Raw genomic sequence first — 71,991 nt, 5'->3', positions numbered from 1 at the left:
ATATCGAGAGAAATTTTGATAGGTTCCCCTACGATAGGATATGTGTGTGTGAGGTTGTACTTTCGCATTCTCTATTTACGGGGCAAATGACAGTATATAAAGAATATCGGTATGTGAATATACCTCTTACAGTGGTACAGCAGCGAGCAGCACAGACTGGAGGAACGTCACGCCCAAAAACAAAAAGGTATCAGGGGCGGTTCCAAGGGGGGTGGGGGTTCCTGGGGATCCGGACTCCCCCTTTTCATCAAAAAATTCCATTACTTTTTCTTTAATGCAGCATTGTACTCAGGCTTTAATGTTTAGTAAAAAGTAATTACTATTGACCTCAGAATATCTCCTAATATCAAGTGGGTTCAAAATGGTCTCAAAATGCCCAGGATATTGGTCAGATTTAAAAACGAAATTCTGGGTGGTTCGCTGTGCTCGCCATGTTCCCCCACTGACAACTTCTTGGACGCCCCCTCCCCATTTTATATTCCTGGATCCGCCCCTTGGTACCCAAGCTTATTTTGATCAGTATCATCGATTCATCAGAAGTTAACCTTCAAACCTTGATCACCAGAGATTGGTCACGGACTCTATTGGAGGATCCTTTACTAGGGCAACCACGGAAGAAAATGATAGGAAATTGAAATTCCTATGGCGGATATGGGCTATTCTCTATGTAAGGAGTAACTTCTCTTTTCCAAAATCTTTTATTGTACCTAGATTACATATGCAAGAACGGAAAACTAGTACTCTAGACTCTAGAGCAGTGGTTCTTAACCTTTTTACTACCACGCCCCCTCTAGGAATTGGTCCTTCCCTCCACGCCCCCCTTGCATCTATGAACAAAACATAAGGCACGTGTAAGGTAAGATAAACATCACCACGTGCTCATGAACACCACAACATCATGATGATCACAACCACATGATCAATAACAAACATATGATCGTAAAGTTCGTAAACACTACAAGTGACTACAATCATACATGATCATAAACACCACCATATCATTAACAAACATCACATGATCATAAACACCACATGATTATTAACAAACATCAATGATCACAACATGATCATAAGCACCACTACACATAATTATTAAGTAAATATTAACAAACACCACAACATTATAGTAAACACATCATGATCATAAACAATGATTATTAAGAAACAAATCAATATCATCATAAATACAACTTTACCATAACCACCTGTTACCACCACATGATTTTAAGCACCACCAACTTCTGATAAAATACAAACGGAATTCAAAACTTGCGAATAACAAACAGAGCAACACATGCGTGTTCACAATTCACCAATAAACTTATGGCTGCTTACTATTTTTAGGTAAATATAACAACTGGGATAAAACATACCTCAACAGCCTGAACTGAATTAATGTGAGAGAAGAGGAATTATTGCCACGGACGTGTGCAGAAGACTGGGAGAGAACGGGGCTCACCAGTCACCAACGAGCAGTATACAGGTCCAGGACGAGGTAACCCCCCCCCCCATGGGTTTCGAGGGATAGGGAGGGGTCAATAAGTACAGAAAATGGTAAGCCCTAAGTAAAAAAAGTAGCCTATAGAAAACTAAAGTTATAAGGCGATACTTTTGCATTTTTTCATAAACTTCTCAATATTAGCCCACGCTCTTGTTAAGAGAATAAAAACTATAATTATAAATAGAGAAATTCCTACTTTTTCCCTAGGGCTTGCGTCCCCCCCTGGAAATTACTGACGCCCCCCAGGTTAAGAACCACTGCTCTAGAGAATGTATCGTAATTAATGTATCTGGTGTTGGAACTGCGAACAAGATATTTTGAATTTTTCCTTTCTACAGTTTGGCCCGTTGTCAAAATGGCAAATATTCAGTGGAATACAACCACGGAACTTTATATCGATTTGTATATACAGACATAGAAAAATAATAATAGTTTAATTTATACCGTTTTGGCGCAAATTTGAAATTTTCCAGTTTGGTTTTTCTAATTTACCGAAGTTGTACAAGTTTGACCGCACGGTTTTTAAGTACTGTAGAGGAAAATTCTAGGAAAAAACCAACCCCCCCCCCCAAAAAAAAAAAAACTACCTAACCTTGAAAATGTCAATTGCAATGGCGTTATTTACACACAAAAAAACATTGAATGGTTTGCAATTCTGAGATATCTTGCGACAGATAAATTCCAACTTGGTCATTCGCAAGAGCATCACGTGACTCTTCCACTGATTGCACTAAGTGATATCGAAAAATCAAAATAACTGGGAACAGATAAATTTACTAAAAGACGCTACAGAGTAAAGTATTCATATTTTTTCTCTATCTCCCTACATACAAATCAATATAGTTCCGTGGTTGTACTCTAATGAATCTTGACTAAGAATTTTATTTTGCATTGGATGAATGAGAATCGTGTCGATGAAGGCATACTGGAAACACTCGGGTGAATAAAAACACAGTGGCTAAGATGATTCCGGAACTACGTTATTAAATATCACCGATTAGGCTCCATGCATACTCTCCACGAAAAGTGTAAAATTACACCATGACGTTTCAATAACGTTGCTTTCATTGGTACCAGGAATTATCAAAATAGGTATTTTCTGTTTAATGTGGCGGCGGGGGAGGGGGGGGTTCCTTCTTTCGGCTATGACGTTAGGTAAGTTTCTTGGTTAAGTCAGATTCTATTAGAGGTTATTGGGGACGTTACGGTACGCTGTTTTTCACTGAAGACGAGTTAAGAAATATCCCGTCTTCACTGATTTTATTAGCGGACACTATTATGTTGTGTAAAAAAAAAATAGCTGAAATCTAGAAAACTGGTATACTGTATTTGCATTTTCAACCCATATGGCCCTCCAGTTTAGCAAAGTGTTTTACCGATGCTTTAGACAATTTTAAGACGCTTTTCTTCTGTGACGTTTCCCTCGCAAATGACTTATAATTACCTAACCTAACGGGGAGGAAGCTCCGCCCAAGGTAGGTAGATAACAGGCAGCCTCACGCAGGCCCATAGGAATTCACTAATTGGCAACTCTACTCTCGAGATCGCTAAGCCACGCCCCTTTTGCCACTGTAATACTGTATTGTGGTATAATAAGCCTCCAAAAATACGTAAATAAAAATTTCATTTTTCTGTTCATTTCCCTCGATCCTAAATGACTTATAATTACCTAACCTAACGGGGAGGAAGCTCCGCCCAAGGTAGGTAGATAACAGGTAGCCTCAAGCAGGCCCATAGGAATTCACTAATTGGCAACTCTACTCTCGAGATCGCTAAGCCACGCCCCTTTTGCCACTGTAATACTGTATTGTGGTATAATAAGCCTCCAAAAATACGTAAATAAAAATTTCATTTTTATTTTCATTAGCGTAGATCCTATGGGAGTGAGGCTACCTGTTATCTACCTACCTTGGCTCCGCCCCCTGGGTCCCCCGGTATATTTAAGTCATTTGCGAGAGAAAAGTTACCACGGCCGAAATAGCCTAAAGGCGAAGTGGCCAGCAATCCCCAAACAAGAAAAGTTATAGAAGAAATGTTTTAAAATTGTCTAAACCATGGGAAAAACACATTGCTCAACTGGAGAGCCATATTGGTTGAAAATGCAAATTTACCAGACAACTAAGCATTTACACAAGAAAATGAATAGAACTGAAAGTAATCATCGCACAAAACTATTTCCAAAAACACTACCCCCAATAAACACTGAACCGCTGACAGCCACGTCTCGTATATTAACCATTGGCTGTTATTGAGTTGTTTACATCTTCCACATCACAGCTGATGAGGCGAGTGCAAGTAATGCTATCTTACTCGCCTATATTAAAACTAAGCATCTATACAAGAAAATTAATAAAATTGAAAGTAATCAAAACATCCCCCCATAATTACCGAACCGCTGGCGGCCGTCGCGAAAATTAGCCCTATTAGGTTCTCGTAAATCTCGCCTCTTTTAAAATACTTACTACAATGATAAGAACATCTGTGGAAAAAAATAAACGAAATCGAACAATTCCTTCTGGTGGTAATGCTGCTCTCAGACATTACCCAATCTTTTACTACTCATTATGATCATACGGTCATACCTGATTGGGGACGGCAATTAGTGGTGGCAATACCGTGGGAAGGAAGCCAATGGCCGGTGTAGACTCCCTTCATTGTTCTTGGTAGTCTTGTCAAGGGTTATTTTGAAGCCTAGCCCGGTGTTGGTAGCTTGTTCTATAGGTCTACCACCCTCTGCGGGTAAGTCTGCATACAGTTGAAAGATCATTTTCTTATAATTATGTTGCACTGCCTTTAATGATGGTCTATCGCGGAGCCTAGATCTTTTTCCTTTTCAAGTTCCAAGAAAGTTATCCACAGAGTACCCTGTATGTGTATGTCGGGTTATTGTCCTTCATGTAGCGTTTCCAGTATGCCTTCATCTTTCAATTTGCTAATATACACTAGCTCCAAGGCAGACACCGATCTTTGCCAAACGCTGTATTCCTCTACCTGTCTACCACGTCTCCTCATTGTTTCTGTATTTCTTACTCGCTGTGTATCTAGGTTAAATCCACATTTTATAACGTTCCCGGAGAAAAACACCACTCACCCGACAATGTCTAGAGACAGACTGCCGCGTTGTGGAGACGGGCTTGCTGACGGTTGTTACAGTCCTCTCTCCACAAGGTGCTGTAACGGTTGGCTAGTTAACGATAGTTATGATAGTACTCTTATGCAGCAGCCTTCTTATTCTATTCATTTATTCTCAAACTTATTATTTATATTGCTTCTGATTTGTTCCTTTGTTTTGCATTTATTAGTCAGGGTTCAAACCGTTTTATTAATGGCGAATGAATGACTCTCCGGTACATTACTATTTTCGTTCCCTGTAACATATCTTTGTCACCATGTTTCTCAACGCAGACTTAAAGAATTCACGTGACGGCATTAAAAAACAAACATTTAACGCCGAATGTCTACTCCGTTGTGTTGTTGTCATCATCTGAATGGTTTTCATTAGTACGGTACCGAGAACATTCTATTTGTTTCTTTTGGATTGAAGTAAGAAAACATCTTTATGCAATTTCAATGAATATTTTTCCAGAAGTACCCTGTATAGCTATACATTTCATGGGTAATCATTCGTGAAACAAATAAAATACACTTATAACATCAAAATCTTTATTCAACTTCCCTTTCACATAAAAACATCACACTAAAATGGCGTGCTTATGGACTAGCAATCACATTTAGCAGTTAATATTAGCAGCAGTTCCCAGGGGCATGGCTGACCCTTAATGGTTTTCAACATTCATGTGCCGGTTGACACGGGGATGACTCGCGATGAACTCTGGAATGCGATATGAATGAATTAAATGAATTCCTCTGAATGATTTTTTTTGATGACATAAGTGTCCTGGTCAAATAGTTGATTATCTGTACAAGGAGATACATAAAGGTAAATAACTGTAAATATATCGTTGCTTATGTGGCACAAAAGGCACAATTAAAGTACTGTACAGTAAAATGAAACGTAAAAATTTTGTTTTTTGCACTAATTATCTCCTTTACAAGGTAATTCAATGTTATTTGACTGGGAAATGTCTAATATATATATATATATATATATATATATATATATACGCATTCCTGCACACTTGTTATGCTGAGTACTGCTGAGGAATAATTACAAGTAGTAGTGAAACACCCAGTGGGGTTGATGAGTGAATGTACAGAGTATTCAGAATATGTCGTCAGGTGGAAGATGATGGAGGAGACAACTCCCGAGACCCACCGCGAGAGCAAAGTTACAGTATTTTCTTAATTGTTGATGAATGGAGGAATCCTACAGCGTGTGAACACAATCACATGGTACAGCAGTGCTGAGGAGTAATTTACCTTACATGGCAAAGTGCTGAAGACAAGAACCCTAAACAGTGAGTGCAGACAACTAGTTACTTACAGTTTGGTGCTGAAGACGTTACTCTACAGAACAGATTGTTAAGAAATATTACATCTCAGTGTTGACATGTTTACCTTATACACTTCAGTGTTAACATGTTAATTATGTTTCTTTAATGTCTACAAGTTAGCTTAATCTTCAATGTTAACACGTTATCATTACGTCTCAAAGATAGCAGTAGGTTGCCTCATGCATTGGGTTTTGACAAATTACAATAAAATAAATCAATTAACACCTCGGTGTTGAAAAATTTACACCAAGTTGACAACTAGCTGCATTATGATTGTTAAACACTACCCCCATACTGTTGGTAGATGAAGCAAGTAGTTCCGAAACATATAAGAGTAATGCTGTGGATTATACAAAAATTAAACTTCAGTCTATTTATTGTACAAATGATACAAAATTTGAAGGTTTGTGCCCAAAAAATTTCTCTGTAAGAGCAAAGTTAGGATGCAAGAATAAACCACTGTGATCAGTGTAACAGTATGACTCTAGGAGAGCACTCACATGACACTAAGTCCCTCGACACACTCAGGCAATACAAGGGCCTGGAGAAAGATGAATGAACAGGATTTTAAACTCAAATTTTCAATTAGCTTTGTCAACTGATCTTATAGAAACTTCTACCTCACCTTTCTGGGCACAAGAGTGGCTGCTCCACCAGTGGGACACTTCTGGAGCTGCCCCAACTCTCATAACAGTTACATGTATGAATACAGTATCTTTAACACATTTTCTTAACATCTAACATGTTTTCTTGGTGCTAAACATAGCCATTTGTTGATAGTATAAACTTCTTAGTCTGTGAATATAAGATACAGTATAAGAATCGTATCAGAATGTACTGTATAATTATTTGTGTTACTGTACATGTATTCTGTATGTTGAGGGACGTAAACTTTCTTGGGGTGGACTATCTGGGTAGGAACAAGTGACATGACCGTCTTTACAAATACTGTGGATTGATTTCAACTAAATGAAAACCTCTAAGGTTTACATTATGTTATCTCTCTAAAATAAAGTCCTTTATAAAGCACTTTTACCATTCTGGCACATATGGATCTAAGGAATACAATAATCCATATTCAGGACAATACTTGGAACTTTCATTTACAAGGTGTTGGATGGATGTAACGATGATATAGTGTGCAAAATAAAAGAGTCAGCTGATGGAAATTATATATAAACAAAATATATGCAGAACATGTTTCAGTACCCCATAATGCCCATATCTCTAACGCAAATGGTGGCACCGTATGATTGAGCATATATGATTAATAAAACCATACTCTAAACAATAATAAACTACAACAACAGGATTGGACGGCACTCTAAGCTAATACAGTGGTGTTATTAGATACAATTTATAAACTATGTTAAGCCATAAAATACAAAACATTTATAGACTTTATGTACAGGATTTTGTTTATGTATTTAGAAGACAGTTTCTCCCCCCCTCCCCAAGCTAGTTAAGGCTATACAGCATACCAGAGCTGGTCAGTATCAATTCCATAAGTGAACCTCCTTCCTCTGTGTGAGCTATGACGAAACAATGATCAGATTTATTTTATTTTGCTTTTACTTGCAAGACTTACAATGTGGAAAGTCTGGCGGAGGACCAGAGAGGACTACAGTACATTAATAATAAAAACAATATATACTAGTACAGTATGTTGTCTACTTTCTACAGGTGAATTGCGATAATTATGACACGCATAATGAAAGACAGTATCAATGAATGTGAATGATGATGAATAATTGTCAGACACAGAATGAGTTTCTAATGTAAATTTGAAAGATTTTGGTGGACTGTATTTTGTAATAATTATCCTTGCTAATGAGTTTATGACACCACAGCATTTTATAACACTTCAGATTATTTGAATAATTACACAAAATAACTATTACTTTACACCAAAGATTGTCTTAAATAATCTAAAATTGCAACAATTCATTATTAATTTAACTGTATTTATAATTTCTTATATATATATATATATATATATATATATATATATATATATATATATATATATATATATATATATATATATATATATATATATATATATATAGTGGTCCCTCAGTTAACGAGTACAATTCGTTCCAGAAGGTTGCTCACTAACCGAAAAATTCGTTAACTGAAACCATTGTTTCAATGGGTTTTTGGGTAATTGGTTCCAGCTCACCGAAAATTGCCTAAAGGCAACAAAAAAAGGTAGTAAAGTACACTTACTTTGAGGTGTGTATGTAGAAGGCTCCTGGATGATGATGCTGATGTGAATTTGAAGTAGCAGGTGGAGGAGGAGAAGGAAGAAGAGAAGGAAGTGGAGGTGGAGTTGGAGGAGAAGCATTTTACTGCTTCTTGGAAGGTGGGTCACTTTCCATGAAAATGTCAGGAACCTCTGGACTGACAGATTCTCCACCAGGAACATCCTCTCTCCTTCTTGAAGTGGAAGGCTGAGGGCTAGCATTTTGTTCCCACTGCCTTTTACTGAAGAAACTGTCAATTTTTGTCTGTGGGGCATCTCTCCTCATCATTAACTGATGTTTGACGAAGGACACCACTGTGTCCTCAACATGACACAAAGCTAGTTCAGACTTTTCCACATCTGGGTGCCTTGATGCCAGTTTCCTGAACTTCTCCTAGTGGTGAACAAAATCTTTCAACTCTGAAGTTGACATATGGTCATCACTTTCCGTTTCCTCCTCACCACTGTCAGCCTCTAACATCTCATCCAGTTGCTGCAAGTCATCTAGAGTAAGTTCCTGTTCATGAGACATCACAAGCTCTTCGACATCATCATCCTCCACTTCAAGGCCCAATGACTGACCAATGGACACAATCTCCTGGTGCAACTCTGTTTCATCCTGAAATCCCTCAAAATCATGGACTACTGATGGCCACAGTGCTTTCCATGAAGAATTGAGGGTTCTAGTGGAGACTTCTTGCCATGAGGACACAATCAATTTTACAGCCTCCAGGATGTTAAACTGTGTCTTCCAGAACTGTGCCAGTGTTAGTTCAGGATCAGTGGAAGTTGCCTGATGAAACCTCCTGAACATTTTCTTCATGTGCAACTTCTTGAAGTTGCTAATCTCATTCTGGTCCATTGGCTGTATGATTGATGTAGTGTTGGGAGGCAAAAACAACACTTTGACAAAGTCAAATTGAGAATCCAAAGTTCTGGCAAGTTGAGGGTCATGGCCAGGGGCATTATCCATAAGGAGAAGAGCCTTTAAAGGGAGTTTATTGGTGGTTAGGTAGCTCTTCACAGAAGGGCAAAACACCTCAACAGCCCATTCATTAAAGAGCTGTCTTGTTACCCATGCCTTACGGTTGGACTTCCAATAAACTCCAAGCCGTCCTCTTACCACTTTCTGTTGCTTGAACACCCTGGAATTCTCAGAGTGGTAGACAAGCATAGGCTTCAGTCAGAAATCCCCTGAAGCATTGGCACCAAGCAATACAGTAAAGTGAGACGGTCTTTCATGGGTTTATGCCCAGGTAAAGAGGCTTCATCTCTGGTGATGAATGTTCTTTTGGGCATGTTTTTCCAGAACAGCCCAGTGGAAGATAATTTTCTGTTTCCATCAGTCCTTCAAATTCCGCTAAAAACTTTGCTGCCCCTTCCTTATCAGCACTGGCAGCCTCACCATGCCTAACTACACTAAATATGTCACTTCTTTTCTTAAATTTTTCGAACCAGCCTTTGCTGGCCCTAAAATCTTCAAATTCTGTGCCTGAAGAACCAGGTTGATCTGTCTTTAAATGTTCGTAAATCTCCCTGGCTCTTTCACAAATAAATTCAGTAGAAACTGAATCACCTTTCATCTGTTTTTCCCTAATCCTGATGAGAAGTAACGTCTCTGTTTCTGCTATTAGGGATCTACCTTTGAACACTCTGGTAGATTTCTCTCTCACTTTCACTTCCTTGAATTTGTCTTTCTGTGCAAGAAGTGTCGACACAGTTGATGTCGACATGCCATATTCTTTGCTTAGCACATTTGTTCTAATGCCTTCTTCATGTTTCTTAATTATTTCCTGTTTCATCTGAATTGAAATCGCTTTTCTAGAGTTCTTGGGACCCATGCTGGATTCAAACACAATCTCAACACGTGAAATTTTTAGTTTAATTGCTGTAAATAAAGAATATTTTCTTTAAATTAACACTGCACTGCGCTATATATCATCAATATGTAAAATAAATTTCAAAATGACCAATAATTTGACTGAAAACACAGAAAAAAAGCGTTTATGTTGAAGAGACACAGAGACTGACACCTGTTTGGTGTGTTGACAGGCTGTTTGGCGTGCATAAAACTAGTTTCCTGTACTTCAATTATGTTCAATAATTTTTAAAATGTCTAAAAAATTTAATATAAAACTTTTAAAATGATTGAATAGTACAACCTTCTTGATATTTACTAAAATGGTAAGGAATTTAAGCCCTAGAACCGATTACTGTATTGGCGGACTAATCCGACAGCTAGTATGCAAGCGAAAACATGTTGCGGGCCGCTCGTAAGGAATTCGTTAAACGAGGGAATGCTCGTTAACCGAAGTTAAGATTCTTATGGAAGGAAATTGGTTAACCGAAATCTCGTTAACTGAGGTGCTCTTTAACTGAGGGATCACTGTGTGTGTGTGTGTATATATATATATATATATATATATATATATATATATATATATATATATATATATATATATATATATATATATATATATATATATATATATATATATATATATATATATATATATATATATATATATATATATATATATATATATATATATATATATATATATATACAGTGGTCCCTCGGTTAACGAGTTTACCTTCCATAAGTTTCTTACGAGCCGACCTGAACATGTTTTAGCTTGCATTTGGCGGTCCACCAGCTGTAGTATTAGTCCGCCAATACAGTATTAAATACAATATTAAATTTTTTAGTCATTTTAACAATTATTGAACATAATTGAAGGTAATGAAACTAGTTTTATGCGCCCCATCCAGCCTCTCAACACACCATAAAGGCATCAGTCTTTGTGTCTTTTCAGTGGAGGTAACATCTTGCTTGAGACTCTCTTCAACTAAACACTTTTTTTCTGTGTTTGCAAGCAAATTATTGGCCATTTTGAAATTTATTTTACATATTGACAATATATAATGCAGTGTAGTGTTGATTTAAAGAAAATAATCTTGAATTACACCAAGAGAACTAAAATTTTATGGGTGAAATGGCGCCATGGGGTGACTTCTCTTCCACCCCAATGCCTTCTCTTCTCCCTTCTCCTCCACCCCCATTCTAATTCCCATCATCATCATCATCATCATCCAGGAGCCTTCTACATACACACTTCAAAGTAAGTGTACTTTTCTACCTTTTTTGTTGAATTTAGGCAATTTTCGGTGAGCTGGAACCAATTACCCAAAAACCCATTGAAACAATGGTTTCAGTTAACGAGTTTTTCGGTTAACGAGCAACCTTCTAGAGCAGTTGTGCTTCATTAGAGACTACTAATTGTGTGTGTGTGTGTGTATATATATATATATATATATATATATATATATATATATATATATATATATATATATATATATATATATATATATATATATATATATATATATATATATATATATATATATATATATATACATATACACAGTATATGGGTATAAGTGAACATACAAATATCATTTACTGTACACTATATATACCCAAAGTTAACTGTAATTATAATATCATGTACAGTATATATTTAATTAAACTATATCGACATTAATGAAAACAGTCATTAGACTCAGCACTTCATATATACATGATGTGCAGAAGACACTGGGCAACAGGGTGATGAAGGCAAGTGGTACTTTATTTACCAACAGATAAGTCTCTTTAAAGATCTGCTACAGCTGAAGGTGGCGATGAGGTAGGAGAATGTATTATCACTCTCATGGAGATACTGTATTTTATTTTATTTTATTTGAAGTTGTATAAAACAATAGATGTGTGATAAAAGAGTGGATGATATCATGCTATGAAAGATGAAAGAGAACATAAATAGGAAGAACAAAATATGATGGATATGCATGATATTATTTATCAAGTAAGAAGGCAGTTAGTCAGGACTTTGGCCACCCTGCGCCTCAGTGAAAACAATGAGAAGGAACATTTCTGTACTGTAGAATGTAAAAATTATGTGTGAAAAATGTAAGACTCTTCTTTGATTTTTGTTATGTATTAAACTGACTGTTTCATATATAGCTGAAGATTTATTTGTTCCAAAAGGTCTAAATGATTATAACTGAGAAGAGGAAGACAAAACATAATCTTGTGTGGGTATAAGTGAAGCATCTATAATTTTTAAATAAATTAATGATTGAGAATCTTTAAATTGAAGGCCGGATCAAGGTTTGTTATTCTTTATATTTAATACATATTTTATGTATTACTGTTATCATCATATTTTATAATTTGGCAAGATAACTTAAAACAAGTGCGGCTAACTCTTATAATGTAATGTAATAGCATTTTTTCGACTAATATATCTATAGCGAGTAATTTTTGTATACGTATACAGTATGTTAAATAATACAGTCTGTTGCTCTCTAAAATAAGAAGTAGACCATTAAATATAAAACATAAAAGTGTTCCTGTACAGTATATGGTTGATTTAAAAAAAAAAAATGGGTTCTCGTCCTGTACTCAAACAACTCATTGTGCCTACATATGAATTACACAGGACATGTACAAGGTTATTCTGAAAGACAATATAGATGAATGAAGTTTGGGCCATAATGGGCTGATTAATTTTGAAATGTAGTGTATAGTAACAGGTAAATAATTGACTGTACTTTTCATAACTTAGCTCATTATCCTTTACACTCTCTACATTATCCTAGTAGCTGATGGATCTGTACACAGTTTAAATATAACCCACAGTTGCAATAAAATGTTATAATTTTAACTCACAGTGATTCCCTAATGTACTGACTGTTTCATTCACATTAATGAAAGTAAAGATGGGAAGACATCGCCCACTCATATCATAAAGAGTTTATAACAAAATAGTACAAATACCAAAGCTAACATCTCTTGTCTTTTTTCAAAGTTGTAGGACCATTTACCCCCTAGGATAAAAGGTCATTTCACATCAAGGTTTTAACAAAACAGTGATCAACTTTGTGCAAACTGCAGTAATGAACACTGTCAACTCTCCTTGTTTAGCAATACACATTCACATTTCATGAACTGATAACGTTATGTTTTATCACAATAATAAAAGTACAGCATATATGAGTGAGAAGTACGAGGCAAAGGGAAGAACATAAATTCCTAGTGAGATATTTACCTGACCATTAAGAGTTTTCTTTACTAACTACTAATACCTATGTTAGTCTTTTGGACAAACACTAATCAAGTCTTTTCTGATCATCTAAACCTCACACTGTTTAAAGGCAATAATTAGTGATTATAATGAGGCAACATTTGTCTTTAAAAAATAAAGTACTGTATGAGGACATCATATGGGAGTCATCACAAAAACTGTTACATCAGTCTTGGAGAAAATGTTTATGTGGAGCAGGTATGGTTGATTGCCCCCCCCCCCCCTCCCAAACTCTAATAGCTCTTATTACTCTTATTGACACCTCTGAAAACTAAGATGAAACCCTCTGTGCCTGCATTGGTCTCTGTGGATCTCTTAATAAGGTTATAAGGGGATGGGTTTCAGAATCTGCTGTATACAGTTCAACACTTATGTTGCCAAATGGTCCCTGTGTTATATAACTCTCCACCAACAGATGTAAGACTTAAATATATATTACATCCATTGCACCTTGATGAAATCACTAGGAACTAAATTACCTCTGAAAATTGTTAAGTAACTTTTTGCACATAGTGACACCAGAATTTATTTAGATGAATTTTCTTGTCCTGTCAAAGTCATAATAAAGATTATATTTTGCATATTCTTATCATACTAAAGTATAAATCAATAAAACAATATTTATATGTGTATGTAATGCTAACTCATATATGTTTTAAATATAGCAGTGAAACCTACCATGCTCCATGCCGTTCCTGATGACATACATTTTAGAATGCCTAATCCTAGCTTTAAATTCTAATGTGCCTCAAAAATATTTGTCTATTGATAGTGATGTCTCAGTCTTACTATACTTAATCTCTTACAGTATCCCTTAATCACAAAGTTCTGGTAATGCCATGACGTAAAGTTTCTTGACGTCAGTACAAATAATGATAGGCTAATAGGTTTATTGTCAAACATTTAAGCTGCATTTTTAAGGTTTATATTAAATTTTCTAAAAGGACTTTTAATTGCCCAGAAAAGTGGATTAAGTTTGTTTCTAAGTATTTTCTAAGATGGAGAACTGTCGGAGGTTTTCTTAGTGGGACTATAGAGACCTAACTTAACAGGTATTTCTTTTGGTTGTCTTGCTACATTCCTTGTTGGGAAAGGGTTAAATGTGATAGGTTTAGTAGGGCTCATAGCAATGGCGCTGTCATCCTTCTTGACGCTCTGTTTCCGCTCTGGTAAGAAAGTTTTAGAATTCTGAGGAGATACGACTTTATTTTGTGTGGTTACTCGTGACACCCCCACACGTGTACTAAAGCCAGAGGCCACTTCATGTGATTCACTAGTGGCTGCAGTGGGCACTACTTCACTTGGAACTGTTTTCATTACTTTATGACTTTGAGGTTCGACACTTTGATCACTTCCATTCTTTTCTTTAGCAGATTTAATGGATTGTGGTATATCTTTTGACTTCTCCATTTCCTCTTCTAAAGTTTCTATTCCCTCAACCAGAATATTAGAAGCTGTGTTTGTTTTTATAAACCTGGAGTCTTCTACAGATTTTTGTTTTAAAATTCTTTCAATAATTTCGGTGTTTTCCTTAACTAGTTCCTGCAGGGCTACTTCGCTGTTTCTTCTTTTGGGCATTTTCCTCTCACCTCCCTTCATATTTTTCCGTCTTGTACTCTGCTGTATGAGGAAACAAAATAGATTTGGATCAAGAGTAACGTCAGCATCCAAACTAAGTGACTTGACACCCTTCCACAATCTTTGCCGAATCGCTTCTGAGCTGAGATCTTTGCCATTGAAAAAGTCTGTTTCTGCCTCTGCTTCCAAGTCATCAGAGTTTTTGTCTTCTTTGTCTTCAGTCGGCCGACTACATGCACCAGCCTCCTCTTCTCCCTCCTCCTTCACCTCACTTGTAAATAAAGATATCCGACCTTCAAGTGATGCAGATAATGACGAATCTCTGTCTAAAGTTGGAACCGGAGATGAAGTTCCTTCTTCAAGAGTTGTCATCAAGGATGAATATATATCAGTTGATTTTTCTGCCGAAAATACATCCTCTTCTTCACCTTCAACTGCCAGCAAAAACTTACTACTGTCAGCAGGTGATGTAATGGGTGATAATATTCTGTCCCGAGATGTTACAGGTAAGCCACTTTCAACATTTTTCAACTCTGTTGACACTCTCTCATCCATACCAAGCAAAACTAATATTCTCTCCTCAAGTGAGAGTCCTGAAGATTGTCTACTCTCTACTTTTGAGTCTTTGTGTACTTCAACAGTTTCATCATAATCACACTTCGCTACAGCTGCTTCTGAAAATGTTGCTTCATCTTTTCCAATTAGAGACAAAATTTCATTCTCGAGAGATGTGTCAGGGTCCATTATCGTATCAGTGGTTTTCGAAGATTCCTCCGATGATAACCCTGTAGGGTATGAAGTTCCTGGATCAATTTTAACATTTGAATATGTCATTCCTCCATTTGGTGCTATGCTGAAGGTTAAGATACTGGTAGCTGGAGTTGTTGCTAATGAAAACTCTACTGTGGATGAACTCCCTTCTTTTGTGGTTATAGATGATAAGTCTTTAACTTCAGCTATATTTAGGGATGAAATCTGATAATCGGTTGATGTTGTCAGTAAAGGAAGCTCCTCCTTCTCTGTTAGAGAGGTACTGGTTGCCGGAGTTGTTATGTACGAGGGTGGACCAGTAACCAACGAGAAACTCTTTATGGATGAACAGGCTGGTTCTGTTGTTGTAGGTGGGGACCTATCAGTCTTAGGTTTATCCTCGGCACTCTGAAAATCAGTTGATGTTTTCAGTGAAGGAAGTCCAACACTTTCTGTTACAGACGTACTGGGAGATGAAGTCGTTATACCTATGGGCAGATCACTACCTCCTGGGAACCCTTCTTCTGATGTTGTCGGTGAGAACTCTTTACTATCAGATTTATTCACAGAGGGAATTTGGTAATCTATTAATGTTTTTACTGAAGGAAACCCATCTTTCTCTACTGGAGAGGAGCTTTCAGTTTTCAGTGCCTTCGCTAAGTGATAATCTTGAAGATTCACTGAAAAACCTGAACCAACTATATGTTCCGATGGAATAAAATCTGTTTCAACACCCTTAACAGCAATTTCGCTATCAATCTTATTTGAAAATGTTGAAAGTCCAGTGGGTAAAAGTGGAAATGTAAATACAGTATCAATAGGTTCTGGTGAAACTACAGTAGTAACAGTTGTTGTGGGTGAGACACAACTGCTTAGGGTCGTGCTTGTAAATGTACTTCCGTTATTCAAAGGTATAGTTCCTGATGTAGCAAGACTATCCAATATTTTTTTTGTAAGAAAACTCTCACTACCAACAACGTCCGTGACAGCTGGTGCACTACTGTATGTCTTTCCAAATATCGAAAATTCACTGTCTACGGTTGAAATCACAGACGTAGATTCAGCTTCTGAAGTTGAAATTACAGAAGAACTGATATTTTCTACAGAAACTGTTGTTGGAATTATTTTCCTATTCACGGTTACTTTTATATTTTCAGAGCCATCCTCTAAAACCTTTAACAGCGGTGTAACAGGACTGCTCTCTGGTGTTGCTGATGGTGTCATGTTGCTATTAACAGTCATGGTGAGAGAAGAAAGCCACGACTTGGTATTTAGTGCTTCTGTTGGGGTGCTTATACTTGGTGAAATACATCCTGATGTTTTTACTTTGATATCATGAACAGGTAATTCCAACTCTTCATCATCACCTGCTGTTTCTACTTTGACATCTCCAACAAGTGGTTCCAGCTTTTCCACAGTATCTGACATTGTTTCATCATTACCAATTGTCTGTTTGTCTCCTGTAGTCTCTGTAAGGCACAAAAATCCTGACTTCGTTGCAAAATCTGTTTGAACTTCTGAAATATCTGACTCGGTTTTTACATTTTCTTTTAATCTTTGACAAATGGCATCAAACACTCTTGATTCTGGGATTAGGGAATAGTTTTGTGTAGTAGAGTCACTGTCGGCAATGCTTACATCACTTCCATTAGTAGATTCTTGGAGCCAAGTGAACTCTTCTTTAGTACTGTCTGGATATAACTCACTGTCCCTTGGATCATCACATTTCTTTTCCAGATTATCAGATGTGAGAGGAAGCACTGATAACACAGGGTCTTTTTCCTCTACTAAACTCTCTTTTTCAGATGTGACTATCACATCCCCTGCACCATTCACCAAATTATCTTTGGGATGCACGGGAAGACCAGGACATATCTCACCCTTAAACGAAGTACTTTCTAAAGCACTATCAACTTGGAAACTAATATATGTTTCTGCTTCACATGGCTTTAGGTGGGAGCTAATAAAATTAGGATGGCCAGTGAAAATTTCAAATATATTACTCTTTTCATCCTCAACTGTGATCTTAGGAGACTTGGGAGGGATGAGAGAGACATCTTGTGTGGTGTCGGAGGTAGAAACAGGAGGTAGCTCCACCAGGGACAACTTAGTAAATCCTTGATGATCTTGACTTTGTGATGGGGAGAGGGCAGGGGACTTACTGGGTGATCTGGATGCTTTGCTACTGGGAGAGCCTCTTGGAGATGGTGTTGATGAAAGTGACTTAGAAGGGGATACATTCGGAGATGGCTTCGTTGTCAGGGAGGACTCATATCCAGGTTCTGGTGAAGAGATCCTTGGGATAGGGCTGTCCACTGGTGACCTCTCTGGTGTTACATTGTGCTGTGTGTTAGATGGGGATGATCCTTTAATACCTGGCCTTGATTGACTACTGAGTTTACTAGATCCTTCTGAACTCTCTTTCATAAAACTAACATCACTAGGAAATGGAAACCTCGCAATGATTTCAGCAGCTGTTAGATTCTTCCCAGCTAGTAGGTCTTCCAGAGGGATCCCTGTTCCCATGGATTTAAAGTCCCAAAGTGGAGGATCTGTTGCCATGAATACATCAGATTCTTGTTCTTTCAAAGTAGAGTTAAGATCTTCAGATTTAGACTCCAGTACGACTGTCTCTGTTGGGGTAGCAGTTAAGACTGTTTCTGGTTTTTCTTGTTCTTGAGAACCACCTCCTGCTTGATCTTCTTGTACTTTCGATACTGGAAGCAATAAATCCTTGGCTACTGGTTTTTGTTTTTTATCCTGATCCATTTCTTCTGTCTGGGATTTTTTGGATTCTGCTTTGGCCTTGCCATTCTCATGAACTGTCTCAAGACGTGGGGAGGTGGTGGCAGGTCGAGGCTCTGCGGATGGATCAGCTTCCAGGTCACTCAGCTTGTCCTCCTCTTCATCGTCATCACACAACTCGGTAGAGGTGCTGCTACCATCATCATCGTCATCTGTGGAAAATATAAGTATGAGACACAATTTTAATATTACAAATACAATAGTTAATAAATACTGCAGAGTGATAAAGTTTGATAAGGGAGAGTAAATTAGCACTTTTACAATTTTTAAACTGTCGATGCAGGTTCCCTTGCTTGTTATGGAAAAGGTTGCTCCTCGTGTAACGAGGATGGCCGGCCCAAGGGCCACCTAGGTGTCAATTTGTTTTGGGTGTAGAAGCTGTCGCTAACAACAACCACAAACTGTGTTAATGAGCTGCATGACCCAGTATCAAGGAATAGTTCGAGAAGACCGGACAGCTCGCCAACTGCATTGGCTAACCATGCCCCGGTATATGATCAGCAAATCGATTAACATCCAAGTACCCAATTACTGCTGGGTAGAAAGAGGCAAATGGCATAAAGAAACTTGCCCATAGTTTCACCCTGGCCGGGGATCAAACCTGGGTCTGCTCGCTTACAAGGCAAGCATGCTGACCCATTACACCACAGGTCCTATAGCTCTATGTTGTACAATAACAAGTTTTAAAAGGTTCTTTTATGAAATTCTCCCAGTTACATGTATTATTGTAATAAATAAGGAAATGAGATATAGGAATAATGGAACTACTGTACTGTAAAAAAAAAGAAGAGAGAAATGGTATTGGCACTTTTCAGGTAATTACAGTGAATACAAAGATTGATAAAAATAGTGGAAAAAAATTAAAATAAATAAAGACTAGCAGAATTGGCTGGGCGGTAAAGCCAACTACTGTATTGAGGCAAAAGGACATGACTGATAAGAAAACAGGAATTGAGAAAACTAGTAAGAGGGAGATTGAAAGGCCAGGAAGGAGACGGAAGAATGGGATGGAGCCAGAACGAGAAGGGAAGGGACAGATAGCCAGGAGGAAGGAGTGTGTGTAAATGAGCAGAGTAATTTAAGGGGATGGCTATACTGTTGATGGGTGATGCAGACTTGTGTAAGATGACGGGGTTACACCAGATCTGTAGCTTTGTTGTGAAAGTAAGATCAGAACAAAGCACATCTTTTGCAGCATTAATTATGAATGGATGATAGGAAATGAAGGAAATGTGTGTGTGTGTGTGTGTGTGTGTGTGTGTGTGTGTGCGCCATAGTGGAGTTGCCTCACAATGGCGATGAATTTTGGTGGGCAGCCAAAACGGCTCATATCATTGTATTATAACTGGATGATCGTCATACTTGATTCCGAGTGACAGCAAAGTAGTAGTGTGTGTGTGTGTGTGTGTGTGTGTGTGTGTGTGTGTGTGTGTGTGTGTGTGTGTGTGTGTGTGTGTGTGTGTGTGTGTGTGTGTGTTTGGTCTTTACCAACTATGCTGCATTAACCGTGAAAAGACTTGAAAAGATAAAATTAATGACTTTGATTTCCTTTAGAAGTGCTCCCCATTTTTTCTTCTGATGAGCCTTAATTAAATTGACATTCCAAAAGAATGTTTTAAAATAATCTTGTCCATTACTCTGAACATCAGGTGATGGGGAAGACTTTGACTAAGACATAGACGATGAACATAACTGGATTGCGCTGCAGTCTATCTCTTAAAATATATCTTTTCCGTTCTATTTTTTATTGTGAAATGAGTACAAAGTATGTGGGAGAGAAGTGTGTTAGTAGAGATAATAGACGCCTTGGAGGAAACTCAGCTCTGGCCACCTTACAGGGTAGTGGGAAACGGTGTACTGTACAGTATAGAGGCATCTAATGGATAAAGTTTTTCTCAGCTTAATGAAGGCAGTTATTTTTCCTCTACCATAAATCTCCTCGCCCATCTCGGAAGGAACCCCGAGTGTGCCCAGGCTTGGTGTGGTGCCGTCTAGTAACTTGACTCCAGAAGGTAGGGAGGCTCGCCGGTCCCTCCTGGGGGTGTCCTTCCAATGGAGAGTTTCCACTTTAGGAGGAGCCTGGGAGCTGCCCGGGAGCCGCTTTAGGGTCTGGTGGGGGCTGCGGAAGGATGCTGTAGACTGTAGTGGTTGCTTCTGTTGTTGTGGTTGTTGTTGTTGTGGGGTAGATCGTGTGCCAGTCGAGTCACTCAGTTTCCGTTCAGCCTGTGGGTCACCAGTGAAATATTAATACTGTACTATGAACTACTTAAAAATTTAACATGACCAAATAAAAACTAATTCATGTGTTTGGTTCTGTAAAGTTTTGGGAACATGTGAAGATCAATCCCCTCCTTATTTCAATGTAAGATTAAACACACTGATGCTAACCTATCTTAACCTAACCTAATATAAATCAAACCTATCTTCTTAAATAAAATCTAACCTAACCAAACCTAACCCACCTCCAGATAGTATTAGGGTGTTTAATCATCAGGTGAAATAAGCTTGGGGATGGAATAATCTTCAGGTGATTTAATTTATGGAGTAAAATAAAAAGAGATCACTAGGTCCTGATACATCCTGAATCTACCTTCTTTTCTTTTTTTTACAATAAATCCAATAGTTCTAATATTAGTTCACCAGACAATTACTAAAGAATATAACCATCATTTGTTACCAATTATTTTTGTATGTTTAAGTCAAAGGAAAGGGAGGAAAATAATTGCAAGAGGTGTGTGTGTGTGTGTGTGTGTGTGTGTGTGTGTGTGTGTGTGTGCGTGCGCATGTGTGTGTGTGTGTGTGTGTGTGTGTGTGTGTGTGTGTGTGTGTGTGTGTGTGTGTGTTTTGCCTTTTTATTCTGGACACCATTATAACTGGAGAAAGCTTGAAAGACACAATAAGTCCTATTGTAACTATAACTGTATAAGATAAAAAATACATATTTTCTCTCCCCGACCCTCATAAAAAAACCCCTAAATTGGCCAAGTAAAAAAACAAAAACAGTTATCTTTACCACAAAATACACAACGAGCACTATCATCTTTCTACCAAAGCCGTGTGTAGTGTTTCACCTTTTCAACCCGAACAAAAGATAACCTGATATCTGCATTCCAATTACGTAAATCTTTCCCCTTAGTACAATACAGTAGAGGTCATCTGATCTGCCAACAACAATAATACCTACCATGTGACCCCCCAACCATAAGCTGAAGTACAGTAATAACAGTTCATTAATTTCTACCTGACAGATGGTAGTTCTTCATTTCCTTTCCTTGAATATAACACATGAAGTTAATATTGTCTTTTTTGGGGGTTGAGTTTATCGGTTCCCTGCAAAATTTGGTTAGGTTAGGTTAGATTAGGTTAGGTTAGGTCTGGGTTTGGTTACGGGTATGTAAGCTTTGGTGAGGCTAGGTTCGATTATATTAATATTGGGTTAGATTATGGGTATGTTTGAGTAAGCTAGGCACATGTACAAATTAAGGACATAGATAGATTACCTCAGGTTATATTGGATTGGGGTAAGTTGATGGATAAGTTAATTCAGGTTAAGTTAGATTAAGTTATGTGATGTCAGGTGGATAAGTTAAGTTGGGTTAGATTATGTTACGTCAGGTTCATTTAGGCACAGGCTCAAGTTTCACCTTCTTCTTGGGTTTGATGACAGGGATGACGCCCTTTGGTACCACCCGCCGGGTCTTAGAGGTGAGGGCCTTCTTGCCTCTCAGTAGGTGGTTCATGGTGAGGGGCGTCGACTTGTGGCCACCGCTCCCAGAATTCGAACCCACGCCACCCAGGGTCGAACTCATCCGCTGCTGAGACGCTGAAAAAGATGTAATTATATAGTACAAGTGTTGTGGCTGAGGCATGACGATGACGTAGGTGAAGCAGATGGATGCCTTGACCTATATGAACAAGATAAGGTGATGTAATAATGACTTGCAGACTTGATAAATTTGTCATTTTCAGGTCAAATTTGGCAAATTATCATATCTAGTTAATGACTCTGCAACTAAGGACAGCAGATCATATTTAACCTTCCTGGCCTCGGAGAAAAAACCAACAAAATACAGACGCAGTACTTACATAGAGTTATGGCTGAAAATGTTAACCAAGGATAATTATCAAAATGTTTATGAGATATTTTTTTTCCCCTTTTAGGTACAGGACACTAGGTATTAAATAATTTAGATCATACATGCAGTGAAAGACGACACACTTCCGCTAATATACTGGCAGCGCTGTTTGAGACCTGCCGAGTCGCGCTTACAGACACAAACTCATCCAGAATCCCACTGACTGAGAAATTCATTTTGTTTTCCCTTCTTGGATAGAGAAATCATTTCTTAATACCGCTATCTGATCCATATAAAGGGACTGTTTATGCCCATTCACCTCAATATACTACGAGGTTAACAAACAAATTTCTGCCATATCTCACAAAACCCGCCAGCCACTGTACCAGGTATAAGTGCAGGCGACTGTACTGTTACTGTTTACCTGTACTATAGTGCTGTACCTGTTCTACTGTGTGTGTGTGTCTACCTGTTTTATAGTGTGTGTGTGTGTGTGTGTGTGTGTACCTGTTTTATAGTGTGTGTTATTTTTTCTGTTGTGTGTGTGTGTGTGTGTGTGTGTGTGTCTGTACTGTCGTGTGTATCTAACTGTACCATTGCGTCTGTAACTGTACCATTGCGTCTGTAACTGTACCTGCGTCTGTAACTGTACCATTGCTTCTGCTGTACCACTGTCTGAATGACTGACGAAAGACTGACAGAAAAAAATAAAACGAAGTGCTGAAATTATCACAGAACGACCGATACATCAATGGCGAACTGGATTAAAATATTTCAAAGAATTTTAAAAAGACCTGAGATTAAAATCGTAGGTGCGGGTCAGTACACGAGAGGGGGAGGAGATAAGTGGTGGCCCCGTGTGATGGAGGCTCACAGGTGCTCTTCACTCAATGGTGCTCGAAATTTTTGAGGTGCTAGTGCTTAATCTATGACTTCTATTGCTCAATATTCACATTTATTTGAGTGAATTTTGCAGAAAAAAAGAGCCCCTCGTGTATATCAGTTCAGTGTCCGTCTGTATAAACTGTTTATATTTCAGTAACTTCAAAAAATCAACTTGTGGATTGATATGAAAGTTTGATAGGATATTATTGATGGCCAGGATGAGTGTGACCTTCAGCAGACGTTATTAAATATAGCTACGATTCCTTTATAATTCTGATATTCTTGGGGGAATCAATTTATCTCACCTTAAGTACTTATTTGTCCTCATCTCAAACATCTCGTACAGAAACAACAAATGAACTTACATGCATAAAAAAGTCAATCTAGTATCCATGCACAGACGAGTACATAGATAAAATACATACACAAGACGGTCTATATTCCAAAAGGCAAGTCTTCCTAGGAGTTTACACAGACAAAAGGCAAGTCTTCCCAGGAGTTTACACAGACAAAAGGCAGTCTTCCTAGGGTTTACAGACAAAGGCAAGCCCTAGGGTTTTACACAGACAAAGGCAAGTCTTCCTAGGAATTTACACAGACAAAGGAAAAGTCTTCCTAGGAGTTTACACAGACAAAAGGCAGAATCTTCTGGAATTTTACACAGACAAAAGGAAAAGTCTTCCTAGGAGTTTACACAGACAAAAGGCAAGTCTTCCTAGGAGTTTACACAGACAAAAGGCAAGTCTTCCTAGGAGTTTACACGAACAAAGGAAAAGTCTTCCTAGGAGTTTACACAGACAAAAGGCAAGTCTTCCTAGGAGTTTACACAGAATTTAGCACCTCCTCTCCTCCACCACCCACGAGTCATGGTAACTCTCGGTGGAGACCTGTTCTATCTGGGTCATCTATTGATTTGACCAAGTCTATCTTAGCATTTGTGAAGTTGTGTGTGTGTGTGTGTGTGTGTGTGTGTGTGTGTGTGTGTGTGTGTGTGTGTGTCCCCAAAAAAGTGTTCCGGATACACACACACACACGTTCCAAAAAACAGTATCGTGCTAACTTCCAACACCTCTTTATGTGACCCGACAAGACGATACTGAAGTAGTGTATCAGAGGTAAGCTTATATCAGTGTCGTGTGTGGGGCGCGTTACCCTGGTCAACCTTCTCTTCAACGGTTGAGTGACGTGTTTTTTTGTTTACACACTAGTTAAGAGTGAAGAAAGTTATTAAAAGAATATGTGAACCTCTACAAGTGAAAGTATTAATGAGAAAAACAGTATTTTGGTCTGATAATATCTCCTGTTTACACGCTGAGAACCCAGATACCCCTTTAACCTACAGTAACTCTCTCCTCTCCTCCACATCCACCCTTAACCTCTCTCCCTCTCTCCCTCCACATCCACCCTCAACCTCTCTCCCTCTCCCTCCATCCCTCAACCTCTCTCCCTCTCTCCTTCCCATCCACCCTCAACCTCTCTCCCCTCTACATCCACCCTCAACCTCTCTCCCTCTCTCCCTCCATTCACCCTCAACCTCTCTCCCTCTCTCCTCCACATCCACCCTTAACCTCTCTCCTCTCTCCCTCATCCACTTAACCTCTCTCCCTCTCCCTCACACCCACCCTCAACCTCTCTCCTCTCTCCCTCACATCCACCCCTTACCTCTCCCTCTCTCCTCCATCCACCCTTAACCTCTCTCCCTCTCTCCCTCCATCCACCCTCAACCTCTCTCCTCTCTCCCTCCACATCCACCTCCAACCTCTCTCCTCTCTCCCTCCACATCCACTTAACCTCTCTCCCCCTCTCCTCCACATCCACCCTTAACCTCTCTCCCTCTCTCCTCCACATCCACCTCAACCTCTCTCCCTCTCTCCCTCCCCATCCACCCCTCCCCTCTCTCCCTCCCTCCACATCCCCAACCTCTCCCCTCTCCTCCATCCACCCTCAACCTCTCTCCCTCTCTCCTCCACATCCACCCTTAACCTCTCTCCCTCTCCTCCCATCCACCCTCCCTCTCCTCCTTCCATCCACCCTCAACCTCTCTCCCTCACATCCACCCTCAACCTCTCTCCCTCTCTCCCTCATCCACCCCTCAACCTCTCTCCCTCTCTCCCTCCACATCCACCCCCTCAACCTCTCTCGCTCTACATCCCCCCTCAACTCTCCCTCCCTCTCTCCCTCCACATCACCCCTCAACCTCTCTCCTCTCTCCTCATCCTCAACCTCTCTCCCTCTCTCCCTCTTCCCATCCACCCTCAACCCTCTCTCCCTCCACATCCACCCTCAACCTCTCTCCCTCTCTCCCTCTACATCCACCCTCAACCTCTCTCCCTCCTCTCCTCCCATCCACCCTCAACCTCTCTCCCTCTCTCCCTCCACATCCACCCTCAACCTCTCTCCCTCTCTCCCTCCCATCCACCCTCAACCTCTCTCCCTCTCTCTCCCTCCCATCCACCCTCAACCTCTCTCGCTCACATCCACCCTTAACCTCTCTCCCCTCTCTCCCTCCACATCCACCCTCACACTCTCTCCCTCTCTCCCTCCCACATCCACCCTCAACCTCTCTCCCTCTCTCCCTCTACATCCACTCCCTCTCCCCTCTCTCCCTCCACATCCACCCTCAACCTCTCTCCCTCTCTCCTCCATCCCACCCTCAACCTCTCTCCCTCTCTCCTCCCACATCCACCCTCAACCTCTCTCCCTCTCTCCTCTACATCCACCTCTCCTCTCTCCCTCCCATCCACCCTTAACCTCTCTCCCTCTCTCCCTCCCCATCCACCCTCAACCTCTCCCTCTCTCCCTCCATCCACCCTCAACCTCTCTCCTCTCTCCTCCACATCCACCCTTAACCTCTCTCCCTCCATCCACCCTCAACCTCTCTCCCTCTCTCCCTCCATCCACCCTCAACCTCTCTCCCTCTCTCCCTCCATCCACCCTTCTCCTCTCTCCCTCTACATCCACCCTCAACCTCTCCCCTCTCTCCCTCCCATCCACCCCTCAACCTCTCCCTCTCTCCTCACATCCACCCTTCCTCTCTCCCTCTCTCCCCACATCCACCCTTAACTCTCTCCCTCTCTCCTCCCACATCCACCCCTCAACCTCTCTCCTCTCCCTCCACATCCACCCTCAACCTCTCTCCTCCCATCCACCCTCAACCTCTCTCCCTCCACATCCACCCTCAACCTCTCTCCCTCCACATCCACCCTCCAACCTCTCTCCTCCCACATCCACCCTCAACCTCTCTCCTCCATCCACCCTCAACCTCTCTCCCTCCACATCCACCCTCAACCTCTATCCCTCTCCACACAAAAAAATACCTCTTCTTCCCCTCTCCCTCCATATGATTAGAATCGCCTATTTTACATATAATTACCATATTGATAATAACCCCCGGGCCAGGTATCTGAAGCATCATTTATCCTGTCCCTGAAGGCCACGTGGGTGTTGGTTTTACCTTTGTTCTCTCTCTCTCTCTCTCTCTCTCTCTCTCTCTCTCTCTCTCTCTCTCTCTCTCTCTCTCTCTCTCTCTCTGTCGTTAATCTTTCTTTTCTTTCATGGTATTCTTCTCATCTTTTTATTCCTCCAGTTTTATTAGTCTCCTTCCTCTTCCTGCTTCCCTTTGCTCTCCTCCTCCTCCTCTTCGTCGTCTTCTTTCCCCTCCAGTTATTCTCACTCTCCTTCATTCTCCCGCTTTTCGCCACTGTCTTCCTCTTCCTCCCATTATTTTGCCTTCTTACGACTGTCTTTCCCCTTCTCTCTATTCCTCCTGTCCTTACTCTCCTTAGTTCTCATTGCTTTCTTCCTCCTCCTCCGCTTCTTCTCTTCGCTATAGCAATTTTCCCCCTGCTCTCCTCCCTACGTCTCTCTTCTTCCCTATTGAGACACCTATCTCTCTTAAGCCTCTCCCTTCCCATTTCTACCTCTTACCACCACAACACCCTCTCTCTCTCTCTTCCTCTCTCTTCCCCTTCCTCTCACCATCACGCTTCCCCACTTTCCTACCTCGTATCTCTCTCTTCCCCTCCCCTCCTCACCCCCCCCACCCCTAGCTCCTCATTTTCCTTAATTTGGAGTCCGTCATTTCTCACCCCCTACTTCTTACCTCCCACTCCGGCCCCTCTCCACCTCTTGCCCTTCACCTCCCCACCATGGCCCCTCCTCCCACCTCCCACCCCCCTCATCTTTACCCTTACCTCTCCTCCCTCTATCCCCTCCTCCACCTCCACCCCCATCCTCACCTCCCCACTCCCCTGGTCCCCTCCTCCTCCCCTCCCCCCATACCTCCCCCCCCTCCTCATCTCCTTCCCCTGCATAGCCTGAGAAATCTACTGAACGGTGACAAATTTTGTAGGTGTGAAGTTAATCAAATTAGTTTTTAAAGGGAAGAGCAGTGAAGCAATACGCTGAGGACGTGTGTGTGTGTGTGTGTGTGTGTGTTTACTTTATTGATGTAATACACGAACACCTGTGATAAAGTCAACGTTAAGTCAGGTTAAGTTAGGTTAGGTTAGATCAGATCAGGTGAGGTCAGGTCAAGTTAGCCATCAGGGTCATATGTTAGGACGAGTCATTATGGCACAGGGTACAAGCTGTTTACTTAATAGTGACACGTGACCTTATTTACCCAACAATGACAACAGAAAATACATTAGATAATTTGTTATTAGTGTAAAATTAGTTTCGCGGTCAGGATATGATGATGATGATGATGATGATAATTTTATTATTAGCATCATCATTATTTTTTATGATTATAATTTATTATTATTATTATTATTATTATTATTATTATTATTATTATGACACAAAGTAAACAATATCCTGACACAGGTAAATAAAAGAGACAGGTTCCTTAATTAGTATACTCACCTGTCAGGATGATGTGTGCCTGTTTCTGTCTCTCTCTCAGGCGGGCGTACTGCTTCTTCAGGGCCGAGATGTCCAGGTTTGGGCGTGTGATCTCTCTCCCCTCGTGGGCGTGGCGGGGAGAAGGATAGGCCAGGGGCGTGAAGTTGATGGGGGAAACAGCTGACCCTCCTCCTACAGGTGAGGGACCCCGATTGGCCTCCAAGTCTGGGGGAGGGAAACTGGAGTGGTGAGGGAGGCTGGTGATGGTAGGGAGGGAAGGAGGGAGGGAGGGCGAGGGTGGTGAGAAGGGTTGGACTCGTCGGGTGAAGGGAAAGGACGAAGGAAAGGAGTGATGGGAAGGGATGGTGGAGTGGAGGGATGGGGTGACAGTGAAGGATTGAGTGTTGGGATGGATGGAAGGAGTTTGTAGGATGGAAGGATGAAGGGAAGGACAGGGAAGTGAGGGGGAGAATGAGGGGATAAGAGGAGAGTGAAGAAAAGGAAGCGAAGAGGAATGGGAGAAGGGGGAGGGGCGAGGTGAAGGAGGCAAGGAAGGGAAGAAGGTGAGAGATATAGCAGGAGGGAGAGGGGGCCATTGTGCGTGTTTCACTTCTCTGTGGAAATGGCCATGTACAGGGAGCATGTCATGGGCTGTCATGGTGGAGGTACTTCCCCAAACTTAAATCTTCATACCTAAAACCTTAAGACCACTTCCCCAAAACTTTAAACTACTTCCCCTAAGCGAATTTTACTTTTCCAATTTTTCCAACTACTGTCTTCCCACCCTTTACCCCCAAATAGTCACTTTCCATTACTACCACATACTTTCCCAGATAAAATACGGCGGCCGAGTAGACACAGTATTCATTATTTCTACTCTAAAGATTCAATGCTTCGATTCCGGGGGCACTACTAGTCTAACCAGCTGTAAATGGATACCTACTTTTACAGTTGGGGGAATGAACGCCATCGAGTGTAGTGTTGGTCAAGCTACCTCAGAGATTATACTGAAGGATTAATGTATGTTATATAATGGACTGTTTCTTCTCGGCAGTTGTCTCACTCTGTCATTATAACCTAAGACACACACACACACACAAAAAAGTATCCTTACCCCTTGTACCCATGAGAATCAACTCACTCTTCCTGAAGATACCAGAGAGACCGAACGCCGTGGCTACTGCTATCTTCTGGTCGTCTTCATCGTTGTCGTAATCGTCGTCGTCGTCCGAGTAGAAGAGACGCAGCCCCCGCTTGGCCACGGACGACACCGACTGGGTCCAGGGAGTGATGTTGTACGTGTACTTGTCACGCAGCTCGGCCAGTCCAGGGAAAGGGAAGGGCGCCATACACACCACAGTCTGAAGGTGGAGGAGGTGGGTAACATGTGGAGAGTGAGAGGGTACACTGGGATATGTGTTCACTTTGGCTTTATACAGAGAGAGAGACCCACCACTGCACTGCTGCCTGTAAGGGGAGATACTGAAATATGGATGGTTGGACCCGTAGAATTATTTAATACAAGTACTGTACTTAGTGTATTTCTGTATAATATACTATGTTGCATATTATACACACACCTATGAAGACATTCCCCAACAGCCTCTCTCTACCTCCCTCCACCTCCCCAACACCCTCTCTCTACCTCCCTCCACCTCCCCAACACACTCTCTCTACCTCCCTCCACCTCCCCAACACCCCTCCTTCCCACCTCCCCAACACCCCTCTCTCTACCTCCCTCCACCTCTCCAACACCCTCTCTCTACCTCCCTCCCTCTCCAACACCCTCTCTCTACCTCCTCCACCTCCCCAACACCCTCTCTCTACCTCCTCCCACCTCCCCAACTTACCCTCCTTCCCACCTCCCCAACCACCCTCTCTCCTCCTCCACCTCTCTCCAACAGCCTCTCTCTACCTCCCTCCACCTCCCCAACACCCTCTCTCTACCTCCCTCCACCTCTCCAACACACTCTCTCTACCTCCCTCCACCTCTCCAACACACTCTCTCTACCTCCCCCAACGCACTCAGTCTGATCAACAAGAAATAAATGAAACTCATCAATCGTCTCACAAGGAAGGACAAATTTCTAATGATGTTGACAAAACATCTCAGAGTTAATTAATTTGATTACAACCCTTTTATGAAGGCCCGTCTCCCTATCTACCTAATAGAGACTTGTTAACCTAACCTAACCTAACCTAACCTAACCTAACCTAACCTAACCTAACCTAACCTAACCTAACCTAACCATACCATCTCGACGTCCCTTTCACATCACTTGACCGAATATGTTCAAACTTTATCGTAAAAATTCTCCGAGTTATTTCGGTGTCCAATGTTCATCGCCTCACTACCGACTTAGTGTAACGAAGTGCATCTTTAAGTTAGTCTACTTGATGGTCTTACATGTTTCAGGTAAGTGTTGTGATGAAGACCCCACGACATTTCAAGATTTATATTTTCCAAGGTAAATATTAACTAAATTCCCACAGACTTGAAATATATTGATAAATGACCAAGCGACTACGTAGGCATATCTCTAGTCGCTTAGCTAACGATTTCCAGATATCTTCGTCATCTTCCCTCAGTGTATCCCGACAGGTGTACAGGTGGGTAGCGGTGAGGCCCCTTGACAGTCACCCCAAGAGTTCACACGACCTCCTCGCAGGGAAAATGACATGACAGACATACACTCCACTACCTACTATACCTCCTTCAACATATGCCCACTTGACACCCTGATGTCCCCATTACCCTGTTCTTTCTTAACTTGGCATTATTCTCAAGGCGATCCGGCGGCCATTAGCGGAATAAAAGAGCCAGTGTCGTTAACTTTTATACGCGAGGAACAAAAATCAAATTAGATTTTCTACATAATTTATGACCCTAAAGGCGTATGAGAGCAGCCATTAAGATAATGTTCTCCCCTGTAAAGTATCATCACTTGTTTTATACTTAATACAGACCTTCAACTTTCTACTCGGACCTCACTGTATTTGGTTGGTTCGTAGTTTTGAAATGGGATTACAGTGAAGCTGGTACAGAGACAGATAGACTGACAAAGAGGGATAGATAGACAAAGAGGGATAGATAGACAAAGAGGGATAGACACAAACAGATGAAGTAACAGATGTGTAACAATATTATACTTGTTGACAAAGAGAGAATACGTTTATATAATTGGTAACGTGAGTCTTATACTGTATTGACTGACTGGTAACTATACACCAGGTACTACATCTACCACATACTACCATACACAAGCACATACTCCCATACAGTACACTATCACATACTACCATACACAAGCACATACTACCATACAGTACACCAGCACATACTACCATACACTATCACATACTACCATACACAAGCACATACTCCCATACAGTACACCAGCACATACTCCCATACAGTACACTATCACATACTACCATACACAAGCACATACTCCCATACAGTACACTATCACATACTACCATACACAAGCACATACTCCCATACAGTACACCAGCACATACTACCATACACAAGCACATACTCCCATACAGTACACCAGCACATACTCCCATACAGTACACTATCACATACTACCATACACACAAGCACATACTCCCATACAGTACACACTATCACATACTACCATACACAAGCACATACTCATACAGTACACCAGCACATGCCTACATACCCCTAGCACATACTCCCCTTGCTGAGTACACCAGCACATACTCCCCCATACAGTACACTATCACATACTACCATACACAAGCACATACTCCCATACAGTACACTCCATCACATACTACTGCAAGCACATACTCCCATACAATTACACCAGCACATGTTTTACCATACACAAGCACATACTCCCATACAGTACACCAGCACATACTCCCATACAGTACACTATATCACATACTACCATACACAAGCATACTCCCATACAGTACATATCACATACCATACCTAGCATACTCCCCACTTACAGTACCTTTTATGCCTATACACAGCATACTACCATACACAAGCACATACTCCCATACAGTACACTATCACATACTACCATATGCAATCACATACCACCATACACTACCACACACCACCAAATACTACCATAATGGTTGGCCCTCGTGTAACGAGGATGGCCGGCCCTAGGGCCACCTAGGCGTGAATTTGTCGAAGGTGTAGAAGCTGTCGCCAACACAACAACCACACCCTGAGTTAACGAGTTGCATGACAGTGTCAAGGAATAGTCCGAGAAGACCGGACAACTCGCCAACTGCACTGGCTAACCATTACCCCGGAATACGATTCGCTAATCGATTAACATCCAGGTCCCCAATTACTGCTGGGTAGACAGAGGCAAATGGCGTAAAGAAACTTCCCCATAGTTTCACCCTGCCCGGGGATCGAAGCCGGGTCCATTCGCTTGCGAGGCGAGCATGCTGACCATTACACCACAGGTCGCCACACTATACCATAAACTAGCACATACTACCATACACCACCACATACTACCACACTCTACCACATAATAGGTTGGTTGGTTAGTTTGTTAGTTGAGGTTAGGTTATGTTATGTTATGTTATGTTATGTTAGGTTAGGTTAGATTAGGTTAGTTGAGGTTATGTTATGTTAGGTTAGGTTAGTTGAGGTTATGTTATGTTAGGTTAGGTTAGTTGAGGTTATGTTATGTTATGTTATGTTAGGTTAGGTCAGTTGAGGTTATGTTATGTTATGTTATGTTAGGTTAGGTTAGTTAGTTAGTCTAAATTAATCACTAAAAGACTCGTTAAGTTTATCTACATCCGGAATTTTTTCTATGAAGCTTGTAGTGATGAAACACCTGTGGCCACCTGACACGTCCACTCAGGGTCGTCCATGACAGCGAGTCTGACTTCCCTCTCTCTCTCTCTCTCTCTCTCTCTCTCTCTCTCTCTCTCTCTCTCTCTCTCCGTTTCTCTCTCTCTGTCCTTTTCCCTTTTCATTCTCTCTCTCCTTCTTTTGTACTTTTCTTCTCTCTCTTTCTAACCCTCTCTCTCTGTCAGCTCCTCTCTCTCCCTCATTTCATTCTCTCCTTCCCTTACCCCCTTCTCTTCTACAAGTACCTGGGCTAGGATCGTCACCTCTCCTACTCTCCTCCCTATTTCTCCCATCCCCACTCTCCTCTCTCCCCATTCCCCCTCTCCCCATCCCCACTCTCTCTCTCTCTCTCTCTCTCTCTCCATCCCCTCTCCCATCCCCCCTCTCTCCCCTACCCGCCTCTCTCTCCTTCCCCTCCCTCCCTCACCCTCCCCTCAAACTAATGGTGCTGGATACCACCTTACACGACGTCTGGAGTAATGGAGGCCCTCAACCCCTTCTCCTCCTCCTCCTCACTCCCTCATTTCTTTTCCCCTCTGATACCCCTTGTCTTCTATCCCCTCTCCCCTAACACCTCATTTCCCCTCCTCTCCGATCCCATGTCTTCGTACCCCTCTTCTCCCCTCAGCTCTGTCTGCTACCTGTCTCCTTCCCTCACCTCTGTCTCCTCACCCCTCTCTCCTCACCCCTCATTTCTTCTACCCCCTAATCCCAAAAGAACCCAAAGTGAAGTGACTAAGATTATGACAGGTGAGAGAGAGAGAGAGAGAGAGAGAGAGAGAGAGAGAGAGAGAGAGAGAGAGAGAGTTATCTTTCGTGACAAAGGGTTGATCAAAGACTTCAGTAATACACTTGTTAGTCTTTGATCAACTGGGCAGTGGCGACACACACACACACACACACACACACACACACACACACACACACACACACACACACACACACACACACACACACACACTAGCTCACCTGTGTGTTATAGGATCAACAGGTACACAAGAGAGCCAACAGGTAAACACAACACAGAGGTAAACAAATTGTATATAAATTGTACACACAGAAAAACCCACAGATGTAAACACAGTAACTTGAGTGTATACAATGGGGTTTACAGGCACACACACACAAACACGTACATACATACATACATACATACGTACATACACAAAAGACGACCTGGGACCTCTAAAGTACAAGTGGACGACTCCCTCAAGATCAAAACACTAGACGACCCTTCACCTAGCCTAGCCTCTCTCTCTCTCTCTCTCTCTCTCTCTCTCTCACCGACGGGGGTACAGGTTTGCATTCCAGACCTCTACAGGAAGGAAGGAGGATAGAAGGAAGGAGGAAGAAGGATAGGAGGAAGGAGAGAGAGAGGAGGTATGGAATTTATAGCTGGCTCATACGACACAGTTTGTATTTATGCTTTTATACGACACAGTTTATATGTATGATATGTATACGACAATCTTTATGTAAGCTATATATACGACACAGTTTATTTGTGTGCTATGTATACGACACAGTTTGTATAATATGAATACGACACAATTTATATGTATGATATGTTTTGATCACACACTCCAGCTGCCATCCTGGGAGTCGTAAAGTTGTCGTGTAGAGAAATTCCTTTCCCCGAGTTTCCTTTATCTCTTATCTCTCTCTCTCTCTCTTCTTGTCTTCTTTACTTCTACTTAACTTATCTTTCCCTTCGCTTTTCCCGAGCTGTAAGTTGACTTATTTCTCAAGGAATTCCGCACCTTCTTCCCATCTATGTAAATGACATCTGAGACGTTCTTTCATGTGTGTGTGTGTGTGTGTGTGTGTGTGTGTGTGTGTGTGTGTGTGTGTGTGTGTGTGTGTGTGTGTGTGTGTGTGTGTGTGTGTGTGTGTGTGGATGGTGTCTCCCTCTCACACCTAACAACTCTCCTCCAACAACAACAACAAGTAATACGTATGTAAAGTGTATACTCTGGATAGCGGAATTTACGTACAATATTCCCACAACACATACTGCTATCGTTGACGTATTCCTCCAATAGTTTCTTCAACTGGCCACTGCATAACGATACCTCAGGACGAGTTTGACTGTATCATGTTATGTATCGTAAAGGTAAAGCTGCTGTATTGTTATGTATTGTAGGGGTAAAATAGTCACACACACACACACACCTGACCCACAACACAACTGACCACACACGTGCACACACACACCACCACACACACACCTGACCACCAACACACACACCTGACCACAACACACTTGACCATAACACACACCTGACCACAACACACCCACACCTGACCACAACAAACACCTGACCACAACACACACCTGACCACAACATACACCTGACCACAACAAACACCTGACCACAGCACACACCTGGCCACAACACACACCTGACCACAACACACACCTGACCACAACACACACCTGACCACAACACACACACCTGACCACAACCACACACTGACCACAACAAACACCCTGACCACAGCACACTTGACCCACAACATACACACAATACAACACACACCTGACCACAACAAACACCTGACCACAACACACACACACCCCTGACCACAACATCGAGCCACAACACATCTGACCTAAGACACACCTGATCACATCACACACCTGACCACAACACACACCTGATCTTAACACACCTGACCACAAGACACACCTGATCACAAGACACTGACCACAACACACCTGACCACAACACCTCCACCACTACACACCTGACCACAGCACACACTTTACCACAACACACCTGACCATAACACACCTGACCACAACACCCCCAACACAACACACCCTGATCTAACACAAACCTGAGCCACAACACACCTGACCACAACACCCCCCACCACTACACACCTGACCACAACACACACCTGACCACAACACACACCTAACCACAACACCCCCGACCACTACACACCTGACCACCCCACACCTGACCACAACCCCCACCTGACCACAACACATCTGACCAAAACACATCTCACCACAACACACCTGACTACAACACACCTGACAACAACACATCTAACACAATCAAGTTAATGTGTTAAGGAAAAATATCCCCAGGTGTCCCCTATCTCACTCACACATGTACGACCTTCATTTACTAGAGAGAGAGAGAGAGAGAGAGAGAGAGAGAGAGAGAGAGAGAGAGGTGGTCGTTACACGTAGTATACTCTATGTGTGTGGTGTATGTGTGACGAAACGCCCTCCAGCCATATAAATGCACGAGCGAACTGAGACAGATAGACAGACAGACAGACAGACAGACAGACAGGGTACCAGAACCAAACCAACTATATACGTACAAACAATAACAGTAAATTTTCATCACTAAACAATAGCGAGAAAAACAACAATTAGGAACATATATTTAGTGTTGCAAAATATCACAGTAACCACCCCCCCACCCCAAGGCTAAATATGTCCGCTTTGTTCTCTGTGGGAAAAATGTTGTCATGGGAAAATGTTATGAGCAAAAATTTCGTTATGGGGAAAAATTTTATGGGTAAAATGTTGTAATGGGAAAAATATTATGGGTAAAATGTTATGGGTAAAATGTTGTCATGGGAAAAATGTTGTCATGGGAAAAATGTTGTCATGGGAAAAATTTTATGAGCCAAAATTTTGTTATGGGAAAAATGTTATGGGAAATAGTTGTCATGGAAAAATGTTGTCAGGAGAAAATTGTTGTCATAGTATAATTGTTTTTATGGGAAAAATGCTATGGGTAAAATATTATGGAAAAAATGTTGTAATGGGAAAAATATTATGGGAAAAATGTTATGGGAAATAGTTGTCATGGAAAATTGCCGTCAGGGGAAAAATATTATGGGTAAAATGTTGTCAAGGGAAAAATAAAATATCGTGCCGCGGAAACTGAATTTGAGACGAAATTGTTGTTGCATGTGTCCTGTGACGTCATGCATAAAGGGACTGACTTACCCAGGACCTGGAACCTAACCTAACCTAACCTAATCCCAACCAAGCCTATCCTAACCTAACCCAACTTAACTCAACCTAACATAACCTAACTTAACTTAACCTAACTTAACTTAACCTATCCCAACCTAACGTAACCTATACCAACCTAACCAGTCCTAACCTAACGTATCTTAATCCTAACCCAACCTATCCTATCCCAATTTAATCCAACTTAACCAAATCCAACTCAACTTAACCTAACCTAATCCATATGTACAGTAAGTTAAGGTATCGCATCTCTAACCTAACCTAACCTAACCTAACCTAACCAAACCAAAGTCATTATAACGAGGCTAATCCCAAAATTCTTTGATTCCAGAAAATGATCAACAAGAACAACATTTTGAGAATTTTTTGGGGGAAAACTTAAAAAAAAACCTAATTCTCAACATTATTCACCCCCCCCCTCTCTCCCCCCACCCGAAAACTTCTCTTGGAATTGACATTGGAATTGAAATTTAGGAACTGAAGTGATTTGCGAGCATAAAATTCCAACACCAGAACGAAAACCAAAAAACACCACAGGTATTCAGAATTTGCAGAAGTCATTAACACCTACAGTAAATTAGAGTTAATAGATGTAATTAACTTGTCTAATAAATTACAGTCAGTCATATCAAAAGCCATTAGCGAGTAATTATCAAGACTTATATCTCTGGGGTATATATATATATATATATATATATATATATATATATATATATATATATATATATATATATATATATATATATATATATATATATTTAATCCAGTGTTAAAAAAAAAATAAATAAATCGGGTAATCTGTGAGTAAAATCGACTATAAAAGTATCATGTTTGAGGTGATATCATGTTCAAGGTGATATGTTTGAAGTGATATCATGTTTAAGATGATATATATATCACCTCAAACAAATCATTTCAAACATGATATCATTTTACAGATGATATCACCTCGAGGATGATATCACTTCAAACATCATAGGCGACGGGAAAATGAAACCTTACATAAAGGTTGCCAGACACAGATAAATATAGCCACAATAATATAGCCAAAGAGTTCAAAATAACCACAAAGAAACAATATAGCCACAAACAATTAAATATACCCTTAAATATATCCACAAAGATGCGAATATAGCCACAATAATATAGCCAAAGAGTTCAAAATAACCACAAAGAAACAATATAGCCACAAACAATTAAATATACCCTTAAATATATCCACAAAGATGCGAATATAGCCCAATATAGCCACAATAATATAGCCAAAGAGTTCAAAATAACCACAAAGAAACAATATAGCCACAAACAATTAAATATACCTAAATATATCCACAAAATATGCGAATATAGCCACAATAATATAGCCACAAAGATAGAAATAAAACAATAATGATATTGACAATTAACATGAGAGCTTTGAGTCAATATTCTAATTAAGGATTAAATTACCTTGTTAATTACGTAGAGTGTAAAGTGAGTAGTCTAGCTGGGGGAGGGATTGAGGAGAAGAGGGATTGAGGACTGAGGTAATGGGGATGGGGCAGTGTGTATGTATGTATGTATATATATATATTGATAGTGCTTATCTCTCTCTCTCTCTCTCTCTCTCTCTCTCTCTCTCTCTCTCTCTCTCGTATCTCACTATCTCCCTATCTTTCGCTCTGTCCCTATCTCCCTCCATCTCTCCTCACCTCCCTCAGTCTCTCTCCTCCAACAGTACCTACAGGGGACACATGCAGCCCCACCATTAACAGCTTGGAGGCTCAAGGACACGATTTATCTTGTTAACATGATAATTTTAACCTTCTCTTACTTCCTCCTACCTCAGTATTCCTTCTTCCTCCTTCACTGTACACCTCCTCTCTTCCCCCTCTCCTCTTCACCCTCCTTACTCTTCACTTACACCCTCCTCCTCCTTCACCTTACACATAAAGGAAGAAAACCATCGGAAAAAAAATAAATAATGGCTGAGAGAAGGAGAGAACTGGACAAAGAAAAAATAGGGAGGATAAACCCACCTGGGGGGGGTCGATGGTGGGAACAGACACACGTGGTGTTACTCCCTCCTTCTCTACGCCCCTGTCTCCCTTCTCTCCCTCCCCCTACCTTCCTTCCCCTTCCCCACCTCCCTCCCTCCCCACCTTCCCTCTCCCCTTATATCTCCCTCAGCTCCCACTCCCCCACCCATCACCCCATGAGTACCAACAGGTGCCAGGGCCATTGTTCAGGTGTCAGGATGAACTTGTTGTACATGTAACTTTTAAAATATCTGAGGATGACACACACACACACAAACACACACACACACACACACACACACACACACATACACACACACACACACACACACACACACACACACATACACACACACATACACTCTCGCACACACACACATACACACACACACACACACACACACACACACACACACACATTCTCACACACACACATTTCTACACACACACACATCCACACACACACATTCACACACACACACACACACACACACACACACACACACACACACACACACACACACACACACACACACACACTGACACACACACACACACACACACACTCACACACATTATACACACTAACATTCACACACACACACATTTCTCACACACACAATATTACACACAACACACACACACACACATACACACACACACACACACACACACACACACACACAAACACACACACACACACACAAACACACATTCACACACACACATTCACACACACACACACACACACACACACACACACACACACACACATTCACACATTCACACAAATTTTGTTCCAATATCATGAAAAATACAACATATCAATCACGTAATATACAGTGTACCATTAAAACTGACAAATAAAATCAACTAAACCATCTCACCCTTACTTATCTTAACCTAACTCTAACCTAATCCTTAATCCCAACCTAAACCTAACCAAATGATCTAAGATTACTTGTTAGTTAAATGTTTAGTTGTTAGATTAAGGTTAAGATTTACTGAGTTAGTGTTAGGTTAGGTTGCTAGGGTGATAGTAAATAAGTGGGATTGTGGTAGTTGTGGTTAGGGTATGTTGGGTTAGGCAGTTTTGGTTAAATTAGGTTGGGATAGGGGTTGGGTTGTGTTGTGTTGTGGGTAGTTTTGGTAAATTAGGTTGTGTTAGGTAGGTTAGGTTGTGTGATTGGGGTTGGGTTGGGTTTGGTTGGTTTATTTTTTCTTTAAAATAGCTGGCGGTTCCTTACTGATGAGATGACCTTTCGTAGGATATTATACATTATTTCCTTACTTATTGCCCAGTTCATACATTATTTCCTTTATCTATTTCCCAGTTCATATCATTATTTCCTTTAGCTATTTCCCAGTTCATACATTATTTCCTTTAGCTATTTCAGTTCATACATTATTTTTAGCTATTTCCCAGTTCATACATTATTTCTTTATCAATTTCTCAGTTTATCTCCGAATTTAGAGATAATAAGTTTTACAGCACGAGAGAAAGGTGGGTATACAGTAGTTGTTTACGTGCGAGGAGGTTGGTGGGTATACAGTAGTTGTTTACGTGCGAGAGGAGTTGGTGGGTATACAGTAGTTGTTTACGTGCGAGAGGAGTTGGTGGGTATACAGTAGTTGTTTACGTGCGAGAGGAGAAATGTTCTGTTATTGAGGGGAAAGAAATAAAAGGCGCTTAGAGTCATTACAGGAAGTGGAAGGATGAGACAAGTTCTTATTGAAGACTCGGGGAATGGAGGGGAGAAGGGGAAGGGGAGGAGGAGGTGGGGGGGTGGGTGGGGGTAACACTCCATCAAGCGGCACCCTTCCCCTCACAACTATACAGTACACAGAGACATAAACACACCTTTACCTACACTGACGGCAAGAAAGTGCTCCACAATGCTTCAGGTGAGTCATTGAGCAAGTTTCTTTATCTCATTTTACTCCTGTATTTTATCTTAATCCCTAAGTTATGAAACAATCAACATGTCCTCAAGTGGTTGTACAGTGTGGCTACAGACTGACAATTGCAGGATAGTTAGCATGAGACAGGTGTGGCCAGCGGTGCATGATGGACATGTGTAGAAGTTCTCAGGCGTGGGCAGTGTTTTGTGAGTAGGCTTAGGTTAGGTGTGTGTTTAGGTTAGTGTGTGTGTGTGTGTGTGTGTGTGTGTGTGTGTGTGTGTGTGTGTGTGTGTGTGTGTGTGTGTGTGTGTGTGTGTGTGGGTTAGGTTAGGTTGTAGAGTGTGTGTGTGTGTGTGTGTGTGTGTAAGGGTGTATGTGTGTGTAGGTTAGGGTGCTCTGTGTTTGTGTGTAGGTCAGTGGTGTAGTGTGTGTTTAGGTCAGGGTGTAGTGTGTGGGTTAGGGTGTAGTGTGTGTTTAGGTCAGGGTGTAGTGTGTAGGTTAGGTGTAATGTGTGGAGTAGGGGTGTAGTGTGTGTGTTTAGGTCAGGGTGTAGTGTGTGTTTAGGTCAGGGTGTAGTGTGTAGGTTAGGGTGTAGTGTGTGTTTAGGTCAGGGTGTAGTGTGTGTTTGGGTCAGGGTGTAGTGCGTAGGTTGGGATGTAGTGTGTGGGTTGGGGGTGTGGTGTGTAGGGTTAGGTGTGGTGTGGTGTGAGTTGGGGTGTGGTGTGTAGGATGGGTGTGGTGTGTAGGTTGAGGTGTAATGTGTGGGTTAGGATGTGGTGTGTAGGTCAGGGTGTAGTATGTGGGTTTAGGATGTGGTGTGTGTAGGTTAGGGTGTAGTGTGTAGGTTGGGTGTGGTGTGTAGATTAGGGGTGTAGTATGTAGGTCAGGTTGTAGTGTGTAGGTTAGGTGTAGTGTGAAGGTTAGGGGTGTAGTGTTAGAGGTTGAGGTGTAGTGTGTAGATTAGGGTGTAGTATGTAGGTCAGGGTGTAGTATGTAAGTTGGGATGTGGTGTGTAGGTTGGGATGTGGTGTGTAGGTTGGGATGGTGTGTGGGTCAGGGTGTAGTATGTAAGTTTGGGATGTAGTGTGTAGGTTAGGATGTAGTGTGTAAATTAGGGTGTAGTATTATGTGGTTAGGGTGTAGTGTTGGCTTTGTGTGAGGTAGGGTTTGATGAGTCCCCAACTCGGTGGCGCTACACACACACACACACACACACACACACACACACACACACACACACACACACACACACACACACACACACACACACACTCTAGCTAAGTCTAATCGGAACACGTAATTAGAGGAAGGCTGGACCTTTTTCACTTGTGACGTGTAATGAATAAACTAAATTAAGTGTTAAAAAATGGAGAGGAAGATGTGTAATAATAATAATAATAATAATAATAATAATAATAATAATAATAATAACAATAAATAATAATAATATATATATATATAATAATAATAATAATAATAATAATAATATAATAATAATAATATAATAATAATAATAATAATAATAAAAAAAATAAATAATAATAATATAATAATAATAATAAAAAATAATAATAATAATAATAAAAATAATAATAATAATAATAATAATAATAATAAAATAAAATAATAATTAACACATACATACTCTTATACATATAACACACATACACACTACATGTATTCAGCTTTAAAGATATATGGATATATGTATATGTTTTCTATATAGGATGTCAGTCTTCGTTTACAAATATGAATTATTGAACAGAGAGAGTTCGAGCAAATACAACCTTTTTAAATTACAAACACGCACACACACACACAGACATACACTCACAAAATCATACACAGAAACACAAACATACACAAATCATACAGGAGACATAACAACAAACAAACAAACCACACAGGAGAAACATATGGAGAAAAACGTGAAAAAAAGGAAGGGAAAAGGAAGGAAGGAAGGAAGGAAGTCTCCATAAATAGTACTAGCAAGGAAGGAAAGAAGGAAGAACTACAGTTAGTACTAACAAGAAAGGAAGGAAGGAACTGCCCCATAACTAGCACTAACAAGGAAGGATGGAACTCCCCAAACCTAGCACTAAAACAAGGAAGGAGGAAGGAAGGTCCCCAGCTAGTACTAACAAGGAAGGAGGAAGGGAGGAAGGAAGGGAGGAAGGAAGGAGGAATTCCACAGCTAGTACTAACAAGGAAGGAGGGAGGGAGGGAAGGGAGGAGGAGGGAGGGGGAAGGAAGGAGATAACTAGCACTAACAAGGAAGGACGGAAGGAACTCCCCAAACCTAGCACTAACAAGGAAGGAGGGAGGGAGGAAGGAATTCCCCAGCTAGTACTAACAAGGGAAGGAGGAAGGGAGGAAGGAAGGAGGAAGGAAGGAAGGAAGGAATTCCACAGCTAGTACTAACAAGGAAGGAGAGGAGGGAAGAAAGGAGGAAGGAAGGGGAGGAAGGAAGGAACTCCCCACCTTTAACTAACAAGGGGTCGTGAAACACAAGTCGGTCATCACTGGTCTCAGCACATAATGGTCGCTGGTGGTGAGGTAAGGTCGCTTCAGTACCTCCAGGCTCAAGGCTTGGTTAGTAGAGAGCTGATGGGAGACAAGAGTTTTTACTACTACTACTACTCTGCAACTGCTCCTACTAGTACAATACTACTACGGTACTACTGCTACTACTACAGGCACATATGGGGTCACAAGCACAGACAGGGTCACAGGCACACAGGGTCACAAGCACACAGTCACAGGCACATGTAGGGTCACAGGCACACCTGGGTCACAGGACACACGGATAGCACAGCGAGTCAAAGCACACACGGGGGTCACAGGCACAACGGGGTCACAGGCACACACAGAGGTCACAGGAATACACTGGGTTTACAGGCACATACAGGGTCACAGGGACACACGAGGTCACTGGCACACACGGGGTCACAGGCACAACACGAGGTCACAGGCACACAGGGTCCATGCACACGGGGTCACAGGCGCACGGAGAGCACACACGAAGTCAAAGCGCACATAGGTTCACAGGCACACGGGTTCACAGGCATACACGACGTCACAGGCACACACGGGTCATACAAGGCAAGACACGGCGTTAAAGATGAACCCTTGATAACAATGACCGTCTTGACAAGCCCATCTCCTGACAGGATCCCCAGGCCCATTACCTCCCTCATATTTTCTGGAAAGTTACAAGGAGGCGAATTTATTTACTTATTTCCCACTGTGTTGACGTTTGTGAGGCGGAGGTGACGTAGTGTGTTCGTTGAGGTTCATCTGAGAATGTTTAGACACGACGATTGAAGGCGGCGTGAGATCTCGTTTTCAAATTTGCTATTTTGAGTGAAAGTTAGTTCCATGAGCTTGATAGCCTAGTAAAAAGCCTGCTTGTGTCTATGGAAGGAGTTGGATAATTATTTTTCTTATTGGGGTCCAGGTACTGCTGATAAATCGTTCAGTTTTTCTTATGTGACGACGAAGTCAAAGTCCCGTCCACAGTTCGGACAGTGTGAGTCACGGGCCACTGAGCGAGCATCATGGTGGCGGCGGCAGCGAGAGAGACTGACATCTCTATTTTGATGGCTCACAGTTTTTATCCTCAGTAATCCATAACTTCTTTAAAGTTACTAGATTATTTCATGCTCCGCCATAAATATGGATAGGCATTTACATCTTGTACGTACGTCTGTCTGTCTGTCTGTACGTGTATTAATGTATACGAGTATACCCTCAATAACACCGAAACAAAATCTCTTTTTTACCACTGGGAATCATTATTTAATTCTCCTAAAGATATTCAGCCGTCAAAACAACAACACTTCGAAATCACAACAAACTTCATAATCACAACAACTACAACCAGATCACTTATAAATTATGTTAATATTGTAATTTATAATCCACACAGCCTGTATACTTTTCCAAATTACTTATTCATAAAAAAGTGATTACATAAACGGAACTCGTAAAGAGGTCGGCCATGAAAGGTAATAACACAGGTGGGTAACTCGTCATCGGTTAATTAAGGTCATTACCTCAGGTGTGCTGTTTGGGGTATGTGTGTGTGTGTGTGTGTGTGTGTGTGTGTGTGTGTGTGTGTGTGTGTGTTTGTGGATCATTATGAGTGCAGTGGTCTAAGTCTACTGCACTATGGAGAGAGAGAGAGAGAGAGAGAGAGAGGGGGGGAGAGAGGAGAGAGAAGAGAGAGAGAGATTCTACTTTAAATACAGCCAAGTTAACCCTCTCTCAACCATCCAGTGTAGGTAATTATATGCAATGCGAGGTGAGCAACCACTCTAGTTCGTCAGCTTAGAAAATCCAACGAATTGATTTCATTTGCTACTAATTGCAAGTGAGAGATCATTACACTTGCATACTAATGATAATTACTTAGTTAATGTTATTGGTAGTTGATTACGGTTCATCAGTACCCATGTCATTAAAATCTGGCTAATGAAACATTTCTCTGTGTTGATTGGTAAGAGAAGGTAGTTATTATGACACTAATTAGTTATTTGTATAGAAGTAATTTTTTATATCCTATCAATAACACACAGGGTAATAATTGTACATTATATAATTCTCTATTACTACTAATTACTTATCTAATCCCACTTAACTACATAAAGCTACTTAATTACATCATAGTAATAGTTCATTACATAATACTAATTAATTACTTAAGATTAAAAGACCCGCAATAAATTCAATTAATTTTCGCTGGAGGTAAATGGGCCTGGTGGTGGGTGCCTGGTGGTGGGTGCCTGGTGGTGGGTGCCTGGTGGTGGGTGCCTGGGTGGGGTGCCTGGTGGTGGTGCCTGGTGATGGTGCCTGGTGGTGGGTGCCTGGGTGGTGCCTGGTGGTGGGTGCCTGGTGGTGGGTGCCTGGTGGTGCCTGGTGGTGGTGCCTGGTGGTGGTGCCTGGTGGTGGTGCCTGGTGGTGGGTGCCTGGTGGTGGGTGCCTGGTGGTGCCTGTGGTGCCTGTGGTGGTGCCTGGTGGTGGGTGCCTGTGGTGGGTGCCTGGTGGTGCCTGGGTGTGGTGCCTGGTGGTGGTGCCTGGTGGTGGGTGCCTGGTGGTGGGTGCCTGGTGGTGGGTGCCTGGTGGTGGGTGCCTGGTGGTGGGTGCCTGGTGGTGGTGCCTGGTGGTGGTGCCTGGTGGTGGTGCCTGGTGGTGGTGACTGGTGATGGTGCCTGGTGGTGGTGCCTGGTGGTGGGTGCCTGGGTGGTGGTGCCTGGTGGTGGTGACCGGGTGGTGGTGCCTGGGTGGGGTGCCTGGTGGTGGGTGCCTGGTGGTGGTGCCTGGTGGTGGTGCCTGGTGGGGTGCCTGGGGTGGGTGCCTGGTGGTGGGTGCCTGGTGGTGGGTGCCTGGTGGTGGGTGCCTGGTGGTGGTGCCTGGTGGTGGGTGCCTGGTGGTGGGTGCCTGGTGATGGTGCCTGGTGGTGGTGCCGTGGGTGGTGGGTGCCTGTGGTGGTGCCTGGTGGTGGGTGCCTGGTGGTGCCTGGTGGTGGTGCCTGGTGGTGGTGCCTGTGGTGGTGCCTGGTGGTGGGTGCCTGGTGGTGGTGCCTGTGGTGGGGTGCCTGGGGTGGTGCCTGGTGGTGGGTGCCTGGTGGTGGTGCCTGGTGGTGGTGCCTGGTGGTGGGTGCCTGGTGGTGGAGCCTGGTGGTGGTGCCTGGTGGTGGGTGCCTGGTGGTGGTGACTGGTGGTGGTGCCTGGTGGTGTGGTGGTGGTGCCTGGGGTGGGTGCCTGTGGTGGTGCCTGTGGTGGGTGCCTGGTGATGGTGCCTGGTGATGGTGCCTGGTGATGGTGCCTGGTGGTGGTGACTGGTGGTGGGTGCCTGGGTGGGTGCCTGGTGGTGGTGCCTGGTGGTGGTGCCTGGTGGTGGGTGCCTGGTGGTGGTGCCTGGGTGGTGTGGGTGGTGGGTGCCTGGGGTGTGCCTGGTGGTGGTGCCTGGTGGTGGTGCCGCGGTGGTGTGGGTGTGTGCCTGGTGGTGGGTGCCTGGTGGTGGTGCCTGGTGGTGGGTGCCTGGTGGTGGTGACTGGTGATGGTGCCTGGTGGTGCCTGGGTGTGGGTGCCTGGTGTGTGCTGGTGGTGGTGACTGTGATGGTGCCTGGTGGTGGTGCCTGGTGGTGGTGCCTGGGTGGTGGGTGCCTGTGATGGTGCCTGGTGGTGGGTGCCTGGTGATGGTGCCTGGTGGTGGAGCCTGGTGGTGGGTGCCTGGTGGTGGGTGCCTGGTGGTGGAGCCTGGTGGTGGGTGCCTGGGTGGTGCCTGGTGGTGACTGGTGATGGTGCCTGGGTGATGGTGCCTGGTGGTGGGTGCCTGGTGGTGGTGCCTGGGTGGGTGCCTGGTGATGGTGCCTGGTGGTGGTGCCTGGTGGTGGTGCCTGGTGATGGTGCCTGGTGATGGTGCCTGGTGGTGGGGCCTGTGGTGGTGCCTGGTGGTGGGTGCCTGGTGATGGTGCCTGGTGGTGGTGCCTGGTGGTGGTGCCTGGTGGTGGTGCCTGGTGGTAAGCTGCGGTGGTGCCTGGTGATGGTGCCCGGTGATGGGTGCCTGGTGATGGTGCCTGGTGGTGGGTGCCTGGTGGTGGTGCCTGGTGGTGGTGCCTGGTGGTGGTGCCTGGTGGTGGGTGCCTGGTGGTGGTGCCTGGTGGTGGTGCCTGGTGATGGGTGCCTGGTGATGGTGCCTGGTGGTGGGTGCCTGGTGATGGTGCCTGGTGGTGGTGCCTGGTGGTGGTGCCTGGTGGTGGGTGCCTGGTGGGGTGCCTGGTGGTGGGTGCCTCAACAGTCATTGGCAAATGTATCTGGTGTGGTACTCTGGTTATAGCTGTCCCCCTATTCCATCCAAGTAATCTCATCCCAGAGAGAGAGAGAGAGAGAGAGAGAGAGAGAGAGAGAGAGAGAGAGAGAGAGAGAGAGAGAGAGGAGTTATATACAGTAACTCACCTGACTAGCTTGTTAGCGTCTGTGAGGCGAAGGTGAGCATCTCTCTGGTGAGGACGCCCATCACTGTGTAGAACTCGTCAGCTGAGTGCACCTCCAGGATACGTCTGTGGGAGGAGGGTGGTGATGATTAGCTAGGGTGATGATGGTGGTGGTGGTGGTGGTGGTGGTGGTGAGTGGTGGTGGTGGTGGTGGCGAGTGTTGATGGTAATAGTAGTGGTGATGGTGGTAGTGGTGATGGTGGTGATGGCGAGTGATGATGGTGATGGTATAATAAGTGATGGTTGTGGCAGTAAAATCATAAGATTATCCACAACAATGAGACAAACTAGAGAGAGAAGACTGTGTTGCCGGCCACCAATTGTTGTGAGGGGAGTACCAGGTAGTGATGGTCGCTGATGAAGGTAATCACCAGGTTTAATGATGGTAGATCAATTGTTCAATGAGAGAGAGAGAGAGAGAGAGAGAGAGAGAGAGAGAGAGAGAGAGAACACAGTTAGTTATGGTTGTTTGTATGATAGCCAGCTTCGGTATTAATAGATTTTGTTTACAATAATTATGAAGGATCCTCTACCAGTAGGTAGTAGGCAGCTACCAAACAGGGAGGTACTACCTCCTGGGAAGATATTGGAAGCAGGGTCTACCATTAGAATTGTCTAATGTGACCCTGCTGCCATATGGCAGCACAAAATAGTGACCTCTTTTACACACAATTGCAGGGTCTCAATTATTTCTCTTACTATTGACAACACAACATTAATATAGATTTTCACTCGATGTTTTATTAATATATATATATATATATATATATATTTTTAATTGTATTTATTTATGGTTCAATTTTTCGTCCACCAGGCCGTGGGGTCGGGACCTGTTCCGGGAAGTAATCCCAAAAAAAAAAAGTACAAAGGTGATGTTAATGAAGAGATATTCGTTCATGGAATAGACCAATAAAAATGCGGTGCTAGTGTGGTGTTAGGGCCATGAAAGACGGTCAAGCAAATCATCATGTCCAGCAAAGGGTCAAGCAAGTCATTAAGAGGTCAAGCAAGGTCACACTGGGGTCAAGCAAGTCATTAAGAGGTCAAGCAAGGTTCACGCAGAGGGTCAAGCAAGTCATTAAGAGGTCAAGCAAGGTCACACAGAGGGTCAAGCAAGTCATTAAGAGGTCAACCAAGGTCACGCAGAGGGTCAGCAAAGGTCAAGAAGAGGGTCAATAGAAAGTCAAGCAAGGCCTGCACTTGACATTATTAGGGACCGCCACGCTTTGCTATAAACAGATGAATTGTTGATTCCCCACACACTCATCATTCTGTCACTTGCTGACAAAACCATTGACCCTTCAGGCTTTACGGCCTTAATGCATGAGTCATAAAGGCAAGCATGAATCACATGCTTCCCAGATGGGCGATGTAAACGCTTGCGCTTACCTGCACAGGATGTAAGGAGGTGCCTAATAAACTAGCTGGGGAAAAAGTCATTAAGAGGTCAAGCAAGGTCATGTAGAGGGCAAAGCAAGTCCAGGCAAGTAATTAGGAGGTCAAGCAAGGTCAACCAAGAATAATAATGTAACTTACCAGGGGTGGGTCATGCTGGGTTTAGTCAAGCGTCATACAGTGCTGCTAAGGGTCAGACAAGACATGGCCCAAGATCTGCTACACAAATTATAGCAGAGGTCAAGGAAACTCACAAGGAGGTCAGTTAAATGTCAGCCTTGGGGTCATGAGAACGAGGGGAGGGGGTCATGTACACACCAGGTAGATGTCATGATGGAATAATTCATGCAAAGATTATGCCTAAGGTCAAGGAAAGGTCATGCGTGTTGAAGCAGTGTTACAAGGGAGGCTGGCGGACGTATGACAAGGCTTATGGAGACGTGTCATGCAAGGGTCAAATGTGGTCATGGGAGTACGGGAGAGGTCAAGATGATGGGGAGGGGCGAGGGGAGAGGTGAGGAGGAGGGGTGGAGTTAGGGGTGGGAGGAGGGGGGAGGTGGTGGTGGTGGGGAGGGGAGGTGAGAGGTGGTGAGTGAGGGGGGAGGTGAGGGGTGGGTGAGTGAGGGGCGGGGAGAGGTGGGAGGGACGAGGGAGAGGTGAGGTGAGACATGAGAGCAGAGGATGACGTCAGGGAGGAAGGAGGCACTCAGGAGGAGGAAGAGGAGGAGGAGGAGGAAAGAGGAAGACACAAGGAGGGAGGAGGAGGAGGAGGGAGGGAGACGAAGAGGGGAGGAGGAGGAGGAGGAGGGAGGAGAGACAAAGAGGAGGAGGAGGGGAGGAGGAGGAGAGGGAGGAGGAAAAGAGGAAGACACAAGGAGGAGGGAGGAGGACGGCAGTGAGGACCAAGAAAGTAAACACAGGAGGCTAAAGAGGTGGCAAAAAAATAACAGAGAAGTTATAAAGGGAGAGGAGGGAAGACTGTTACGAGGCGAGGAGAGAGGAGATGGGAGAGAGGAGGAGGAAGAAAGGTAGACGAGTAAAGAGGAGGAGGAAGATGAGGAAGAGGAGGAGGAGGAGGAGGAAGAGAAGAAGGAGAATAGAATGAAGAGAGAGAAATAAAAGGAGGAGGGAAGGAGGAAGAGGAAGAAGAAGAAGGAGGAGAGAGGAGGGGAGGAAAAAGGAGGAGAGAGAGGGAGGAAGAGGAAGAAGAGGAAAGAATGAGGAGGAGGAAGAAGAAGAAGGAGAGAGAAGGAGGAAAGAAGTCAGAGAAAGCCAAGCGAGAGTTTTTATACCTTAAAGGAAAAATATGAAGTGAAAGAAGGGAATAAATGAAAGAAGAGGAGGAGGAAGAAGAATTGTCAATAGAGAGAAGGAAAGAGGAGGGGAGGAGAGTTGGGGTACAATAAAGGAGGAAGGAAGCAAGAAGGGAAGAAAGAAGGAAGGAAGAAAGAGGAAGGTTAAAGTACAATAAAGGAAGAGGAGAGAAGGAAGGAAGGAAGGAAGGAAGGAAGGGATGGAGGGTATAACGTACAATAATGGATGAAGAAGGAAGGAAGGAAGGAAGGAAGGAAGGGATGGAGGGTATAACGTACAATAATGGATGATAAAGGAAGGAAGGAAGGAAGGAAGGAAGGAAGGAAGGAAGGAAGGAGTAAAGTAAAATAAGAATGGAAGGAGATACAAGGAAGGAGGACGATAAAGGAGGAGGAAGGAGGAAGAAGGGAAGGACACATAACGAAGGAGGAGGAAGGAAGAAGGGAAGGAAGAAGGAACTGAGAAAATTTAATTAAAGTTAAGGTGATGGAGAGATACAAGAAGATGGACGATAGGTGGCGCTCTGGGTGAAGTGGCCCACCAAATATTACCACAGACAGACAGACAGACAGACAGACAGACAGACAGATAAACAGACAAACAGACAGATAAACATAGACAAAACACAGAAAAACAGACATATAAACAGAAAACACAGACAAACAGAGATTAATGGAGAAGCTTTCCAGGTGTGTGTGTGTGTGTGTGTGTGAGAGAGAGATCAAACACACAATCATCGTCTGCAAAACATAAAACGAAACGAAAAGAGAGAGAATAAAAGAAGGAAATAAAAAGGAAATAAAACGCCGCCGAGAGTGAAACAGATAGACACACACACACACACACACACACACACACACACACACACACACACACACACACACACCACACACACACACACACACACAGAGGACGTCTTCCACACAAAGATATTTTCGCTAACACGATAATAAAGGAAGGATTTAATTATGAGAAACCTAAAAGTGAGAATAATTGTCGAGAATAGTTGAGTGAAAGACGCAAGGTGAAGGACGCAAGGTGTGGGGGACGCAAGGTGTGGGGGACGCTAGGTGAGGGACGCGGATTGAAGGACGCAAGGTGAGGGATGCGAGGAAGGACGCAAGTGAGGGACGCGGGTGTGTGTGACGCATGGTGAGGGACGCAAGTGAGGGACGAGGTGTGTGGGTGACGCATGGTGAGGGACGCATGGTGAGGGACGGAAATTAGGGCACATTATAAAACTCAAGTAAAAGAGAATCCTGGCGGTTCGAAGGAAGCAGTGACGACCTATTGAGGCTCCCACCTTCTGATTATGAACCAAACAACTTTTCGATAGATAGATAAATAGATAGATAGATAGATAGATAGATAGATAGATGGATACAGTAGATAGATAGATAGATAGATAGATAGATAGATAGAGATAGATAAACATTCAGTAAAATCATCATACAAGGTACAGTATACATAGACAGTGCAGTTATAAAAACACTTCTTGTTCATTAAATGTCATGTTAGATCTATTCCCATCTATGTTAAAATGCCTCCCATTTATTTTACAATGAACGGTAATTATTTTCTCGAGTGGTAATATTAGATCAATAAATTGGAACTGGTTTATTTTTTATTTATTTATTTATTTTTTCGTTACATTACCATATTCTGCAGTTATAATTCTCTATCTATCTTAAGTTATTATTTGTTATCTATCTATCTATCTATCTATCTATCTGTCTTTATGTCTATCTATCTATCTATCTATCTATCTATCTATCTATCTTCCAATGCTTTTCTCTCGCTCTATCTATCCATCCGGCCATATCTGTCTCTCTCTCTATCCATTTACCCGCCTTCTCTCCTCACTTTAATAAAGCCGGAGGAAGACCAAACACAGTTCATTTTATCTTCCAGTGGTGAGGATGCTGCTGTAAGAACTGGAGGAGAGGAGGAACTGAAAGAGGAGGAGAGGAAGAACTGAGGGAGAAGGAGAGAGGAGGAGAGGAGGAGAAGGAGGAGAGGAAGAACTGAAGGAAGAAGAGAGAAGGAGGAGGAGGAAAGAGAAGAACTGAAGGAAGAAGAGGAGGAAAAGAGGAAGAACTGAAGGAAAAAAGAGAAGGAGGAGAGGGAGAGAACTGAAGGAAAAGAGAAAGGAAGAGGGAAGAAAAATGTGAGGGAAGAGAAGGAGGAGGAGATTAAGAGAAGGAGGGGAGAGAGAGAGAGAGAGAGAGAGAGAGAGAGAGAGAGAGAGGAGAGAGAGAGAAAGAATTGATAAATAGGGAGAGGGAAGATAAACAAGGTCTATAAAATAAGTTTAAATTTGTTGTATTAAAGAGACGTCCTCTTAAAGGACACACACACACACACACACACACACACACACACACACACACACACACACACACACAAGAATATTAACTCCAGTCTTATTTCACCTGATGATTTAACACACTAACGCTGCCTAGGGGAGGATTCAGTTTGGTCCGTTTACGGTAAGTAAGAGTAGGTTAAATTATGTATGGTTGTTACGTTAGGGGGATATTTTAAGATACAAAAAAGATGTGTTAATTGTATATTATATCTTGCTCATTATTGGAGTCTAAACACTCTGTGTAGAAACGTTATCATCAATTTCAAGAACCACTTTACAATCCAGTCATATTCAGAAACCCTCCCGACACCAAAGGAATATTTCCTAACACAATCGGACTCAAAAATCACCAAAATCTCAGCCACGCAATTGGACTAACCGGTAATAAATCGACAAATGACATTAGGCTTTATAAACGCTCCATGAAATGAGCCAATCAGCGGTTTGAGATTATTTTTGGGCTTCTTCAGTGATGATGCTTCGAAAGATAATTACATTCCTGTGGATATATTAACTTTTTATCCAGTACGATTATAAGAATAACTAAAAATGTTTTAATTGTTATTTTGTGAGAGAAAGAGAGTGAAGAGAAATTAGAGAATTAAAGAAAAACATTTTACATTGCTGCTATTATGCAGCAAAGATATGGCAAGGCCAGTCTTTAATGGTTCCCTGTAACGAGGATGGCCGGCCCAAGGGTCACCTAGTCGTGAATTTGTTTAAGGTGTAGAAACTGTCGCCAACACAACCACACCCCGTTAACGAGTTGCATTACCCAGTGTCAAGGAATATCCGAGAAGGACATATATCTCAACTGCACTGGCTAACCATTAGCGATCCGGAAATCGAATAACATCCAGGTGCCCAATTACTGCTGGGTAGACAGAGGCAAATAGCGTAAAGAAACTTGCCTATAGTTTCATTCTGCCCGAGGATCGAACTCTTCGCTTGCGAGGCGCAAGAATGCTGACCATTACACCACATGCCGATCTTAACTAGCAAAATGTTTAACAACATTTTCTCAGCTGAAAGTAAAACAAAAGACGGTAACTTTTTGTTATCGCCGCTGGCTTCAGCTATAGTGCTGGCGTGTGATGCCATTAAATCGTTCGACCTGTGACCTCGCCAGATGTAGAAGTGTTTACAGACAAGTCCTGGTTCTGCTGAGTGGACTGTCTTAGACTGGTGGTGGTGGCTGCCCGCCTCCATGAGACAGATCGCCCTCTAGTGATGCTGTGAAGACCAGCCTTCTGTCCGAGAATTTGTGCTGGGACGATTTACGCAATACTGTTGTCCTTGGCACCATACTGATCTGCATTGGCCCACACTTGTAAGTACAGCCTAAGTGATGACATACCCCTCGGTACTGAAATATTGTTGCCTACTCGTTGCTCAAAACTGGAGTAATAAGACAACAGAATGAAGCGAAGCTAAGATTAATAGAGTTATGAACTTTGATGTCAGTATGTTTAATAAATTGTAATTAAGATAAAATTGTGTATCAATCAATTATGTATCAGATGGATCACCTTGTAATATTATGGACGCCTTCTCCTCTGCAGGTTTTGACCACATCAATAAATATTGAATGCGTCAAAAGACGAGTTTCAATCATTTCTTCGACTTGCCCGTAACCTGAACGTCCTTAACTAAGGCGTTTACATTTTCGTAAACTTACAAACGTTTGCCAAAGTATTTACGGGTTCTCACAGATCTTATATAGACAAATCCCGTGTTATGCGGGTTATCGGAGTATTTCAAGCGACACTTTAGCCTAACCTAACCCAACCTAACTTTACGTAACCCAACCCAAACTATTTTTTTCACGTAGCATAAATGGAGTCTGGGTGGGGTTTAAAAAGGGACTATACAGGACGTAAATAGGGTTTAATGAGAGCCTTAATACCTAACCTGAATGGGCCCTATTCACACAGGAAATGCCAGTCACAACGAAGTACCATACCTGTCGCACCTGAGTGGAACCATAATTGGGGCGAACCAACACGTAAATCCCCATAACTTCGTCAACAGCTGATCGGTTTCTTAGACATTGAAATACAACCTGAAGACTAGCCCCCACCATCCCTCCCCCACCCCACCCCCACACACAACACGTAAAAAGGATCTGTTATGCAACTCAGGACGATATTGAAGAAAAACACCGCTTGAGATGTTTTCCGGAACACACACACAGACACACACACACACACACACACACACACACACACACACACATCAACATTCATGGGTCTTACCACTTAAAATTCATGAGCGTCGCCGAATCAAATTTCCTGTTCGATTCAGGTTTGTGTGACGCGGCTCTGAGGTGACCTGTGTGTGGTACCAAGAAGCGGGTTACCTGGAGTATGTACACCTTACCTGACACACACACACACACACACCTCTCAAACTAATTCGGCTATTGAACTCGGCTGTGACAAACTAACCTAATGTACCAACCTAACTCAACCTAACCTCAAACTCACCTCAATGTAACCCAACCCAACCTAACCTAACTTAAACTAACCTAACTTAACCTAACTTAATCAACCCAAACCTAATGTAACCTAACTTAACCTATTGTAACTTTTGTCATTACGCTCTCCCTCTCGGCTTCTAGTAATTCATCTTTAAATCTCTCAATCGTTCCTCTATCCTCCTCCTATTCCTTTTCTTTTTCTTCTACTCCTCCTCCCATTCTTATTCCAATTTCTCCTTCTTCTCCTCTCCACTTTTTGTCCTTCCCTCCTTCTATTCTTTTAAACTTTCTTCTCTTTCTTCTTTCTGTCTAATCATCCGGTGAAATAAACTAGGGTTATCTATTCTCTACGTGATCCCAATTACATTTAATATAGCAATTTCACCCGACCATCATACATCGACATCCTAATCCACACGTCAGTTCAGAAAAATAACCCCACAGTCCGAAAATACACGAGTTTCAATCACGTATCCACCCCCCCCTTCTCTCCTCTCTCTTCGCTCGGGTTTCTTATTCTTGAAGTCTATAGTTGTGGTTTCCCCGTGAACATGCGTGGGAATGCTTAAAGACAGGAACTAAATCTAAATAAGAGAAGTAATAAAAAGTTAAAAGGAGCATCAGAGTGGAATTAAGACGCACTAGTTCCTTCGTCAGCTGAGTCGTCGTTTTCTTTAATACCGATAGAGTTGCCAGTCAATGTTTTTCTCGCGGATTTAAAGTTTATGTGTGTACAGGGCTCAGTCATCACCAGCCAGCCAACCAACCAGTCAGTGAGTCAGTGGAATGTCTTGACTATTATAATGGTCGTGTGATTAAACTGACTTGGAATATTTTTTTTTAAGATAGATGGATGGATGTGTGTGTGTGACGAGAGAGCACACACACACACACACACAATACTAAACAGACAATACACTAAAGCCGCGACCAAGTTTAAATATCTTTCTCACTCTCTGGGTTGGGTTGGGTTGGGTTGGGTTGGGTTAGGTTAGGTCAGGTTAAGTTAAATTATTTTTGGTATTATACTTTTTATTAAGAATCTAGTAAGCGTCAAGACCATATCTAGTAAGTACTGTACCTAGGAAGTGTCTAGTTAGTATCTAGTAAGTGTTAGTAAAAGCCTAGTTAGTATCTAGTAAGTACAGTACCTAGTAAGTGTTAGCAAGTATCCAGTAAGTACCTAGTAGTAAGTGCCTAGTTGTACACGCCTAGACTTCCAAACAGAGAAATAAACAATGAACTTTTACCTCACGTTCCTATGATCTACTTTCCACCTCCCATCACAAAACACAGTGGTCATATTATCCCACGACTAGACGGACCAAGGTTTTAAAACACCATGACTCGTGACGTTAATGACGAAAAATGACGATTATTAAACCTTTTCCAAGAACTAGTTGTGATAGATCTAAAGTGACATTGTTTGTGTGTGTGTGTGTGTGTGTGTTGAATGTATAAGTTCCCCGGATGGACAGAGGGACGCCGTGTGTATTCGTTAGTCTTTTCTTCACCCTCACTTCCACCACCTCCCCGAAGATGGCGAGGTACAATAATACTGATATTGGCGTAGGAACGTTTTTATATACACACATTTACGTTTATATGCACAGTAATACGTTTACATACACAGTAATACGTTTATATATACAGTAATACGTTTATATACACATCATCACGTTTATATATACATTACTATCGCCGCTGATGAAGAAGAGTCGGTCACAAGAACAAATGTATGTTAAACTAATCACACACACACACACACACACACACACACACACACACACACACACACACACACACACACACACACTATCACTAACACACTATCACCAAGCCTACCACCACTTCTTTCCAGCAAGACACTGAGGATCCACCCGTGGATTACGCCCGCATAAAAAGACTTATTGAGCAGCGCAACAAGGCATACTACACCAACAACCGCCTGTACAAAAGTCTACGTAACCAGGTCATCAGGAAATGAAGTCGGCCAAGAAGACTTACTATCCCAGGAAAGTGCACGGCCTCAAGGAAGTTGGCATCGGTCAGTGGTACTCCAAGGTAAAAGATCTGTGGTCTCAACCGTCAGTCTCCACACTTCCTTTCATCTCACATTTACCTAGTGAGAGCAGCTGAGATAATTAATAACCATTTTGCTACCATAAGTCATACCTTACCCAGTCTTGACCTCACTCTCCTCCCAGCTTACTTACCTTCCCCTTCCCCTCCCAGTGTTCAACCTTATGAAATCGCCAACAAAATTTTAATCCAAACACTCCGACCCCAACTGATCTCCCAATCAAAATATACAAGAGTTTGCAGTCGAACTTGCCACCTCTGTTCTATTAATGCATCCCTCAGACAAAGCAAATGCCTATGAATGGAAAATCGCATTTGTCACATCCCCAAGGTCCCACCAGTCCCCTAACGACCTCAGGCCAGTTGCCATTCCCCCATACCCAGTCTACTTTGTGGGGACTTTGTTTTTGAGTGGGCATTTGCCAGTATCTATCAGTCAATTGATCCACAGCAATTTGGCAATATGAGGACCTCCTCTACATCACACTGCTTGGTGAGCTTTCTGGATTGTCTGCACAAAACTTGCAGAAACGTAAGACATCACTGGCCGTTGCCCTTGTGGACTTCAGGAAGGCCTTTGACCTTGTTGATCACTGCACTGTTATCAACAAGGCTATTACATTAGGGCTGCCCACCAACCTGGTCTCATGGCTCACTGATTTTGAGGTGGACGTCGCCAGGCAGTGAGGTATCAGGGCTTGGTCTCCACATTCCAACACCTCACCTGCGGTGTTCCCCAGGGACCAAGATGGGACCACTGTGCTTCCTCATCCTGATCAACGACGCTCTATCGGACCTCCTCACAGGTGGAAGTACGTGGATGACTGCACTGTGGGAGTTTCAGTGGACAACACCACGCAGACTACTCATCGCTACAGGCACCCTGGACAGGCTACAGGCATGGACCACGGAGAACAAGGTCACCATCAACCACACCAAAACCGTAGTCATGGACATCAATACCGCCACCACTCCAGTGCAAACCCCTTAGCAGTGGGTGCCCATCCCTCCAGCTGGTGCAGTCTGCAAACTCCTGGGTGTAACTATAGACAACAAACTTGACTGGAAGGCCCATGTAAGTAACACAGTCAAGGCAGCCTCGTACCGTCGCTACATGCTACGACGACTTAGGTCACAGGACACCCATGCCGAGCTGAAGACCATCTCAATGCGCTATTCTCTCCAAACTAACGTATGCGTCACCAGCCTGGTCGTCTTCTCTCAACTCCACCCAACAACGTCAGCTGAAGAAGGTACAGAAAGGGCCTGCAGAATCATGCTCGGCACCAGAATACTCGGCTACAATGCTCCTCCACCCTGAAATGCCATCCTCAGTGACCTTCACCACCAAGCACTGGAAGGTTTGGCAGTGGACTGCTGCACCACCCTCGTCATCGTCACCTCCTGCAGTCCCCCACCCAACTCGCGCAGTCTGCCACTACAACAAATTCAGCCCACAGAGCCCGCACGATAGATATAAGAACAGTACCATCCTATCTATTGTTAAAATAATAAACAACTCCTGATTTATGTACTGTACAGCCCTGTAAATGTTAATGCATATTATATCATTATATCAAATGTAAGTCTGTATATTTTCAGCCACCGGCTGCATCTATTAATAAACCGTTTATTATTATTATTATTATTATTATTATTATTATTATTATTTACACACACACACACACACACACATAAAAAAGATCTTCTAAACTAAGTTACCTAAACATAAGTTACTTTACGGTACAAAGGATCAACACAACCTGACTGTTTCTTCCATAACAACAGCCGAGGGGTTGTAAATAATGTAAACAAATCACTCAAGACCACAAACAGAAAATAACAACACAAGGAAAATAATCCAATTACCTCCTCAACAGGTATCTCCCAACCAATCAGAATTAAGGAACACCAAGCAATTAGGTTAGCCCGGACCATCAACAAGCCCTTAGGGAAAGTTTGTCTTAATAGACTAGAGGTGGAGGAGAGACCTACTTCAGGGTATAGGTGAAGGTGGGGAGGAGGTGAGTACCTGCCTGTAGCGGGTGTAGGTGAAGTGGAGGACCTGTAGGTGGAGTGGGAAGGAGTGAAGGACCTGTAGGGAGGGGTGTGAGAGACCTGTAGTGGGTGTGGAGGACCAGGGAGGATCTGTAGGGGGTGGAGGACCTGTAGGGGTGGAGGATCTGTGGGGGGTGGAGGATCTGTAGGGGTGTGGAGGATCTGTAGGGGGTGTGGAGGATCTGTAGGGGGGTGTGGAGGACCTGTAGGGGGTGGGATCTGTAGGGGTGGGAGGTCTCTGTAGGGGAGTGGAGAACTTGCCTGTAGGGGGGGTAGGGCATTTAGGGGTGTGGGATGAACTGTATGCTTGTGAAGGAACTATAGGGGGTGAGGAGAAGACCAGTCAGGCGTAGACGACCTGGGTGTGTAGAGCGTCTGTAGGGGTATGAGAGGGTGTGTGGTACTGCCTGTAGAAGGAGTGAGAGAGACCTGCCTGTGAGGAGGAGAGAGAGACCTGCCTGTAGAGGGTGTGTAGTACCTGCCTGTAGGAGGAGGAGAGAGACCTGCCTGTAGGAGGAGTGAGAGAGACCTGCCTGTAGAGGAGTGAGAGACCTGCCTGTAGGAGGAGTATAGAGACCTGCTCTAGAGGTGTGGTACCTGCCTGTAGGAGGAGTGCGAGAGACCTGCCTGTAGGAGGAGTGAGAGAGACCTGCCTGTAGGAGGAGTGAGAGAGACCTGCCTGTAGGAGGAGTGAGAGAGACCTGCCTGTAGGAGGAGTGAGAGAGACCTGCCTGTAGAAGGAGTGAGAGAGACCTGCCTATAGAGGAAGTGGGGAAGCTTGCTGTGGGTAAAGATGTAGGACTCAAACTAAAGCCGTGACGGAGAGAACCAACTATAGAAATTTACTCTGATGACCAACATGTACACACGAGGGTCCGTCCACCTGACTGACACTACCTAATGAAGATCGCTATAACTTTCGTCTCTTGTTGTGAGTCATTGTCGAGTTCCGGCTAAATGACTACAATACTTATTGACATCATGGAGGATAAACGTCTCTTTAAAGCATCAACATTCGGATATTATGTACTAACCTCTAATTGGAACATTCCGAGCTGAAGTACAGTGCAGTACTTCTATGCCCTTACTCTCCTGACGAACTAAACAGAAGTCTATATTACCTGATATAACAAGGGAGGTAGGAAAGGTCTCTCAATTCCACGATAGGATGAAGTTATACAGTGAAACCTCCTTATAACGGATTTCTCTCTCCATATATTCCGTTAGATGGGGGTGGGCCACATATACCGGACCCTCATATAACGGATTTCTCTCTCCATATATTCCGTTAGATGGGGGTGGGCCACATATACCGGACCCTAGATATAACGGATATTCATTTCAATATATATTTCATTATGGTTTCACATATATAACAGACCCTTAATATAACGAACTTTCCTCTCCATACAGTCCATTAAATAGAGGTATCACTGTGGTCTTTATTAGGGTTAGTGGTTGGGGGTAGGGGGGGTGGGGTGGTGGGGGGGGTGGGGTGGTGGGGGGGGTTCACACTCAGGTGATTTTCGGGATTATTGGAGACTAATGAATATGCAGGTAGGAGTGAGGGAGTGAGTCTATATCTGGAACCTACGAGTCTTGTGTCTTGTGTCTGTGTCTTGTGTCATGTGTCTGATTCTGTGTCTTGTGTCTGTGTCTTGTGTCTTGTGTCTGTGTCTTGTGTCTGTGTCTTGTGTCTGTATCTTGCGTCTGTGTCTATGTCTGTGTCTGTGTCAGTGGGGTGGTGGGCTTTTCGTAATTGGTGAATGATTAATAGGGAAGTGGCTTAATGCGTACGTACACACACACACACACACACACACACACACACACACACACACCTTCACGTGCATGTACACACACAGTAAAACTGTTATACAGCTGTGAATAGGATTACATCTCTCTCTCTCTCTCTCTCTCTCTCTCTCTCTCTCTCTCTCTCTCTCTCTCTCTCTCTCTCTCTCATTCCCCTATTTCCCTTTCAAAACTCCAAAAATCTTACCTTGATATTCACTTTATGTACTGCCACTTATTATTTTAACACTTTCCTATTACACTTTACACCATTATTCCGCCTTTCTCTTCTCTCTCTTTCCTTTCCGTGTACCATGACGGCCACCACACGTAAATAGAGGGATAACAAAAGAGGTAAAACAACTTCAGGAAAATATCTGTAAACCTGCCTGACAACTCTACCTTCCCAGTCGTCAAGAAACCTGTGTCTCACCGCCACACCTGTGTCTCACCGCCACACCTGTGAATCACCTCCACACCTGTGTTTCACCTCCACACCTGTGTCTCACCGCCACACCTGTCTCACCTCCACACCTGTGTTTCACCTCCACACCTGTGTCTCACCGCCACACCTGTCTCACCTCCACACCTGTCTCAACCGATCTCTCTAAACGATTCATTCACCAGCCTACCTGTACACACCCATGTCCACCCCAACCTGTCTATCTATCTATTTATCAACCGATCCTGTCCACCTGTGTCTTTCATCCATCTATCAATCTTCGTCGAGCCAGTTTCATTTATCATCCTATACCCGTCCACCTGCTCCTATCACCACACCTATCCCTCCTATCCTCTCTCAAGCACACTACTACTGTATACCAGCGACTAACCATCGTGTTTCCGGTAGTCTTGTGACCTTGCTAGCCCGCGCGAGGTCATCACTTCCTGGTTTATTCCTCAGGTGGGTCATGTTAGGTGGCAGAGGTCATTACGGGGTCATGTATGTGTGGGCACTGACTTACCCCCCCATCCTCCCCTGCCTTCTTCCCTCCCTCCCCATCCCCTTCCATACCCCTACTCCTTCTCTCCCTCTCCTCCCCTCCCCTTCTCTCACCCTCTTCCCATACACCTTCAACCTCTACTAATATAAAACTAATTATAAAAACTATAAATCATAATACCTGCTGCCTCTACCGATATAAAACTATAGGAGACGAGAGAATTATAATATCAAATAATACCTGAATGTGGCCACAACTCCTTATATCAATTCACTATTCAAATTACCTCTATTTATATTAATTTAATACAATATAAATCAAGCTTGGTACACACTATCCAAAATTAATGGCCCCCTTAGAAGTCAGATACACCAACCAATAACAACGTGAATACAACATTAATATATAAAAAAAAAAACCCGAATTTAATAACGATCCAGAATTTAAATTGTATTATACTTAGAAACCAAGTATAATATCCACATAAAACACGTAAAGTTTTCTGAGAGACCTAATACATGACGTAGTTAGAACACAATACATAGATTAATACATATACCGTATACATAGATTAATACATATACCGTATACAAATATTAATACATATTTACCTTCTGAATAATACACATAGAGTGAGGAAGACTCGTTTATTTATGTCTGTGTAAAAGTGTGTGGATGAGACCAGGCCCAGCTGAGGTGAATTCCCTTATTGTGGTTTAATCAACTAAGAGGGGATGCTGACGTGGCCGGGGGAGGGGGAGAGTGAGGTGAGGGGTGGGGGGGAAAGGGTGAAGGGAAGGGAGGGGGTGGAAGAGAATAGAGAGGGGAGGGGAGGGAGAGGTGAGGAGGGAGGAGAAGAGAGGGTAGGGAAAGGGGAGGGAGAGGTGAGAGAAGATATTGATGAGAGAGAGAGAGAGGTAAGGGAAGACGAAAAACAAAGAGAAAGTAAAGGGGGAGTGAGGAAAGGAGGAAAGAAGCACGGGTGAGGAGAGAGGGAGAGAAAAATGGAGGGAATAGACACAAAGCGTGATAATAAAAGAAAATGAGAGAGATTTTGGGATTGGTAGAAAATGGGAGAGAAGGGAAGGGGACATAGACAAAAAGGAGGGAGTGGAGGGAGGGAGAGACGAGGAACAATAGAGAAATAAAGGTAATAAAAAGGAAGAGAGAAAGAGATATATGGAAGAGGGAGGGATGGAGGGAGATATATACGAGGTATTACGAAGAGGGAGAGAGAGAGAGAAAGAGAATGATAACAGGAGAAGAGAAACAAAGAAGGAACACGAAGGAAATAACAAGAGAGTATAAAAGAGGAGATGAGAAAAAAAACAAGTAATAGAAAAGGAGAAGAAGAGAAGGAATAAAAGAAGACAGAATAAACACAGGAGAGGCTTCTCCGTGCCTGTGCTCCTCCTCCCCCCTTCGTATATCAGCATATTTTCTAACTATTTCTTTCCATGTCACTTCTTTCTCCCTTCCCCACACCTCCTCATCCCCCTTCACACACATCTGGCAAGTTACTGACGCTGTACCCATACCGGAACACTCAGCATGTAAACTTTGTGATAAACCTTTAAAGCATACACTTGAACATTATATTATTGAATGTGACACTGTCAAAGACTTCAGGCCACCTGGCTTATTGTGTCATGAACTTTGTAATTACTACATTGAATTAGGGGTGCTTGAGGACATTCTTGCTGTTTATCCCAAATTTGCTCGTCCACACTGATTAGTCTTCAAACAGAATATGACTTCTACTGTATGTGATCCAATGTCCTGTGTGGCAGTGACAGGTGATGGCACCCCCGTCACACATACCCTCTCCTCCCTCTCACATACCCTCTCCTTCCTCACACATACCCTCTCCTCCCTCACACATACCCTCTCCTCCCTCACACATACCCTCTCCTCCCTCTCACATACCCTCTCCTTCCTCACACATACCCTCTCCTCCCTCACACATACCCTCTCCTCCCTCACACCTACCCTCTCCTCCCCTCACCCATCCCCCTCACACATACCCTCTTCTTCCTCACACATACCCTCTCCTCCCTCACACATACTCTCTCCTCCCTCACACCTCCCCCTCACCACCTCATAACCTGCGACTCCATCTCTTGATCTTGAGATTCAGTGCAATATAGCAGGCTTCTCCTCCTCCTCCTTTTCCTCTTTCTCCTCCTCCTCCTCTCTTGCCACCCACTTTCACTCCCCTTTGCCTCCACCTTCCCTGCTTCTCTTTCTTCATTATCCCCTTCTTTGTTTCATTTCCCCATCGCCTCTTACCCTTCCTCATAACGCCTCTTAATTCCTCTTCCTTTCCATCGCTTCTTTTCTTTCCTCTCCTTCGTCTCTCCACTTCCTCCCCACCACCTCTTCCCCTTCCTCCCCATTCCATCCTTACACCCGTCCTTTACCTCCTTCTCTACCTCCCCCATCCCCTCCCTTCCCTCACTCTCCTACCGCTCATATGAGGATCAGACGAGGTGTGATGGTGATGGAGGAGGGAAGGGAGGGAGGGAGTGGAAGGTAAAGGGGAGATAAAGAGGGGGAGGGAAGGGGTAGGTGAGGTAGAGGGAAGGAGGAGAGAGGGACGAGGAGGTGTGGGGGGGATAAGGATACAGAAGGGACGGATGGGAGAGATGAGTGAGAAGGAGGTGAGTGAGGGGGAAGGAAGGAAGGAAGGAAGGAAGGAAGAGGTGAGTGAAAGAAGGAGAGAAAGACGAGGAGGAGGAGAGGGGATACCTTGAGCCGCGCGAAAATAAAAGTTAATTAACCAGGTAGACAGTACGACTCGTTGGGTCTATTGTGCCGCTGAGTCCAGGTAATGATCTGCTTACCCCACGCTGCCTCCCTTACACATTCCAGGGACATAAGACGCCCAGGGACCCTTATTTCTAGGTCGTAAACGGCATGGCACTTTTATTTTCGGGCCTTAGATACTGTGAGATCCGTATTTCAGGTTCCTAGATACTGTGGGATCCGTATTTCAGGTTCCTAGATACTGTGGGATCCGTATTTCAGGTTCTTAGATACTGTGGGATCCGTATTTCAAGGTCCTAGATACTGTGGGACCCTTATTTCAGGGCTCTAAATACTGTGAGATCCGTATTTCAGGGCCCTAGATAATGTGGGACCCTTATTTCAGGGCTCTACATACTGTAGGAGCCCCATTTCAGGGTTCTGAGATACTGAGGGATCTGTAATTAGGTTCCTAGATACTGTGAGATCTGTATTTCAGGTCCTTAGATACTTGGGGACCCTTATTTCAGGGTTCTAGATACTGTTGGACCCATATTTCAGGGCTCTAATTGCCGTGGGACCCTTATTTTAGAGCCTCAGATGCTGTAGGACCCTAAATTCAGGACCCAGGACGCTGTAGGCCCCTTAATTCAAGGACACAGAGGCTGATGGACCCTTATATCAGGTCTCGGGGGACGAGATAATTCAAGGGTTTTTGCTTTTAAGCGACTCAAGGGGGAGGTCTCGAGGGGGAAGGTCTCAAGGTGGGAGAGGTCTCGAGGGGGAAGGTCTCGAGGTGGGGAGGTCTCGAGGTGGGGGATAGATCTCGAGGTTGGGGGGGAGGAGTCGAGGTTGGGGGAGATCTGGAGGTGAGGGGAGATCTCGAGGTGAGAGGGGAGATCTCGAAGTGGGAGGGGAGATCTCGAGGTGGGAGGGGAGATCTCGAGGTGGGAGGGGAGATCTCGAGGGGTGGGTTGAGGTCTCCAGGGAATGCATTAAAAGAGAACGAAAGGATACAAACCCAGCCAGCAAACTGTTACCTCGACAGGATTAAATATCAAAGGAATGAAGCTGTTTACGGTCAACCAGATATAATACAGTCACCGCTGGAAACTGCCTCATGTCATCGTTTTCTTTAACTCCCGATAAATTCCTCGTGTTGTCACTGCAAGGAAGCGTTATGGTGGTTAATACTTATTGTCAACTTTGGCGAGATCTGCACCAAAAGTTTATCAAGTGCAGGATTTTACCGCATTTTCTCCACACCTACTAAGTTTGGTACAAATCCGCGAACCTATTGTCGAGTTATTTTGAAAAGAGACAGACAGACAGACAGACAGACCCGAAAACATTACACAGCCTCCCCCCCCCCAAAAAAAAAATCCACCCCAGAATAATAATAATAATAATAATAATACTAATAATAACAACAACAACACCAACAACCACATCAAAGCGAATTTCCAAAAGAATCACAACATTAGCCAAATATGACACTACGTTACACTAAACACACAAAACAATTTAAGTTCAATCTGCTGTCTCGTTCACCTTCCTAGACACAACCAGAGGGCGTAACATGAGCGTGATTCCTTTAGCCAATAACAAACTGGGGAGGTTTCTGGGGACCACAACCAAAAGGTTAATCTCATGACAGCCGGACGGACGTGACGCAAAATTGGATAGGGTTCAATCTGGTTCTGACCGAGTCCAACATATACCTTGGTAAGAGGAGGGGCTTATGAGACAGCAGAGGAATATGAGGAGGAAGAGGAGGAAGGAGAATGAAGAGGAGAAGGATGATGGAGAGGAGAAGGAGGATGATGAGGAGGGGGATAATGAGGAGAGGAGGAGGATGAAGATAAGGAGAAGAAAGAGGAGGGAGGAGAATGAAAGATGAAGAGGAGAAGGATGAGGAGGAGAATGAATGAAGATGAAGAAGAGGAGGAGGAGGAAGAAGAGGAGGGGAGGAAAAGAATGGGAAGAGGACCCGAAACATAAATAAATTCACCCTTAACTAAATATAATCTTACCATACATAACGTAATCTAACCTAACTCAAACTACCTTAAACTAACTCAACTGAACCGATCCCCTAATGCTAATCTAACCAAACACAACTTAACCTAACCTAACCTAATGCTAATCTAACCAAACACAACTTAACCTATACTAACCTAATGCTAATCTAACCAAACACAACTTAACCTAACCTGAACTAACTTATCCAAATTCAACTTAACCGAGCCAAACGCAACTTAATCTAACTTAACCAAGCCAAACCTAACCTAACCTAATCCCCCAGGTAGCGTTAGGGTACTTAATCATCAGGTGAAATAAGCTCGGGGTGATCCCTAACTCTTCCCCCGCCATGAGAGGCAGGTAGGTAGGCAGGCAGGTGAGTGTTTGTTTACAGAGACGGGCCTCCAGGTGCTCGCTTTTAGCTTGGAGATCTCAGGTGATAAAGACCAGCTTTAGGCAGTGTCTGGTGAGTGTCTTTAGGATACAACCGGCCACTCTTGACGAAACGAAAGATAGTTCACTGTGAGAGAGAGAGAGAGCAGGTGGTTAATTTAGCTCAACACCAGATAATTCACATCCATCTCTTCCATCTATTCATCTTTAATAATTATCATCTTCCACTGCATTTCGTTACCATCATTATTCTCTCTCCCTTCTCCCACGTTTATCACAGAGTGTTTGTTGCCGCTTATTCCCTCTCAGTGCTCTTCATCACTGAGAGAATCGGATTTGTATTGGTATATGTGTAGGTGAATGGCTGCTTGATCTAATTTTCAGGAGGACAAAGGTCAACTATAAGCCATGAAATTCACACACACACACACACACACACACACACACACACACACACACACACACACACACACACACACACACAGACACACACACACACACACACACACACACACACACACACACACACACACACACACACACACACACACACACACACACACACACTGACCCTTTCGACTCTCACTGACCATCACCACGGCCTCATCTGCAAATTTGGTAAGAAGCTTCTACACCATCCCCGACACCGGCCCCTACTACCACCTGAGATCCCCTGTCCGAGAATTGCTGTTCGACACCACAACCGCATCCAGCCCATACGTGCACGAACTGATCGCTATAAGAACAGCCCAGTCCCAACCATTGTAAAAATTATCAATAACATGTAATAAATCAGTGTATTCACTCCCAGTAAACACTGCTCCCTACACTGTCACTATGTTGAAATGAACTGTAGTTTGAGCTGATCCCCATCTAAGTTACTATATAATGTATTTATTGTCACTTATGTCACTTGTATATTATTTGTAATTCGTAACCATTCCCCAAATAGCAACGCTGTATATTTTTCAGCCTTCACACTTAGCTCTTCAATAAGCATTAATTATTATTATTATTATCACACACACACACACACACACACACACACACACACACACACACACACACACACACACACACACACACACACACACACACACACACACACACACACACACACACACACACACACACACACACACACACACACACACACACACACACACACACACACACACACACACACACACACACACACACACACACACACACACACACACACACACACACACACACACACACACACACACACACACACACACACACACACACACACACACACACACACACACACACACACACACACACACACACACACACACACACACACACACACACACACACACACACACACACACACACACACACACACACACACACACACACACACACACACACACACACACACACACACACACACACACACACACACACACACACACACACACACACACACACACACACACACACACACACACACACACACACACACACACACACACACACACACACACACACACACACACACACACACACACACACACACACACACACACACACACACACACACACACACACACACACACACACACACACACACACCCCCAGGTTTGTGCAGATTCCTAAAGTTAACATAAGGATCCACCTTACAATAACATCCAAGAGCCAGCTGCATCAACATCATTTCACAGAACAACGAGTTTCATTATTAAACACATTCACCCAGCTCTCAGAGTCTCGCCCTCTGTCAAAACAAGAAAATTTCTCTCATTCAAGTAAAGAGCGTATTATGATTCCAGATTATAAAAGGGTTCGCGTGTTGAAATTTCCTCAGGACTGGAGATGCAGGAACGTATCATGCTGACTCACTTAAACGCAAATGGAAAATATACAACGTTGTAATGTGCATCAGATTTAAAACAAACTTTACCTTACAAAGATTATATCAATGGATCACCTGAAGATTAACCTCCTAACTTATTTCACCTTAAGATTAATCATCCTAGCGCTAACTTAACCTATCTTAACCTATACCCTATTTTAATCGACACCAGGTAGCATTAGTGTGTTTAATCACGTGAAATAAGGTGGTGGGCTAATGTTCAGGTAATCTCATTCACTTCGTACAAGTTAAGGGACAAAATTACACTACAGAATCTAAGAGTGTATGAAATGTGGTCCTGTTATTATAAGAACATAAGAAAATAAGGAGTCTGCAATACGCCGGTTGGCTTGTGCCAGGCAGATCCTGTCGAGTTACTACCACTCTCTATCGCCCATGAATCTATCTAGCTTCCCTTTAAGACTTTCCAGCATCCCAGCACTTACTACAAAGTTGCTAAGCTTGTTCCACTCACCTACCACCCTATTTGTGAACCAGTTTCTTCCTATCTCCTTCCGAAACTTAACTTATCCAACTTAAATCCGTTGCTACGAGTCCTATCCTGCTCGGATATTATAAGAACTTTATCTATATCTCCTTTATTGATTCCTTTCACCCACTTAAATACTTCTAGCATATATCCCCGCACTCTTCGTCTTTCAAGGGAATGCAAGTTTATTTTCTTTAATCTATTTTGATAGGGAAGGATTTTAAGTCCCGGAATCATTTTCGTCATTCTTCGCTGCACCGACTCCAGTGAATTGATATCCATTCTATAATAAGGGCACCAGAACTGAACAGCATAATCGAAGTGCGGTAAGATATAATTGGAGAGGATGTTTTATGTGTGGGTCAGCCCGGCCAACCAGTGGCTGTTGTGGTGGAGGTGGAGGTGAGTGTCTTGCGGTCACTTTCCTGCGCTTTAATGTATCTGCTTAGGGTGGTAAGGAGGTAATCTTTGAGGCGCTCGTTCGTGGGTCTATTGTATCTCTCCCAAGCGCCACAGTGACGACATTTGTACGGCGAGGTGAGCGGGTACACCTAGGATTTGTCTCTCAGTACGCCATAATGTCCCTGTTTAATGGTGTCATGGTTTTTATAATGTAAAGTCTAAGGTGTGGATTATATTATATAAAGAGTATAATATATTTCTTACTGTAGAGTTCGATACCTTCACACTAGTTACTTACAGGTAATTATGGTGTATCTACGTAGAAATTCACTCCACCACTCGACATTCCATGATTTATACTTGATAAATGATGATTTAATGAGTTCCATTAATTTCCAACATCCATCTAAGTTACTGGTTATACTTTGTCATAACCAATCAGTCATTACCTTTAGTAATAATAAAATAGGATCACAGATACGGACAGATAATTGCACTTACATTTATTTGTCAAGCTTCCATACAATGATTTACAATTTGCATGGATATATGAGTCAATCACATTCACGCTGTCATAAAATTCATCTTATAAAAGAGGGAATTTTCAACTTGGGGACACATGTGATTACTCTACTATGGGTATGACTAAACAGAACCTCAATCCTTGAAGTGATAAATTTACTGCCAGCCTGGATTGCTCTTGTTGCAACCAGGCTTCCGCACAAGAACTTCTTTCCACGGGGAATAACAACAAGAAGGTACACTTGGATTACCACACATAGTCTCGCGTCACTGACAGTCACTGTAGACGGTTGTCGCGGCAAGGAGAACTGGTAAGCGTGACTTGATTAACCACTTAGGTTCAGTAGACCAGCCTGGATCGCTTTTGTCGCAACCAGGCTTCCACACGTGATATTTCCACGGGGATAACAAACCTAGGTTAACACACTTAGTCTCGTGTCAATCACGGTCACGGTAGACAGTTGTTGTGCAGGAGAACTCTGTAAGAGTGACTTGATTAACCATTTACTGTAGGTTTGATAGGCCAGCCTGGATTGCTCTTGTCGCAACCATTCATCCACACGTGAAATTTCCACGGGGATAACAACCTAGGTTAGCACACTTAGTCTTGTGTCACTGACGGTCCACAGGACGGGGTGGCGGTGGAGGACTGTGTGGTATCCCGTTCCTTTCAGGAAGGAGAGGGGAGGGACGACGTCTTAACTAACCCATGGCCTAGGGGATACTACTGAAAATGTGGTTTTGGGGCGTGAGGCGATGAACAGTACAACACTGTCTCAATGGCCTCCCCCTATAGACCGGCTAACATACCACTAATGGAAAAAATATGTCGCAGTCATGGCTCGCTGGGTGCCTTATCTCTAGTATAACAAACTTTGGAGTTGGTTGCGTGGGTAAGGCTAACGCAACCCATGACAAATGGGGTGACGCATTGCCTTTCAAACAAGTCTCTCTTGTGGTCCACAATGTCTCTACTTAGTGGGGCGACGCGGGGACCTTACCAGTGTGCGTCTCCAGTGCAC

General features: G+C 43.1%; 1 protein-coding gene across 1 annotated transcript; it reads right to left on the bottom strand.

Annotated features, from left to right (window-relative positions):
- Nucleotides 1-11,631: 11,631 nt before the first annotated feature.
- Nucleotides 11,632-48,145, bottom strand: LOC121867149 (mucin-3A-like). The gene is made up of 6 exons (XM_042366900.1): nt 48,044-48,145; nt 29,404-29,653; nt 28,311-28,514; nt 22,125-22,303; nt 20,409-20,703; nt 11,632-18,632 (listed from the first exon to the last, which is right to left on the bottom strand). Exons 2-6 carry the CDS (start codon nt 29,636-29,638, stop codon nt 14,341-14,343), a joined length of 5,205 nt encoding a protein of 1,734 aa, XP_042222834.1. The 5' UTR covers nt 29,639-29,653; nt 48,044-48,145; the 3' UTR covers nt 11,632-14,340.
- Nucleotides 48,146-71,991: the final 23,846 nt, after the last annotated feature.

This window comes from Homarus americanus, unplaced genomic scaffold (genome assembly GCF_018991925.1).
Source record: "Homarus americanus isolate GMGI-L3 unplaced genomic scaffold, GMGI_Hamer_2.0 scaffold6317, whole genome shotgun sequence".
Lineage (NCBI taxonomy): Eukaryota > Metazoa > Arthropoda > Malacostraca > Decapoda > Nephropidae > Homarus > Homarus americanus.
The sequence above is the reverse complement of the archived record's forward strand: the minus strand, read 5'-3'. Positions and strand labels throughout refer to the sequence as shown.

Excerpts from the sequence above, each read along its gene's own strand:
- LOC121867149 (XM_042366900.1), bottom strand. The coding sequence starts at position 29,638 with ATGGCGCCCTTCCCTTTCCCTGGACTGGCCGAGCTGCGTGACAAGTAC. Across the intron at positions 22,304-28,310 it reads GGCACACATCATCCTGACAG|CGTCTCAGCAGCGGATGAGT; the intron begins GTGAGTATACTA and ends CATCTTTTTCAG. Across the intron at positions 20,704-22,124 it reads TCATCAAACCCAAGAAGAAG|GCTGAACGGAAACTGAGTGA; the intron begins GTGAAACTTGAG and ends GGTGACCCACAG.